At 48.0% G+C, this 70,742-nt stretch overlaps 3 protein-coding genes across 5 annotated transcripts in view; 2 read left to right on the forward strand and 1 right to left on the reverse strand.

The window, feature by feature from the left end:
• Positions 1–8,858, forward strand: part of LOC125637865 (caspase recruitment domain-containing protein 8) — a 17,684-nt gene extending 8,826 nt beyond the window's left edge. The window contains exons 6-17 of the mRNA XM_075129065.1: positions 1,872–1,943; positions 2,038–2,069; positions 2,174–2,270; positions 2,790–2,840; positions 3,329–3,411; positions 3,760–3,824; positions 4,436–4,659; positions 5,145–5,404; positions 5,901–6,026; positions 6,383–6,524; positions 7,032–7,073; positions 8,098–8,858. Coding sequence (XP_074985166.1) covers positions 1,872–1,943; positions 2,038–2,069; positions 2,174–2,270; positions 2,790–2,840; positions 3,329–3,411; positions 3,760–3,824; positions 4,436–4,659; positions 5,145–5,404; positions 5,901–6,026; positions 6,383–6,524; positions 7,032–7,073; positions 8,098–8,354 — 1,451 coding nt within the window. The 3' untranslated portion in view covers positions 8,355–8,858. The remainder of the gene's footprint in view (positions 1–1,871; positions 1,944–2,037; positions 2,070–2,173; positions 2,271–2,789; positions 2,841–3,328; positions 3,412–3,759; positions 3,825–4,435; positions 4,660–5,144; positions 5,405–5,900; positions 6,027–6,382; positions 6,525–7,031; positions 7,074–8,097) is intronic.
• Positions 8,859–28,249: 19,391 nt separating this feature from the next.
• Positions 28,250–53,091, reverse strand: LOC125638256 (NACHT, LRR and PYD domains-containing protein 1b allele 2-like). 3 transcript variants are annotated; one of them, XM_048853776.2, is made up of 12 exons: positions 52,779–53,091; positions 49,420–49,479; positions 48,899–48,967; positions 46,273–46,329; positions 45,265–45,341; positions 43,337–43,401; positions 39,104–39,327; positions 37,412–37,662; positions 33,837–33,965; positions 32,447–32,588; positions 31,403–31,444; positions 28,250–30,541 (listed from the first exon to the last, which is right to left on the reverse strand). In XM_048853776.2, exons 1-12 carry the CDS (start codon positions 53,011–53,013, stop codon positions 30,285–30,287), a joined length of 1,608 nt encoding a protein of 535 aa, XP_048709733.2. In that variant the 5' UTR covers positions 53,014–53,091; the 3' UTR covers positions 28,250–30,284. The 3 variants fall into 3 exon arrangements, with proteins under 3 accessions (XP_048709733.2, XP_048709732.2, XP_048709734.2); XM_048853775.2 differs by having other exon boundaries at positions 49,420–49,491; XM_048853777.2 differs by lacking the exon at positions 46,273–46,329 and having other exon boundaries at positions 49,420–49,491.
• Positions 53,092–70,146: 17,055 nt separating this feature from the next.
• LOC125638280 (apoptosis-associated speck-like protein containing a CARD) overlaps positions 70,147–70,742 on the forward strand; it is a 5,765-nt gene continuing 5,169 nt past the window's right edge. Inside the window, exon 1 of the mRNA XM_048853826.2 lies at positions 70,147–70,723. Coding sequence (XP_048709783.1) covers positions 70,447–70,723 — 277 coding nt within the window. The 5' untranslated portion in view covers positions 70,147–70,446. The remainder of the gene's footprint in view (positions 70,724–70,742) is intronic.

Raw genomic sequence — 70,742 nt, forward strand, 5'->3', positions numbered from 1 at the left:
AGAGCTGATTGGTGGGATAGTGGGCGCATTTTTTTCCATGGGGGCACCAACCCCAGAGCACCCACGGAGTCAGCGCGTATGTCTGGGGCACAAGGTCCCTCCAGCCAAATGGGCTTTGGAGGGCTCCCCTTTAAAGGCATAGATTCCCCCTCCCATCCTGGGAGCAGATGAAGGGGCCGGGCTCAGCTCTGAAGACAGAAATGGCCCCCGGTAAACAGATGTGCTCTAGTGGGACATTACTGAGAGTATCCAATTCAGGACGAACTGCCAAGAAACAGGGCAGTCACAGCCCAAGCCTGATGGTCCTCCACTTATAAGATACACCAGACCAGCCCACAAAAAGAACTTCTGCCTCACCACACTGGCTATCAAGAAGTTAGAGGAGCAATTCCCTCAGATACTCCAGTTCCCTGCGTCACCACCAGCCACACTCCTTATAGGGATAAGTGTTCTTAAAACCAGTGTCCCCAGTTCGTACTTCAATCAGATAACATCATATCCCCTCACATGTAGCCACCGTTACTCCCAAGCCTGGTCACCACCAGTCCTGTTGTCAGTGGAATCTGACTGATACATGTTCGACCCTGGCTGGATTCCCCCAATTGATGTATTTTATAATCATATGGTAAAAATGAGAAAGTCCGCAATTTTTCAGTAACAGTGGCTGACACCTTTGTATTGTTATGTCTGATTTTGTAAGGAAGTCGTTTTTAAGTGAGGTGAGACTTGGGGGTACCCAAGACAAATCAGACGCCTGAAAGGGGTACCGTCATCTGGAAACATTGAGAGCCACTGCTTTAATCACCCAGCTAAAGCTTGATCGGAATTTTTCAGATTTCAGATTTAAAAATTGAGTTGGCATTTTGGCCAGAAAAACGGAAGAATTTTTTTTAAGCCATCATGAGAACCGGCTGAAAATTTGGAATTTCCATTTTGTGAACTTCTGCATGAGGCTGACCCTTGATTTTCGTTCCAAATTGAAACCAAATCCAAAATCTTGTGCCAAACCTCCCTTGATGGAAATTTTGCTTGAAACTCAGACCTCAGCCTCTTCCTCTTCCTCCACGTCCTCCTTCTAAAAAGATGCCAAAATCTGCACAATTTCAGTTCCAATGAAAGGGCATTGCTCGACAGAAAAACGTTGCATCAGAAAAGCTCTTCTCATTATAGCTTTTTTCTGGTTTTCAACCAAACTGGGGTCAGGATCATCGTGAGTGCTAGAAGCCCTGCTGGATAAAACGTATCAAAGTTCATAAGATGAACATAAGATCATAAGAACGGCCAGACTGGGTCAGACCAAAGGTCCATTTAGCCCAGTATCCTGTCTGCTGACATTGGCCAATGCCAGGTGCCCCAGAGGGAATGAACAGAACAGGGAATCATCAAGTGATCCATGCCGTCACCCATTCCCGGCCTCTGGCTAACAGGCTAGGGCCACGCTCCCTGCCCAATAGCCATTGATGGAGCTATCCTCCATGAACTTATCTAGTTCTTTTTTGAACCCTGTTATGGTCTTGGCCTTCACACCATCCTCTGGCAAGGAGTTCCACAGGTTGACTGTGCACTGTGTGAAAAAATACTTCCCTTTCTTTGTTTTAAACCTGCTGCCTATTAATTTCATGAAGAAAAGTGTGTGTGTGGGGGGAATTGATCTATTTCTGTCATTCCCCCTCCCGAGCTCTACCGATGTTGTTTGTTATTGGTATTATCCTGGCTCCTTGGAGCCGTACTCCTGGCTCAGGATCCCATTGTGTATGGACACAGAACAAAAAGACAAGTCCCACACCCAGAGTGCTGGCAATCTAAGCAGTGAAATCATTGAGCTCTGCTGATGAACAGCTGGTACTAATCCTGGTCTCTCTCACCCATAGGACGTGCAAGTCACACGCCAGCTCTTCATGATTTAATTTCCTTTGGTGAAAACCCAGCAGTGGCATCAGCAGGTGAGCCCGGAATTGCCCAGAGGGATGGAACGGGCCCGATGGGAACTCGCTGCAGGGTGGACAGTGACAGCGCCGGGGCTGTGTCTCACTGCAGTCCTGCTGGATTTTTCCCTAAGGGAAGCTGGGGTCAGCGAGATCAGAATCTGGCCCAGACTCCATTGACACCAGTGGGGGTCACTCCAGATTTACACCACGGTCACTGAGGTCAGAATGTGGCTTAATTTTTTCAGTGTTTTGGCCCTTTCCCTCTGTTTTGCCCTGCAGGATCTTTGGATAACGAGACTGAGCCCAGCCCTAGTTCGGAGGCAGGGACAGCTGAGGTTGAAGGTGGGTGGCACCGATCACAGCTCTGCTCCTCCGCTTCTACCATACACACTGGCCCATCACTTCCAGAGGTTCTTCGGCCCTCCCAGTGCCAATGGGGCCACCTTATTCCTGGCAACCATAATTCTGTACAAGCAACTAGGCCTTGTGCACAGCCTCCGAGTCCAGTAGGTTCAGGATTCTCCTTCACCACCTGTCCCTAACTCCCAGTGTCACTGTGTGGCTGCTAGCAAGCTGTTGCGCCCCACCTCAGAAGCAGCTGCATTTCACTGCTCAGTGAACGATCCCTGTGTGACGATGCTGTGCATCTCTCACCCAGCTGTCCCACCCCAGAGGTGGCTGTGTTTCAGCATTGGATATGCTATCGCTGTGCAGTGTTGCTGTGAGGCAGTTACACAGCTGCTGTGTCCCACCCCAGAGGTGGCTGCACTTGTATCCTGGAAAGCAGTTTGGGATGGAAGAGGCCTGGGAAATAGATGCTAATGACGTTATTGACATTATTAACAATTCATCCCTCCCCAGAGATCATCTGCCAACAGACTCTGCTTCTCTCCGCTGGGGCTGGGGCTGCCGGTGAGTGAGGTTGAAATGGACCCAGTGGCGGGTGGTCTGATGGGCCTCGCTCATGACTGAGCAGAGAGAAACCAAATGTCCACTTTTGGCTCTGACTGTCCCCTGATCAGACCTTGTCTCTGCCCCCAGCACCTGCATCAGGTTTAATCTCCACTGTCTGCAGGATCGCTCTGGGGTCTCCTCTCCCTCCATTCCACCCGCTCCACATCCTTCCCGGTCCTCTCCCCTTTACACCCTGATCCCCCTCCCTGACCCCGCCTTTCCCACCCCATCCTCTGACCCAGCATAGAGCCCTTCCCACAGGCCTTGCCAGCCCAGCACACTACACAGCGGCAGCGGCAGGGCTTGGCAGACACAAAGAACAGACCCATCTGCAGGGAAGTTTGCTGATGGAAATGCCCAGGTCCCATTGCTCTGCACAGGGGAAGGGGGCTCCTTATTCAACGTTGTGAGAATGTGAGATGTGAAAGGGTCTTTCCCCCTCTCAGCCACAGGAGAGACCAGCCTGAGTGAGGATCCCAGCAGGGACCCCTGGGGACAGGACAAATGTGACTTGTGTCCCAGAGAGGAGGTAAAGAATTGTGGGATCACTCGGATCCTTTTCTGTCTGTCCATCTATCACCACTTCCCTTCTCTCTTTCTCTCCCTCGCCTCAGCCATACCTCTGAGAATTTCACCAATGCTCAGGGCTGGGGCATTTTGGGCACTTGGGAAACACCCCTGGGGAATGACTGACTGTGGGGCTGGAATCCAGCTGATCACAGAGTCCCCCCCTGCCAGCCACTTTGCCAGGGTCCCAGGCCACAGAAACAGCCCCCAGCTGAACACTTGGCCACAGCTGTCCAGGTTCCCTCTGCAAAGAGCTCTGCAGTGGGAAATCTCCAATGGGGCTGAGTTAACGCCTGTTCCTGTGTTCTAGGATCCTCCAGAAGAAATACACCCTGAGACTGTTCGGGGCCCAGATGGGAAGCAGGAGACGTACAGGTGAGAGCTGGTCCTGGGAGTTCGGTGTCACCCTCTCTGCAGCCGCCTGTGTCTGGGAGCGCAGGCCAGCTCCTATCACACTGAGTGCGCAGCATCCCATGGGGTGGGCTCCATGTAAAGAGACGCTTGCGTGGGTGGGTAGAGCAGAGCAGGGGGTGAATGAACCAGGAGTCTTGAGAGCTCTAGGAAGGGAGTGGGGTTTAGTGGGTCAGAGTAGCGGAGCTGGGACTGAGGACATCTGGGTTCTACTCTCAACTTTGCCACTTCCTCACTGAGTGACCTAGGACGAGTTATTTCTCCTCCCATGGCTCAGTTTCTCCAAATGGGGAGACAGTGTTCCCATATGTGATGCGGAGGAACGTAATGAATCCACTCATTTAGCCTGACTCTCCTTTGCTCCTCGGAGGAGGACAGGTCTGAGAAGGGCCAACTGTTCTCATTGTCACCCAACATCAGTTGTTGGTTACAGAGTAACCCTGATAGCGAAGCACAGGGCTGAGCTGAAGGCAGAGTTAAGGGGATAAATGTGAGGGCACCCGGGGTCAGTTGGAAAAGGACGTGAGATGGTTCCAGCCAGTGCTGTTTAACCCTTTTCTCCCCATGCTGTGCAGGGTTCACATCCCAGAGGCAGGCTCGTTCCGTTGCTCTGAAACCGAACTGGGGTTCGAGGTAAGAGCAGCCGTGACCATCCAGTACGGATACGACTCCTGGGATCAGCATCTGAGCGCATCTGAGAAGCAGCAATGGATGGTGTCCGGCCCTTTGTTCAACATCCAGGTGGAACCAGCTAGGGCCGTGGCAGCCGTTCACCTCCCGCACTTCCTGTGCCTTGCGGGTACGGCCGGAAATAATCAAAGTAGCAATAACTGTACATGGTAATGGCAAGCCCAGTCGCCAGTGTGCTTGCAATCACCATGGGAATGGTCACCCTAGAAACCCAGCCATGCGACCCAGACTCATATTGAGCCATAACCACCATCTCCTGAGTCAGACCCACGGTGACACTGTGAGTTGTAATCCTTAGACCAATCAGGGTTTTAGCTACATCACAGCCTGAAACAGAGCCCTAATCATAGAGCTTCTCCTCATCTTCATAATCCTGGCCTCCAGCCCCTGCTCTCACCCACCAGCCTGTGCTCCTCTCCCAGGGACAGAACCCAGGAGTCCTGGCTCCTAGCCCTCCCTTCTCTAACCCATCAGAGACCCCACTCCCCTCCCCTCCCCAGAGCCAGGGTAGAAACCAGGAGTCCTGGCTCCCACGTGGCCACTCTACTCACCTACCCACGCTTCCCCTTTGTTTGCTTTATAATCCACCCCCAGGGGGAGAGGTCGATGCCTCCCGGATGCGAATTGCCCATTTCGTTGACGGGCGGATGACCCTGGAAGAGCCAACAGGGGTGAGGCCGTTCCATGCCGTGCTGGAGAACCCCAGTTTCTCCCCTCTGGGCGTGCTCTGGAGGAAGATACAGTCTAAATGCCAGGCAAAAGTCCACACCCTGGCACTGCTCTACCGGGCGCTCAGGTCTGCAAACACAACCCTGCACCTCTACCTGATCCCCAATGACCACTCCCTGAGACAGGTAACCGGGAACCGACCGCACACATCGGAGCCACCAGTCAGCCTAGAGTGTGGGATAGCAGATAGCAGGGCATGCGGGCACTGCCCACCGAGCGGCAGAGGAGATCCATTGTGCTGGACGCTGCCCAGAGCCCGGCTGAGATCGGGGCCCCCCTCGGGCCGGGCACTGCCCTGACACATCAAGTGAGACAGTTGCTGCCCCAAGCAGTTAAGAATCTAAATAGACCAATGGAGGATTATTCTTCCCATTTCACAGATGGGAAACTAAGGCCCAGGGAGATTCAGTGGCTAGCCCAAGGCCATACAGGGAGTCTGTGGAAGAGCCAAGGGCTGAACCTGGCTCCCTGGGTCCCAGCCCAGGGCCTTAACACAAGCCAACCTTTCCCTCTCATTGTGGGTGGCTGTGCGGGAAGGCCAGGGGAAGCAGGACCCTGACAGCAGGAACCTGGGCATGGGGCTCTGTATTCCCCAGCCATGGCTCTGCTTGTGCCCTACAGGCTATTAATGACCATGAGTCCAAATGCCCCTCGGTGCGTGTGCACAAGCCTTCCAGGACCAAGCCCTTGAAATTTGGCTCCTGTTGTGTGGTATCCAGCTCATCCCAGCTTGAGGTGATACCGGAGGTGAGTGACAGGCTTAAAATCACCAGCCCCTCAAGTCCTTACTCTGTTCTGTCCCAATGTGGCATTAGGGGGCGCTGAGCTGCAGGGAGCGGGGCAGGGACTCAGTAGGGGGCACTGTCCCCTCACAGCCATTTTTGACCCCAGTGCCTCGCAGTGGCACTAGGGGGCGCTGTGCTGCAGGGAGCAGGGCAGGGGATCAGTAGGAGGCGCTCTCCCCTCACAGCCAATGCTGACCCGGTGCCCCAGCATGGCGTGCCCCCACTGCGCCGCAGGAAATGAAATGGAGGGGGGAGCTCAGGAGGGTCTGCTGGCTCAGGCAGGGTCATTCCTAATGGACTGTCTTCCCTTCCCATCAGGAGCTGGAGTTCTGTTATCTGGGCCCCAAGATGGAGCAGGCGTACCTGGAGATCTACATCCGGGACATGCAGCAGGGGCTGCAGCTTAGCCTGTTGGAAAAGATAGAAGGGGAACCGATCTGGAAGGCTTTGGTGAGACCAGGTAGGCTCAGCCCAGCCGAAGGCGGGGACAGAAGTGTGTGCATGGCGATGGGTGGAGAGATGGAATGGTGCATATATAGATGGAGGGATGAATGGGCGTGTCTGGGGATGGATGGGTAAGTGTATGTGGGTGGATGGATGGATGGGTGCATGCATGGAATGGTGTATATAGACATGGAGGGATGGAAAGTTGTGGATGGAGGGTGTATGGGGATGGATAGACAGATGAATAGATAGCCCAGCAGTCAATGAAATAGGATTAGCTAGATTAGCCAGATCAGCGTTTGAGGATCCAGGGATGTAGCTAGCTAAATAAACCAGCACTTTAGGGTCTAGTGATGGATGGATGTTTCTCTGCAACCTGGTGGCAATAAATACATAAATTACAATGTGACTAATTTAGCCAATCAGATTGAACAGTCCCCGCTAGGACATGACCAAAAGCAGCCACATTAATCAAAACCCTTTGGATCCAGCCTCCTGACTCTCCTTCCCTTCTCTCTTCCAGAAGACGTGATGGTCTGTGTTTCATCTGCCCAAATGCAGACAGGTTAGTAGGGATTCACTGAGCCGCAAAACCTGTTCTCTGATCCCAGCACTTCTGGACACAAAATGCTTGTGAAAGCCCCTGCGATCCTTTGTGATCATTTGGTGTCCGGCATTGTTTATCCTCCCAGAGTGTCGACTCTTCTTGAAATCTCTGGAGCCTGGGGACTCTCCACATTGGAAAGTTGAAAGATTGTTTTGGATCATGAATAGAGCAGGGCAAATAATGGATTTGCTTGTTTGCTTTGGCAGCTCCGAAAACCTGGGCGGGTGGGGGTGGAATTCATATCGGGTCAAATTAAATGTTTCATTTGACCTGAAATTGAAATGGTTTGATTTCAACTCTTTTTAATAAAAGCAAAGGAAATGCAGGGCTAGATTCACAAACTAGGGGTGGGGGTGCTCCTCTTATACCTAGTGGTTAGAGCACTCACCTGGGAGGGGGAGACCTTGGTTCAAATCCATACTCTGGAGGAAGAATTTGAACCTGGATCTCCAACATCCCAGCAGAGTACCCTAACCACCAAGCTCTAGTCTATTTTGAGGAAGCCCTTAGTCTCTCCTGTTGGAGCTGTTCCACTGGGTATAAAAACTTGAATAGTCATTGAGCCAAAGAGAGATCATGAGAAAAACCGTTTGGGGCACTTATCTGCGAGATCGATTCTAGTCCCTGTTCTCTGTCCTTCCCCGCTCCAGAGGCAGCTGCAATTCAGCATTTCACGAGTGATCCCTGTGCCCTACTGTTACTAAACAGCTGCCATGTCCTACCCCAGAGGCAGGTGCATTTCACAGCTCAGTGAGCAATCCCTTCGGAGCACTGCTGTTGTGCTCCACCCCAGAGGTGGCTGCATTTCAGTGCTGGGGGAGCAATCCGTGGCAATGAGTAATGTGATGCTTGCAGCGGATGCTTGTAAATCTTGTACAAACTTCGAATCCATTAGGAGCAAGGCCCTAGAGAAACAGAAGGTCTGACTGTTCCACGGCATGATGAGAAACAGCAATTCTCTTCTCTTTGTCTCTCCCCTCAGAAGAACATTTCATCGACCAGCACCGAGAACAGCTGATCCAACGGGTGCGCCAGGTGGACGGCGTGCTGGATAAACTGTACAACAGCGTGCTGGACAATGAGCAGTACCAGAGCATCCGAGCCGAGAGAACGGACCCGGAGAAAATGAGGAAGCTCTTCGACCTGCTCCCGAGTTGGAACCAGGACTGCAAGGACCAGCTCTACCAGGTGCTGGAGGCCAAGCAGAAATTCCTCATCCGAGAGCTTAAGGGGACATAAGACTGGCTGCCCTGGATCAGACCAGGGGCCCATCTAGCTCAGTATCCTGTTTGTGACAGGGGCCAGTACCAGCTTCTTAAGGGGAAGGTGCAAGACCCTCCTCCTTGACAAATCTGGACTAATCTGCCCATGTTGGGTTAAACCCAGTGTCCCCAACTGGGTAAACCATTCTGCTTCCTTAAAAACTTTCCTGGCTGCGACACTCTGTACCTCAAAGCAGCACCCTGGAACCCCTGTATTCACCACGGTCATGTAATTATTATAAGTTTTGTACAAAGGATGTCTTTGTGAGGGATCATTTTAAAAGTCTTGATCTGTTGAACATTAACAGCCTGTTGGACTGTGTGTGCTAACATTGTGTGTGAAGTTATGAAGCGCTGTTGTATGTGTTAGTGTAATATGTGGTGAGGTTGGGCACACCCACAACCAGCCTTTCACTGAAAACAAAGGAGCAGCCATCCATAGCCAGAGGGACGATTATGGCTCGTCAACATCCAACCCACTATCCCACAGACTTCTCTGAGAAGGCAGGTACGGAATGGAAACTGCTTGACCCATGGGGACTGCCTGACCCCCACGTCACAGCACAGATCTTTCCATCAAGCTGGAAGAAAGTATAAAAGTGGAGAAGTGACATCATCACTGGGACTCTCCCCACTCCCCATCTCAACACCTGGAAGCACATCTGGAAGACAATGACTTTGAACTGAGGGAAGTTTGGTCCCAGGGTGGAAGAAGGTGTTAGAGGGCTTTCCCTCAACCCTCCCACTCCGCTGGTTCTTGTCACGCAGACAGCAAGCAGCAAACGATCAGAAATCTGAGGTGTAGACAACGCGATGTTTAGTGGGGTTAGTTCCCAACAAGCATATCCAGAGCTTTACACACCAGCAAAATCTGCATCTGTTTCCTAGTGTTCAGTTCCCAGCTCTGATACCACGGAGCATTTACCCCGTGTCCCCCTTCCCAGCTCAAAACATAGAGAATCCCTCTAGGCAAAACCTTAAGTTACAAAAAAGACACACAGACAGGAATAGTCATTCTATTCAGCACAGCTATTTTCTCAGCCATTTAAAGAAATCATAATCTAACACATACCTAGCTAGATTACTTACTAAATTCTAAGACTCCATTCCTGTTCTGTCCCCGGCAAAAGCATCACACAGACAGACCCAGACCCTTTGTTTTTCTCCCTCCTCCCAGCTTTTGAAAGTATCTTGTCTCCTCATTGGTCATTTTGGTCAGGTGCCAGTGAGGTTACCTTTAGCTTCGTAACCCTTTACAGGTGAGAGGATTTTTTCCTCTGGCCAGGAGGGATTTTAAAGGTGATTACCCTTCCCTTTATATTTATGACACACCCCCTTTGTACCCCATGGGAGAGGTAAGGTGGGAGGTTGTGTTGCGATCAGGGCTGGGCATTTTTTTGGTCTTTTAGTGTTTTATACCTCTCCACCCTCAAGCTCCTTTGCCCCTCCCAACTGGTTGCTTGAATTTGCCTTGAGATTGGGGTTGAGGCAGTCTTCCAGTGTGCTCTCAACTCTTTAACTGCTCTTATCTGTTCCCATTGTACTAACAAATCCAGCTGACTCAGTAGAATCAACATCACAAAGTCTTTGTCCCTTGTTTACACATTTTAGTATGTGAATATCAAAAAGTCAAACCCAAATTCTATCCCAGGCTAACAAACAGACCGATAAACTAACCCTCCGCCCCTTTGTTTTATTTTCTTCTGGGACCCTCCTGCTCAGGTACCCTGGGAAAAGCATAGGACATATGGTGGCACATTTCCCGATAGGGCCAGGTATCAAGATGGAATGTGCCGGTGCTCCATTTGCCCCACTGCTCCCTATGCAGTATGTTGCCCTGCACTTCCTTCGTACAGACATACTGCACGTATATTCCAATGAGTGTGTCAGACTCCCCATAGTAATGGGCTCGAGAAGGTTGGGTCCAGGTTATCTGTTACACTTTGGTGGAGGGCAATTTACATTACTTATATGTGACAATTAGTGGCTGTATCTTGTGAGTCTGTGCCCCCCTTAACCATGGTACTATACATTGCAAAATTAGCATACTTAACAATAGGCCAATAGCCACAATAATCCACAGTAATATTGTCAGCCCTGACCATCGTGACATAGGCAGAGTCTGAATGAGCTCTCCCCTGACATCTAGTGGTGAGCTGTGGAAAAAGACTTCAGAAGCTGATCTCATTTGCATGGACATGCCCACCCTGCATAAGTGCTCCGCATGATGGGATTGCTTGCCCAAATGAACACTTGTAGCTGGTGTTGGATCCCCAGTCTCCTTGTTATTGGGGCAGGAGTAATAAAGAGTTGTTATCTTTGTTGTGTGAACTGAGGGCAGCAGAACTGTACCTGGCATACCCCAATGGAGGGACTCACCCTCAACTGAATGGCACTTGCTAGGCAGGGGACATGGGTTCCAAAGCCCAATGAAGGGGGGGAGTGGGAGCATTTTTATGTGGTTGTGTAGGCCCTGCTTAAGGATCCTAGACACCATTTAATGCTTCCTTTCCCCATGGTATAATAAAAGAGCTAATTTAGATTCAATTGGGAGTTTTGTTACGTTCTGAAATCACTGATACCTAGGTCTAAGTATTAAATCTACTTTGTGATAGTGTCTCTATTGCAAGAGATTGCCCAGTGTGTACCAGCAGTAAGGCTCCCCACACTAACAGCTGAAATCATTGAGAGCAGTGTTGGGGGGGACCTGAAGACATCGTGGCCAACAAAGCAGCTGGTGGAGAGGGCCAGAGCAGAGCTCTGCAGAGGCATGGCAATCGGCTGTTGGGGTGACAATCGAGTGCCTGAGCAGTGGAGCATGTAAGATGCCTCCTTATTGCGCCCCCTGCCTTCCACACAGGGTGGGAGGTGAACTCTGTGACTGAACCTCTGAACTCTGGGGCTGCACTGGCCAAGGACAGCAACTGTGAGTGGGATACAGAGAAGGGATGGGCACATTAAAGGGACTTTGGAGTTGCTGGACTTAAGACCATGAGGGGAAAAGGATGCTGCCCAACTTACTTGGGGGTGGGTCTTTTACTCACGGTTTGTGTTTATGAACCCTAGTCGTGGTGTTTTCCCAAATTAATGCTGAGTTACTTCCCTCCTTTTATTAAAAGGCTTTTGCTACACTCGGACTCTGTGCTTGCAAGAGGGGAAATATTGCCTCTTAGAGGTGTCCACGGTGGTGTGTAATTGTCCCAGGTCACTGGGTGGGGGCTCAAGCTGGTTTTGTGTAGTACGGTTGAAAAGGAGCCCCTAGATACTGAACCCGGCCCCTGTTGCTCCTGGGTCCACCTGACAGAAGGGTTACACTAATGTCCAACCTAAACCTCCCTTTAAACAAATTGCTCCTTGTCTTAACCTCAGAGGTTAAGAACAACAATTTTCTCACTCCTCCTTGTAACAACCTTTTATGTACTTGAAAATTGTTATCATACCCCCTCTCAGTCTTCTCTTCTCCAGACTAAACAAACCCAATTTTTTCAATCTTCCGTCATAGGTCATGTTTTCTAGACCTTTTAATCATTTTTGTTGCTCTTCTCTGGACTTTCTCCAATTTGTCCATATCTTTACTGAAATATGGCACCCAGAACTGGACACAATACTCCAGCTGAGACCTAATCAGCGCAGAGCAGAGTGGAAGAATTACTTCTCATGTCTTGCTTACAACACTCCTGCTAATACATCCCAGAATGATGTTTGCTTTTTTTGCAACAGTCTTACACTGTTGACTCTTATTTAGCTTGTGGTCTACTATGACCCCCAGACCCCTTTCCACAATTCTCCTTCCTAGGCAGTCATTTCCCATTTTGTATGTGTATAACTGATTGTTCCATCCTAAATGGAGTACTTTCCATTTGTCCTTATTGAATTTCATCCTATTTACTTCAGACCATTTCTCCAGTTTGTCCAGATCATTTTGAATTTTAATCCTATCGTCCAAAGCACTTGCAACCCCTCCCAGTTTGGTATCATGCACAAAATTTATAAGTGTCCTCTCTATGCCATTATCTAAGGCCTTGTCTACACTTACCGGGGGTTTGACGTGAGGCAATCGATGCATCAGCGGTCACTTTAGCGGGTCTAGTGAAGACCTGCTAAATCAACTGCAGATCACTCTCCCCTCGACTCCTGTACTCCACCTGAATGAGAAGAGCCAGGAGAGTCAAAGGGAGGGCATCTCCAGTCGATATCACGGAGTGTGGACCCCGTGGTAAGTAAATCTAAGTACGTCGACTTCAGCTACAATATTCAGGTAATGAAGTAAATATCTGAAAACATGAAATTGACTAATCTAAAAATCCTACGGCCATGAAATTGACCGTGAATTTGGTAGGGCCTAAATATAGGCATCTAAACCTTGATGGCAGGGAGGACACACCACTCTAAAACAAGGACATGGGCTTGGCTGAAGACCACCTGGGAGGGTTTGGCCCCATAAGGAAATGGCCTTACCTGTAGGGCAATCCCTCAGGCCCGGACATGCCTGACCTCTTGTCTCACACCCTCCCTGGTTGCCACATTCTTGGTCGTGATGACCAGTTCCAGCTGGTGTCTTCCCCGCAATGCCCTCACTGGGGTCTTCTGTGGCTCAGCCCTCCGGTCAAGTCATGTATCGTTTCAGTTCACTGCCAAGGTAACAAAATCCCGATTGGTATAAACAAAAAGATCTCTTGCCCCTCTTGGGTTTGACTTCAGTTCCTCCCTCTTGTCAGGGTGTTGCCCCCCTCCCCCGGTTTTCCTCTGCTGGGAGTCCAAGTACCACTAAAGCTTGCCTTCCACCCCGTCACGGCCCTCTGTCTGATTCCCTGATCCTCACAGCCTCTAGTTCTGGACTCCCCTCCACTCTAGAGCCCCATCACAGGAGTTAACCTTACTTCTGTAACTCTACTCTCCGGCCACAGCCAACCCCAAGTTACTAGCCCATCCTCCAGGGAGAGAGAACTCACTTTAGCTCCGCTCTCCTGGGTCTCTCCTCCGCAATGGACCTCCCCCAGCCCCTCACAAAGCCTAGTTGTGCCTTCTCCAGCCAGGAGGCAATTCATTAATCACCTTCCAGGTGTGGAGCATGCCTAATTGGGGTTCTTCCCCTTGCCTTGCAGGTGATGGGGGTCACTCCACCACAGGGCCAATGAGTAAACAGGGTGTGGGGTTGGAAAGCTGGAGCAGCAGCAAACTACAACAACTAGAAGCTGCTGTTTACAACCAGCAAGATGAACCAGCCACAGAGCGACCCACCACAACCCAGGACCTTTTTCCCCCAACCCTCTACATGCATGCTGCACCCCAGCTACAGTCTTGGATGGAGAGGAGGGGTTTCCACTGCCTACAGCAGCTGGTTGGGCAGGTAGGTTGATCATGTCTATCCAGACATGGTGTCATAAACATACAGCTAAGGGTAGCCTAGGATTCCTCCTTACCTGTTGGGGGTTAAGAAGCTCAAATAGCCTGGTTGGCACCTGAAAGAAGATACTGTCAAATCTTGGGATGGGGGAAGGTTTTGTTTGTGCTCTTGTTTTTGTGTGGTTGTTCTCTCTTGAGACTGAGATGGGCCAGACAGAAATCCATCTTCTCCAACCCCTCCCAATCCAAGTGTCCAATATTGCAACCAGTATAGGTGAGCCAGGCAAGGCGGATTAGTTTATCTTTTGTTTTTCTTGTGAATTTTTCCTGTGCTAAGAGGGAGGTTTATTCCTCTTTTCTGTAACTTTAACGTTTTTCCCACAGGGGAATCCTCTGTGTTTTGAATCTGAATACCCGATAAAGTATTTTCCATCCTGATTTTACAGAGATGATTTTTACCTTTCTTTTTTTTAATAAAATCCTTCTTTTAAGAACCTGACTGATTTTTCCATTGTTCAAAGACCCAGGGGTTTGGGTCTTTGATCATTTTGTAACCAATTGGTTAGGATATTATTCTCAAGCCGCCCCAGGAAAGGGGGTGTAAGGGCTTGGGGTGATTGCTGGGGGAAGAGGAACTCCAAGTAGTCCTTTCCCCTGGTTCTTTGTTAAATCACTTGGTGGTGGCAGCGTTACTTAAACCCAAGGTACAAGGGAGAATTTGTGCCTGGGGAGTTTTTAACCTAAGCTGGTAGAAATAAGCTTGGGGGTCTTATGCGGGTCCCCATGTCTGTACCCTAAAGTTCAGAGTGGGGAGGGAACCCTAACATGGTGGCAGAGCAGTGGGATAATTTTGAACCAGAAGCACAGAAGGTTTAAACTAAACTTTTCTCTCTCTCAGTCTCCTTTTGGCTGCTTGGAAGCAGGGAGAGGTTTTGAGCTGAGAGCAGCTGGAGTTCTTCTCTGCCTAAAGGCAGGGTAGTTAACCTCCTGCAGGGAAATTCACAAGTTATTTTTCCCCCTAACTCTCAGGTATAGCTAGAGTTAAGCACAAGAAAGCAGAAAAATGATTACCAGTAAAGAAGCTAATAAACCAGAGCTGGCTAGACTGGAAGCATAAGAGAAAGAAAATGAACATGAGAGACTAATGGAATTAAAACAACTAGAAATAAATGCACAGGAGGCTGCCCTCAAGAGAGCTATGGAGGACCAGAAACATGAACAGGCTGTTATGGAGTTGAAGAGACAAAATCCTTCAGCTGCTGGCTCCACTTCCCCAAAAATCCACAAATGGGAGTGACTATGTCCACAGTATGATGAATCCAATGAAATTGCTGAATATTTTCTCACCTTTGAGAGATTCTGCACACTCCATGCAATTCCTGATGATCACAAGATGACCACATTGGTAGCAAAATTGACTGGCAGAGCTCTGGACATATTCAATAAGATGCCCATTGATGATGCTTCAAACTATGATAAATTTAAGGACTTGGTTTTGAAACAGTTTCAGGTTACACCTGAAACCTACAGAGTAAAATTTAGAGCCCTTAAGAGAGGGGCTGGACTAAGTAATGTGTCTTATGTAAGCCAGATGAAGGATCTGTTCGATAAATGGGTCAAAGGAAGGGGTATAACTAGCTTTGAAGGAATGGGTGATTTGATGATACAGGAGCAGTTCCTGACTATGACTGATGATGTAAAACAGTGTTTATGGGATAAGAAAATGGACTCAGCAGAAAGTCTTGCTTCTTATGCTGATCAATACGAGCAGTCCCAGACCACCAGAGAGGCGAGGAAAATTGGAACCGAATGGGTGGAGGTAGCAGAGAGGAACAACCCTGGTCTCAGTTTGGGGGGATACCAGAAGTGACACCCTCAGACCACAACCTACCACCGAGGGCAGCCCAAGGCCCCAACTACACCCCAAGGAAAACCCCAGACCCCTTATCATTCCACCACACCATTCTCCAGCAACCCACCTTGCCCCAGTGACCAGTCATCTGGGCGATGTTTTAAATGTAAGTTTTTTTTCTCCTGCTGATAATAGCTCATTTTAATTAATTAGCCTCTTACAGTTGGTATGGCTACTTCCACCTTTTCATGTTCTCTATATATGTGTGTGTATATATATATAGATCTTCTTACTATATGTTCCATTCTATGCATTCGATGAAGTGGGCTGTAACTCGTGAAAGCTTATGCTCAAATAAATTTGTTAGTTTCTAAGGTGCCACAGGTACTCTATTCTTTTTGCAGATACAGACTAACATGGCTGCTACTCTGAAACCTGTCATTATGCAAGGCACTAAAATCTTGATGGTTCCCATTAACTAGGAAAACTGGTTACAAATGGTTTATTTACCTAAAAGCCTTCCTGTGTACTGTGGGCCAACCCAGGAAGAAAGGAGACTAGGGGTCTTAGAGTGACATGTGACCATGTCACATGATACTGGAATCCATCTTAAATCTGGTACTTTTCCATTTAGAAGGAGGGGTGGGAACCCAGAGAGACAAAAGATTCCCGCCTTGTGCCAAAGCTATAAAAGGGGGTGGAGCAGGACAAAGGCGGCTGCCAGTCATGAGAAGACCCCTGCTTACCACCTAAGATGTCTGCTGGAACCAACAAGGACTGTACCAGGGGAAAGGATTGGGCCCAGACTAGGAAGGAGCCTAGTCTGTGAAAGAAACTTATTGGAACATCTCTGAGGGTGAGATATTACCTGTAATCAGTTTCTTAATGTATTATGCTTAGACTTGCAGGTTTTTGCTTTATTTTGATTGGTGACTTACTTTGTTCTGTCTGTTATTACTTGAAACCACTTAAATCCTACTTTTTATACTTAATAAAATCACTTTTGTTTATTATTAAACCCAGACTAGGTGATTAATACCTGGGGGAGCAAACAGCTGTGCATATCTCTCTATCAGTGATATAGAGGGCAAACAATTTATGAATTTACCCTGTATAAAATGGATTTATTTGGGGTTTGGATCCAATTGGGAGCTGAGTGTCTGGGTGCTGGAGACGGGTAACCTGCTAAGTTGTTTTAGTTAAAATCTGCAGCTTTGGGGGCATGGCCCAGACCCTGAGTCTGTGTTGCAGCAAGCTAGCGTGTCTGGCTCAACAAGGCAGGGTTCTGGAGGCCCAGGCTGGCAGGGAAAACGGGCTCAGAGGTAATTTCAGAACATCAGGTGAAAGTCCCAAGGGGATCTCTGTGACCGAACCCGTCACAATGGTCATGGCTGTAAAATGGCTTAACAACATGCCACACTACTGGCCAGGCAAGTAATGGGAAAAAACAGGGAAACAGAAGAGGTAACCCAGGCTTTGGAAGAAGCATCCCAGTCTATTGAGCACTGGAAAGCCCAAGGTCTTTTAGCAGGGCAGCAGGCAGTCCATGATATGCTCGAACAGATAAAACAGGAGAATAAAAAATTGGAAATAGCTGTAAAAAACCTGCAAAAAAAGATAAAAGGGTGGCATCCCCTGTTACCCAACACCAGACTTCAAGTGCTTTTATAGTGCCTGAAGGATGGGGACAAAAATAAAAACAGGTGGCCCACACCAAATTAAAAGATGGAACTTGGAATGGATGCTGCATTGGGAACACATAAGATAACCCAGGTCGGCCACCATCCAATGGCCCATAGGCAGGGGCTACTGCTTTGCAACCACCACCTTATAATAAGAACCAGGTTTTGAAAAAACCTTCACCAAAACCTAAATCAATTCCTGTTAAAGTGGGAACACCGGGTAAAGGAGAGAGGGGAAGCCCAACACTGAAAATGAAGCACGGCACCTCACCAATACCTCAATTCACCCTTGATGTCACTCCACAAATAACTCAAAGTGGATTAAAACTATTAAAAAACACCTTAAAAGGGCCATAGCTCTGTAGTAATCTTGAAAAAAGGGAAACTATTGTGCCTTAAACCACTAGCTTGAGGTGGGTAACAGCCAGACTCAGTGCCTTAAAAATCAATAAATTAACTGCCCTAGTAAAAGGGGTCGGCCAACCTCCTGCCCCACCCCCATCTGAAAATTTTAATAAGTGTTTGGCATGGTTACACAAATGTTCACAATTGTTAAACGCAGTGGCAATTAACATTGTACAAAAGCCAATGCTAGTGCAAACTTTGCTAGGACCATTAAATAGTCACACTATTGGCTTTAATAATAATGTGACTCGAATGGTTAAACGTGTGGCTCAAAAGCATTTCAAGCTATCTTGTGCGTTAGCCACGTTAAAAAAAAACCCCACAAAAATGCCAAAAAAAAGCTCCTGGCGAACAAAATTCAAACATATATTATGTTAACAGCAGGAAAAATGGATATTAAGAAGTTAAAGCAAATAGTGTTACAAGCACGGCCTCCGAATTTGCAAAATACAAAAATGCCTGGTATGAAAATAAAGGTAGAAATATGCCTTGATATAACTGAATTAAAAAAATAAATACTGCTCTCAAACAACAGAAAGGGCCCCCCGTAAATAAGTTGCAAACACAGTTAAGGAAGTAAAAAAACAAAGGAACTAAAATACTCTCCCTGTGGCCAAGGCCCAGGTTGGAGAGGTTGTAAAATAAAAGCAAAAAAACAAACAAAAGAAGAAAATGGGTGTTGCCTAAAGTGCTCAAGCAAAAAAATCAAAATCTTTTTTAAAAAGTTATGAGCACAGGTGCAGGAATGCATAATTAGCAAAAAATCAAAATATATACAAGGCTATAACAAAGGTTACTAAAGTAACTGTTTTGGCTTCTGAATTAAATAATCCTGTGGTTAGCAATCAGGTGGCATAGAACAGCCCGCCCCGAGACTCAGAATGCATTTTTCAGCAACCCATGACAATAGATGTCTGCCCCCCCACCCCCACTTAAGCATCCGAGTCGGGGACGGGCTTGTAACTTTTCCATGAAACACGGGAGCAAAAATCCACATCGTAAAAAACATATTGAGTGCATACCCGATTACAAAGACAAAGAATATCACAAAACAAGCAAACATAACGTAAAAACACCACCTCTCCAGTTTGGTGCACATGCCATTCACAAAAAGTGTGCCATCTCACACACACACACACCCCAAAATTAAAACTAAAACAATAAACAACTGAAAATAATCATAAATTTCCCAAACACACACATGCAGCCAAACAGCTAACAACAGTGGGAAAGGGAGACTATCATGTCTGTGATATTACTCTACACATAAGACTATTTCTCCACTGAGTGATGTTGAATGCACCATGGGGGCACACAACAACTAATAAAATCAGCCTTATAATGGGAACCCTGATTGTCACCTTGATTATGGAGAGGAAGCGGTGCTGGACAGACACTCCATGCCTGGGGACCTGGCCCAAAGCAGCTGGATGTTTTGTTCTCTCCCAAAATGGCCACCGGGGTGTCTTCACAGTCCCAGGGTAGGGCCCTAACGAAACTGACGCTAGCATCCATCTCAGCAGGGGGTCACTAAAAGGGGCTGATTCTCTCCCCAGGCTCTGCTATTCAACCAGCTATGGGGCAAGTTACATTTCAAACCTCTTGTGGGATGTAGAAAGTTGGTTAATTTAGGAGCCCTGGGCTCAATTCCCAGCTCTCCCATAGATTTGAGGAAAATCTCCTCACCTCGCTGTGTCTGTAAAAGGGAGAGGACGATCCTTCACTCCACAAAGGTCTGTGTGGCCTGTTTACACTGTAAACTCTTCAGGGCAGGAACTGGTCTACACTTAAAAATTAGATCAACCTAACTTATGTCACTCGGGGCTATGAAAAATGCCATGTCCTGAGTATCAGAGTTAGGAAAACCTAACCCCAGTGGAGTCGCAGCTAGGTCAATGGGACAATTCTTCCCTCAAACTAGCTACCGCCTCTCAGAGATGGAGTAACCATAGCGACGGGAAAACCCCTTCTGTCCATGCAGTTAGTAGCTACACTACAGTGTAGCCATGGCCTTACTCTGTGTACGGCCAGTGCCTAACACAATGGAGCCCGCCCGCTTGCTGCGGTCTCTAGGCAATGAGCCCTATGTGTACAATAGCCCCTAGGGAAGCAGCGTCCATGGGGCTCTGGTGTCTGCATTTGCCTAGGATATAGACACTGCCTAGGTTCCCTTGTGCGGGCGGTGCAATATCACTCGCTTACTAATTCCAGCATCTTGGACTTTGGTGACTGGTTTCGATGCCTCTTTTTCTTGCCGAACTCTACTAACACGATTTCTAGCACGTGTCCTCTTTGGTCAGCATTTACACTCCAGTAACACCGCGAGACCTCACTGAGACCGGTGCAGCGCCAGGCCCTTGGGGCCCAGACATCTAGGCAGGGCCCTACAAAACTCATGGTCCCTTCCGGTCAGTTTCACAGTCATGGGATTTTCTAAATAGTCAATTTCACGGTTTCAGGGATTTACACTTGAAATTTCACAGTGTTGTAACCGTGGGGATCGCCACCCTAACTTCTGAGCTCCTGCTGGCGGGGGCGCCGCCTTCAGCAGTGGGAGGCCGGAGAGCAGAGGCTGCTGGCCGAGAGCCCAGCTCTGAAGGCATTGCAGAAGTGAGGGTGGCATACCCTTATTTCTGTACTACCTTCAGATCTGGGTTCTGAAGGCAGCGCAGCCCGGGCGCTTCCTGCAGCCAGGGCAGATTCCCACAGGTGGGTCTGACCCAGCCCCACAAGCAGCCCGTGCAAAAGAGGATGTCCCCATCCCTTCTCACCCTGACCAGGTCTAGCAGCCGGAGCCCAGCACACAGTAGGAGCCCCCCCACACACGCAATAGCCAGATTTTATGCAGGAGATAAGATTTCATGACGCGTTTTCCACGGCCGTGAATTTGGTAGGGCCCTACACATAAGCTATGTATTCACTGCAAAGTCAAGGCAGGATTGTAGCATGGGTAGGCATACCCCCCTAGCTAGCATGGGTTACCACAGCAGTGAAGATGCGTCAGCATGGGCTCGCCACCAATTCTGGACTCCAATACCATCTGGGATCTTGGGCCACAGGCACCCTGAGCCAGGCCTCAGTTTCTCCAATTTTGGTGCCCCAAAAAAGCATAAATTTCCCAAATAAATCATGAGATCTTAGGCACAGGTGCCCTGAGCTGTTCCTCAGTACTCGGAGTGCCATTTCACACTGAAATCCTTGCCACCATATCTTCATGACTAGAGTTACCCATGCCAGCAAGATGAAAGCTAGCCTGGGTATGCTACCTGCACTTAAGACGTACCTGTAGTGAGAAAGAACCCCTCTCCCGCATTTACAGGCTGACTAGACAAGACCAACACAGGGTGGGAAGCGGACACAAAGAAACAGAAGTAACTTGCCCAAGGTCACCCAGTAAGTCAGTGGCAGAGCTGAGATTTGACCAGAGGTTTCCTGAGTTCCAGGCCTGGGGCCTTAGCCATTGAATCATACTGACACCAGGAAACACATGACCATTTTATTGTGTAACCCTACTGTGACTTTTCAGCACCAGGTCAGGCATGGAGCTGGAAGATGAAGGAACCACTCATGTTTAAGGCACTGGTGTGCCAGCTCTTCCAGGCTTCCCTGGGGGGCACTTGGGCGTTGTGACAGAGATTGCAATGTCCTGCCCCATCCTGAACAAACCTTACTGAATTAAGTGCAAGCCACTTTGGAGTCTCTTGTAATAAATGCAAAGTTTATGCGTCATTGTGGGATTTTATGGAACATCTCTAGGAGGAAGACAGGCCCAGCGTAAACTCTGGGAAGTGTTATGATTGTCAGAAGACTCTTTTACACAATGGGCCAGACAATAATAAATTTTTTAGTTGAGTGAGTTGTCTAGGAGATGCTTGGGAGGAAGGGAATGCAAATGCCCACCTCTGGATCCATCCTTCTGAAGCTGTGCCCTGAGGGGAAACCCATTGCCTGCTGATTACCTGTTCCCAGAGCCCCAGGATCTGAGGCCCAAACTGCATAAGGGAGTGACTCTCACATTCATGTGGGTGCTTGTTTTAAGCAAAAAGGGTTATGAACTTGTAAAGAGAGAAAATCCCCTCATGGGGGGGAAGGGGGGGGGCTGAAGGACTGACTCCTACCAGAGCTCTTGTTGGAGCCAGGGGATGGTCTTTGGGAAGTTCCCCCCCCCCCCCCCAAAGGTGTTCACCTTGAAAATAAATGGACTTGCTTAGAAAGAGCTGTGTGGTAACTTAACTGTGGGCAGTCACGCTGCTCATAGCCTCTGAGGAGAAAGCAAAGCAGGCCTGCTTAGGCAGCCGGGCTTACTGGGGAACTCACAATGTAGGCAGGGAGGTGGGCAGCCTGGAAATACCTTGGCTGGAGGGAAAGAGAGATGTGTTTCTCCTTCCAAGAGAGGTGATGGCTGGGGAATTGGAAGCCTGGGAGCTGGTGTCCTTGGAGGACCTTGGCGGGGGAGTACAAGTGCAATTGCCATGAATTGTGACAGGCACATCACTTGATCTCAGGTTGAGATTTTCCATGTGCCTAGGACATTTAAACCGTGTTAAAAGGGGCGGGAACTGGCTGCCTTTATCCCTGAGGTGGCTTTAAAAATCCCAGCTTCAGTGCCTCGTTTTCGCATCTGGGATAATCCTCTTTCCTTTGCCTGCCTGGTCCATTTACTCTGTGAGCTCGTCAGGGCAGGAACGGTCTTATTACATGCCCCTGTGCAATGGCCAGCACCGTGGGACTCTGATCTCAGCCAGCCGCAGAGAAGCATAGATTTGCAGTCTCAGCCTCCTTCTCACTATTAGACAAAAGTCCTGGACCACTGAAAGCTCCCTGCTCTTTGGATATGTGTTATAAGCCTGGGAAATAATCGTGTATACTTTCCCCCCGAATGTTTAGACAGAGAGACATATTGATGGAAAAAGACAGACAGACAGACATCGACCTCGACAGCAAATTCCTGGAATTTCTAATGCTTCTGATCAGGACGGTCCCATCTCTAGTTCATTCCCAGCACAGCAAAATGAAAGAGAAACAACAGAGGCACTGGGATTCCCTTGAGATCTAATCTCCCCTCCCCAGCTCATTCCTTACCAGCTCTCGGCGGGACAATGAGTCTCTCTGCCAGGTCTCCCTGGCTGACAGCTCTCAGAGCCCCTGCAGCCACCTCCATGCCATAGTCCTCCCCGTAGGAGCTGAGCAGCAGGTCGGCAGGGGCTGGGGGATCCACATGTGTCAGTCTCGCTAAGGGGATGCGTCCATATCCTTCCTTCAGTTCGATTTCACCCAGTTTGTCCTCGAATCTCTGGAGCGTCTCCTCCTCCAGCTGCTCCAGCGTCTCCAGCAGGAGATCTCTCCTCAACCTCTCCATGCTGGCTCCTCGGACAATAGCTGATCACACGGCCCTGGGTATCAGAGGCAGGAATCTGCACCTGTGGCTGAAGCGAGTAGCAAGAATTGTGCCCAGAGGAATCAGGAAGTTCTGGGATGGGAAACCTCTGACAAATAGCCTGACAAACGAGATTCCTTCTGTAGAACGGCCAAAGTCCATATCTGATCATGGGTTGTTGGCCAGGATATAGATTAGGACTGCACACAGCTCTCTGCTCACAGCAGAGCTCCTCCTGGAGTCAGGTGCAGGTGTGCACAGAGACCACAAGGAGACTCTGGCCTGCATGTAGCCTCTAATGTTTTGGTTAGTATCACTGATTGTTTTCAAGGTGACTTATCACATTCAGTAAAAAGAAAAGGAGTACTTGTGGCACCTTAGAGACTAACCAATTTATTTGAGCATGAGCTTTCGTGAGCCACAGCTCACTTACGAAAGCTCATGCTCAAATAAATTGGTTAGTCTCTAAGGTGCCACAAGTACTCCTTTTCTTTTTGCGAATACAGACTAACACGGCTGTTCCTCTGAAACCTATCACATTCAGTGTCGCTCAGTGGGGAAATCGACTCCCTTATTCCTGCCTCTTGTTTCTCTTCCTTCCCCATCCTCCTCTCTCTGTTTTCTCCATCTTCACTTGTTCTGAATCTCTGCCTCTGTCTCACCGGCAGCCACTCCTGATTCCCACCAGCCAAGGGCTCTGCTCCTGGCCTCTTTGAAGGGTCATCAGTAAACGTCCAAACCCGCACTCCAATGAGGCACAGGGATAAATGTTCTGCTCTACTTGGGGCTGGTGAGGCCTCAGCTGGAGTATTGTGTCCAGTTCTGGGTGCCGCACTTCAAGAAAGATGTGGACAGATTGGAGAGATAGTCCAGAGGAGAGCAACTGAAATAAGAGTTTCAGGCCATGTCTACTGTATCGGCATAGCTATGCAAGCATAACTCCCTAGTGTAGATGCAGCCAACAGCGATGGAAGGCATTTTTCCCTGGGTGTAGGAACACCCTCTCCCTGATCAATGGTAGCTAAGTTGACGGATACATTTTTCTGTACACCTAGCTGTGACCACACCTGGGGATTAAGTTGGCATAGATACAGAGCTCATGGGTATAGATTTTTCACACCCTGAGTGCCGTGGCTACATCAACCTAAATTTGAAATGTAAACCAGGCCCTAGAAAACCTGACCTGTGGGGAAAGGTTGAAAGAATTGGGCCCGTTTAGTCTAGAGAAGAGAAGGCAGGGGGCATGATAACAGTTTTTAAAAGGTTGTTAAAGAGGACAATGATCAGTCGTTCTCCAGGTCAACTGAGTGTAGGACAAGAAGTAATTGACTTAATCTGCAGCAAGAGAGACTTAGGTTAGATGTTAGGAAAAACTTTCTTACACTAAAAGAAAAGGACTTGTGGCACCTTAGAGACTAACCAATTTATTTGAGCATAAGCTTTCGTGAGCTACAGCTCACTTCATCAGATGCATCCGATGAAGTGAGCTGTAGCTCACAAAAGCTTATGCTCAAATAAATTGGTTAGTCTCTAAGGTGCCACAAGTCCTCCTTTTCTTTTTGCGAATACAGACTAACACGGCTGCTCCTCTGAAACCTTTCTTACACGGAGGATAGGTAAGCACTGGCACAGGTTACATCGGGAGGTTGTGGAATCCCCATCACTGGAGCTTTTTAAGAATAGGTTGGACAAACACCTGTCAGGGATGTGCTAGGTTTACTTGGTCCTGCTGCAGTACAGGGGGCTGGACTGGACTAGAAGACCTCTCAGGGTCCTTTCCAGCCCTGCATTTCTATGATTGATGGGGGCAAAGCAGCTGACACATCTCAGTCACTGTTCCACTCAGTCTGCAAACATAAAATGCAAGTTTTTAGGGTCCATACAGAAGTAACTGGCTGAAATGATCTGCCCTGTGTTATTCAGGAAATCAGACTGCATGATTTAATAGTCCCTTCTGGCCCTAAACATCTATGACTCAGGTAGCCATCAGTGTATCAGCCACACTTGAGTCAGACTGGGAGGAGTTGCTTCATGATCAGGAAGGCTGGACATGTATTTTTTTATTAAAGGAAATCTTTGATTGAATTTTACAGTCAGTAAAATTATACCAGGAGCAGCTTACACACATACAAGTGGACTGGATCTGGTTGACTGGGTGGATGTTTAACAAACTGGATGAGTGGTGTTAAAACCCTTTCAGTCATTCCTACCCCCATCCTTATTTTGAAAAGGAAATACTTAAAAAGAGAAGGGGGAGCTTAAAATCAAAATGAAAGATTTTGTTTTGAATTAAATGTTTCATTCAACCCCCAAAAATGTTTTAACTTTTTGATTTGCCAAAATTTTCAAAAAATAGTGTTTTTAGATCAACCCAGAATGAGTCTCCAGGAACTTTTCTACTCGAGTAGGAGCAGAGAGGTTACTTTACCTCTGTATTTGGCACTGATGTGACTGCCACTGGAATCCTGTGTCCACTTCTGGTGTTCACAGTTCAAAAAGAATATTGAAAAATTGGGGGGATCAGAGAAGAGCCACAAGAATGATTAACAAATTAGAAAACCTGTCTTATACTGTGACACTCAAGCAGCTCAATCTATTTAGCTTAACAAACAGAAGGTTAAGGCTGACTTGATTACCGTCTATAAGTACTTACTGTGATGTTGAATTCCATATGTTTTATGGAAATATGCTAATGAGCGTGAATATAATGTAACTGGAATATGCTTCATGCAAAAGGTGTCTTGTAAGGTATCATTACAAAGTTTATAATCTACTGAGTGTGTTTATCCTATTTGTATGTATGTATCATTCTTTTATCTAAAGCTAGAAATATGAAGTATTACTCTGAAGTCCTATGCAATTATGCAAAGTTTAGATCATTAATGGTGGTTTAGAATCTTGATGGCTCCCATTGACTAGGACAATTGGTTGTAGATGATTTATTTACCTGCAAGCCTTCGTGTGGACCTGGGGGCCAGCCTGTGGGTAATGAAAAATGAGGTCTTACAGTGACATGTGACCATGTCACCTGATACTGAAATCCATCTTAAACCTGGTGCTTTTCCATTTAGGAGGAGGGGTGGAAACCCAGAGAGACAAAGGATTCCCGCCTTTGGCCAAAGCTATAAAAGGGGTGGAGCAGAACGGGGAGGGGGGGCTGCCAGTCATGAGAAACCCCTAGTTACCACCTGAGCTGGAACTGACAAGAACTGTACCAGGGGAAAGGACTGGGCCCAGACTAAGAAGGAGTCTAGTCTGTGAAAGAAGCTTATTGGAACAACTCTGAGGGTGAGATTTACCTGTATTCAGTTTCTTAAATGTATTAGGCTTAGACTTGCGTGTTTTGTTTTATTTTGTTTGGTAACTTACTTTGTTCTGTCTGTTATTACTTGGAACCACTTAAATCCTACTTTTTATGCTTAATAAAATCACTTTTGTTTATTAATTAACCCAGAGTAAGTGATTAATCCCTGAGGGAGCAAACAGCTGTGCATCTCTCTCTATCAGTGTTATAGAGGGCAGACAATTTATGAGCTTACCCTGTATAAGCTTTATACAGAGTAAAACAGATTTATTTGGGGTTTGGATCCCATTGGGAGCTGGGTGTCTGAGTGCTGGAGACAGGAGTACCTGCTGAGTGGTTTTCAGTAAAAGCCTGAAGCTTTGGAGATGTGGTTCAGACCCTGGGTCTGTGTTGCAGCAGGCTTGCATGTCTGGCTCCACAAGACAGGGTCCTGGAGTCCCAAGCTGACAGGGAAAATGGGCTCAGAGGTAGTTTCAGCACATCAGCTGACAGTCCCAAGGGGGTCTCTGTGACCGAACCCGTCACACCCACATGGGTAACAAATATTTAATAACGGGCTCTTCAATCTAGCAGAGAAAAGTCTAACATGATCCAGTGGCTGGAAGCTGAAACTAGACGAATTCAGAAGGAAATAAGGTGTACATTTTAAACATTGAGAGTAATTAGCCATTGGAACAATTTACCAACTATCATGGTGGATTCTCCACTCTTAAAACAAGATTGGATGTTTGTTCTAAAAAAATCTGACTATATGATCCCATGGCCTCTTCTGACCTAGCTTAAACTACTGGGGGACTTGGGGGGTCAGCACTGCTCTGGGGGCCTAGAGTATCTGGGCCCACCATCCCAAGAAAAGGGGGACTAGACAGGGAGTCAACATTCTGGGAGTACGTCTGAGAAGCCAGACTGAGAGGCAAAGTGTGGACATTCGGATCATAATTTACTGTTTGTATTACCCACTGTCTGATAGCCCCAGTCATGGTCCATTGCTGTACAAACAGAACAGAAAGACAGTCCCTGCCCCCAAAGAGCTTGTGATCTAAAGTACAAGACAAGAGACAACAGGTGGATACCGACAGACAGATAGGGAAGTACAAGGAAACAATCCTGGAGAAATACTGGAAAGTGTTATGGGGAGCGACTTGAGCACAGCAGCCTAGCCGCTGTCAAGTTTTATGTAAGCATCATGACAAAGGAGAGTTTTAAGGAGGGTTTTGAAGGAGGATAATGAGGTAGGTTTGTGAGTGTCTATGGGGAGCTCCTCCCGTGCACAAGGGAGACAACATGAAGGGAAAGGAATATTCCTCATGAAACGGTGGAGCTGTCCCTGTAGGAGAACGTGGAGCCTGAATGGAGTGAGTTCTTCGCAATGCTGGCAGAGAAGAAGGTATTCGGGTCAGTACCGATGGGAGCACTTTAGTAGAAGTGAATAGAGGGGCCTCCAGCACTGAAGAGAGAGATCCCAGGTGGCAAGGTCCTCTCCTGGAGCCCTATGCATTAACAAGATTGGCCCTGTTGTTTATCAGTATGGGATTGGGTGGTACCAAGATCGCGGGCACCATGATGATCTGCACCAGTGCCATCTGTACTGTGGAAGCCAGAATCACTGAGATGGTACCAGGTGGTACCTGAGATAATCCTAAATCCCCTGTTTTACAGTTCAGGGCACCTGCACCTCTGCTACCCCCTCATGGTCCACCAAGGGCATCCACTCTAGGCCCCCACCATCATCTCTTTTGGGCAGAGACCCATGTCTTCCTCTCCCCGCCCACCATCACCCCACCCTGATCAGGGTGTTCAGGCTATTCCCAGCAAGCACACTGCTTAAAAGGCCAGTGTCCACGCTTTGCTATCTCTCCGGAGGCTACGCCCATGCATTGCCCGCAGTTATGTTATCACACTGCTCTTTCTGAGCGACCACATTTATTCTTAAGGTGAAAACATTACAGAGAAAACATATCAAAACAATACAAGAACCTACACGCACACTAAAAGCTTACCAGAGGCCACCCATCTGTTTTATGGGGCCCTAGCAGATCAAGCCCTTCCAACCCTTCTGCAAGGACTGGAGTCTGGCTTGGACAGAAGGTCCTGTCTGTTTGCTGGATCAGGAAGAAGGCCCTGAGTCTGTTTAAACTCAGGCTATTTATCCAAAAGCCCTTTCTTTGTCTGTTGGTCTCCGGAGAACCTATTTGAACCAGTACTTGTGAGCCTCCCCTGCGAGGTGGAACCTTGTGGGTGGGGTTACAACCTGGCTGGCTTGCCTTAATCAACAACCACTGATTTTAGTTCCTGGAGGAGCTGGGATAGCACTTTTCCCTGGAGTAGAACACAATCATACATAAGCCATTCATTGAAAACAATGGACCTTATACTTCTTGTCACCAGAGGCAAACCACCAGCCTGTGAACACACAAGTCAGACTACATGATCACAATGGTCTCTCCTGGCCTTAACGTTGATGATCCATGAAATTCCCATCTCATTCACTACATGCCATCCAGCCCAGGCATCGATTTCACCAGACAAATATATACTGCTAAGGATGGTGTTGAGATTGTTGATGCTCCAGGGTGCCCAACTTTTGCCTTCCAAGAATGTGGAAGTTGGAAAAAACGAGCGGTTGATGTCAGTGTGATTGCTCAGGTGAGAAAGATTATTGGCCATGGGAAGAAAAGCCCTATACCCCCGTCAAATTCAATGAATAGTTTCGGTTGGAAAAAAAATTGATTAGACTTTTTGAAACAGAAACAGGTGTTCTGATTTCAAATTTGACCAAATCAAAACCAACATGGAAAACACCTGAAATAGCTGAATAGACTAAAACAAACAAAAATGATTTCACGTTGACTCATAATGTTTCGGCCGCTTCTAAATTAATTATTTTCTATTCAACAACAGAAGGAAAGAAACTGTTTTCTGTTCAAATCGAACAGGTTTTTTTTTTGTTTGGATTTTTTGGTTCAGCCCCCAAGCCAGAAAATCCATCATTCGCTCTACTCTATTTGCAGTACCATGAGGCCTCCAGTCCCCCAGTGCTAATGTGACACCTTTGAGAGAGAGGCTTGTTGTCTGGAAAGTTTGTTCAATCAGTTCAGACCCCCTTGGCACTTACATAGATTGGGTTTTCCACTCTCTGGATACAAAACTGCAAAAGCACAGGGAGTCCTTTGGACTCCAGGTGTTCAGTCAGTGCAAAGTACTGATATTCCAGCTGGGAGGGTCGATGCAAAGTACTAGTCATTCTAGTTGACAGCAGCAAAGGTGGCATCAGAAATGGCTCACTCACATTTCCTTAGCTACAGACCACTGGAAATAACTGGGGACCTTAGAGGACTTTAGTCTCCCCAAACTGGGGGTCTGATTCTCAGCACACCCGCCCCACAGGAGAGATTTAATATCATTTCTGTACATTACCCTGCGATCAATGAATGCACTTGAGTTCTTTGGTAGTTGGATCTGTCCGGGTGGATACTTTTGCCTACGCAGACCCCCGTGGAAGTCTCAAAGGTGACTCCGAAGCACAGCAGACCAGACAGCTGAAGAAGTGGAGACTAAATAAGTGAGTAGCCAGCGGAGCATTTTCCATGAGGGAACCTTGACTTTGGAATTCACTCCCCCGAGTTCGGCTCAGGAAATAGAACCCAGGCAACCTGACTCCCAGCCCTGCCCCCTCACCAAACATTCAACCCCACTCGCCTTCCAGAGCCGGGAACGCTATCCAGGAATCCCAGCTCCCACACCCTAGCTGTTCTCATCATGAGACAAATATTCACCTTAGCACAATAAGCTGGGTGTGTTAAGAAGCAGAGGACCTTAACCCGTAACAGAGTCAGCCGGGTGATGGACTCTGGCTGTTGGGCTGGTCATTTGGAATTGGGAGGAGATCTTCAACCACATCCTGTCCCCGCACTAGAAGGTTGCTGCCCCCAAGGGACAATCTATATCCCCTCAAGCTCTTCCACTAGAGGTCTGTGCTTCTCCTTCAGTGCCTGGTAGAGCCGGTCCTTGCAGTCCTTGTCCCATTTAGGCACTAGCTCGTACAGCTTCCTCATCTTCTCCACGCTGGATCTCTCTGCTCTGATGCTCTGGATTTGCTCCAGGTCCAGAACGGGGCCATACAACGAATCCAGGATGCTATCCACTGCCATCACTCGCTGGATCAACTGTTCTCGGTGCTGGTTGACAAAATGCTCATCTAGGAAGGGGAGAGAGAGAAGGAACTGAGGTTTATCATGCTGTCTTTTAATAATCTTACATTTCCCAAATGAATGTCACCTTATTTAGTCTTGCAGCTAGATACAGAGGGACCTCTCACCCAGTGCTAACATGCAGCCATTTCTAGAGTGGGGTGCAACAGTTGGTAGCCACATAGCAGCACTGAGCAGAGATGCCTCTTCCAGCACTGAAGTGTAGCCACCTCTCTTGTGGATCTTGACAGCTGTTTAACAGCTGCACATTTATGCCACACAACCCACGGACTAGATGGGGTTTAACGCTCCGTTTTCTGGTCTTCTCACTGGAGGGCTCTGTCTGAGGGAAGAAATGGCCGTAGGTATAGAATCATAGAATCATAGAATATCAGGGTTGGAAGGGAGCTCAGGAGGTCATCTAGTCCAACCCCCTGCTCAAAAGCAGGACCCATACCCAATTAAATCATCCCAGCCAGGGCTTTGTCAAGCCTGACCTTAAAAACTTCTAAGGAAGGAGATTCCACCACCTCCCTAGGCAACGCATTCCAGTGTTTCACCACCCTCCTAGTGAAAAAGTTTTTCCTAATATCCAACCTAAACCTCCCCCACTGCAACTTGAGACCATTACTCCTTGTTCTGTCATCTGCTACCACTGAGAACAGTCTAGAGCCATCCTCTTTGGAACCCCCTTTCAGGTAGTTGAAAGCAGCTATCAAATCCCCCCTCATTCTTCTCTTCTGCAGGCTAAACAATCCCAGCTCCCTCAGCCTCTCCTCATAACTCATGTGTTCCAGACCCCTAATCATTTTTGTTGCCCTTCCCTGGACTCTCTCCAGGTACTGGAGCTGGAGTACATTTCTACTGACCTGTTTGAGTTTGGGCAGATGACACAGAAAGCGTCACATCCTCTGGAAGAGAGAGAGAAAAATGGGAAGTCAGACAGGAGATGGATCCAAAGAATCATAGACTTTAAGTTCAGAAGGGACCATTATGATCATCTAGTCTAGGGGTCTCAAACTCAAAGGACCATGAGGGCTACATGAGGACGAGTACATTGGCCCGAGGGCCGCACCACTGACCACCCCCACCCGCCCGCTGCCCTGGCCCTGCCCCCACTCCACCCCTTCCGTGAGGCCCTGCCCCTGCCCCACCTCTTCCCACCTCTTCCCTGCCCCCATTCCAATCCCTTCCCTGAAATCCCCACCCCAACTCCGTCCCCTCCCTGACCCCAGGGGGTGCAGGAGGGGTGCAGAGTGCGGCAGGGGGCTCAGGGCAGGGGGTCGGGGTGCCAGAGGGGTGTGGGGTGCAACAGGGGGCTCAGGGCAGGGGGTTCGGCTGCAGGATGGGTTCAGGGGGCGGGTCTGGCCCGGCGTGCACCAGGGGCAGGGCAGGCTCCCACCTGCCTGCCCTGCCCCACGCTGCTCTGGGAAGTGGCCGGGACCTGAGGGAGGGGCGGGGGCACAGGGATCTGCGTGTTGCCCTGGCCACTCCTCCAGGCACCTCCCCCGAAGCTCCCATAGGCCAGGAACGGGGAACCTGAGGCAGGGGGCTGGGGGGGCGGAGGTGCCACGGGGAGCTGGCGGGCCTCAGAAAATAACTCCACGGACCGCGTGTTTAAGACCCCTGGTCTAGTCTGACCTCCTGCACAACGCAGGCCACAGAATCTCACCCACCCACTCCTGTAACAAACCCCTAACCTATGTCTGAGCTATTGAAGTCCTCAAATCCTGGTTTAAAGACTTCAAAGTGCAGAGACTCCTCCAGCAAGTGACCCGTGCCCCATGCTACAGAGGAAGGTGAAAAACTAAGATCCTATTCCAAGGTTTTGAACTAGCTATCAGCAGAAGTAGATTGGGGCACCAGGCACAAACCTCTCCCCTTGCCGTGATCTCCTGCTGAGCTGAGCCTACCTGGTCTCACATGTGCCTCCCAGATGGGCCCCTTGTTGATTTTCTCTACCAAGCTGAACTCCAGTCCCCCCTGAATGTCCTTGGTGTAGATTTCCATAAACGACTGCAGACACTCTGCTTGGATGTTACAAAACTTCAGCTCCTGATTGAAAACAAATGAATTGCATTCAGGGCAACCCCCTCTTGAGCCAGCAAGGCTCAGAAAGGGGATAAGGTATGTTTGTTAGAGCAGGTCAAAGAAGATTTTTAAATTGCAAAAACATTCTCCAGCCAGTCCTGTGTTTGGGGAAACTGAGGCACAAAGTCCACACAGCAGACAATGGCAGAGCTGGGAATAGAACCCAGAGGTCCTGAGTCCAAATCTCCTTCTCCAACCCACTAGACCCCACTCCTCTTCCACAGCTGACAATAGAACCCACAAGTCTGGGCTCCCAGGGCCCCTGCTGTAACCCCATAGACCCTACTACCCCCTGGGCTGGGGAAAGAAGCCAGGAGTCCTGACTCTCAGGCTCCCCTGCTCTAAACAGTAGGCCTCACTCCTCTTCCAGAGCGGTGTTGACTAATATATGCTGGCTAGCATAAAAAAAATCATAATAATATGTATTATCCATACCATATATATTAGTATGCATTACACACCAATAACATTAGCACAAATATTGCAACGGTGATGTAGCCTAAACTGGTCTATACCATAATCGCGTTCACTTATGCTACGTGTCCCATAACACCTTGCAGTAGCTGAAGTAAGCATTTGGCACAAACAGATAGGAAACTTGTCAGGATCAAGATACCCTTGTTTTATGTCTTAATACAAGCTAGGGAAGGACCTTTACCGACCAGTACCTGGAATGCTATCCAAAACCAAGAAAAGGAAGGAACAAAAGAAGTTAGGGGACTGGAACAAACTGATGGGTTGGACTTTAGTGAGCTCTAAAGAGATGTGTAGCCTGTCAGATCATATAAACAATACCAGCTGAAATGTGTAACTTTGAGGAGCACATCTTCTGTGTCAGGTGAACGTAACATCGCTGCACAGACCTGCTCCTCGAAGACTGGGGTCGTACAGAGCCTTTTCCCTGTACCATACTAATAAGCCTGATTGACGTGGTTTATTTAGTCTCTTGAGTATATTTCATAGCGAAATAATGAACCAAGCCTGGTCAAGCAATTGACTAGACAAATTATCATCAACAGCTGGGACTAGATGGGAGTCCTGACTCACAGCGCGCCCTATTCTGACTCGTTATAACATAATCCCCTATTAGGTGCAGGAACAAAATCCAAGAGTTTTAACTCCCAGTCCTCCGCTCTAACCACTCCCCATCAGGACAGAGAACCAGGATGTTTTTCCGGCCTCTATGGAAGAAAAGAGGATCATCTCACTTACCTTGGGTGTCACCTCTATGTTTGATTGACTGGACACCACATAATGAGAATCAAAGGTCAGGGGCTTATGGGTCTGAAGAGATGTCGACACCAGCCTTGATGGGCACTTCTTTTCATAGTCATCAACGGCCTGTAACATACAAGCACCATCCTTTATTGGAGCTACACAGAGAAAACACAACAGCGGCTGCCAAGTTCCCTTTTCCCTCCCACACAGCTGCCCTCCGAAAGAAGGGTCTTTGTAACTAACACCGAGAAAAGCTGTATCTTGCATTAAGAGGGCAGACTCCTCTCGGGTAAAGGTTAGTTTTATAATGAACTGGGCGAATAGTTTGCATCCATTAATTTCATATATTATTAGGATTAACTATTTGTATTATTGTAGCACCCAGGAACCCCAAACATGGGCCAGGACCCCATTGTGCCAGGTGCTGTACAAAGACAATCCCTGTCCCAAGGAGCTCATTTCCCCTTGTGAACAGGGACACCACCCCCAGAACATGCCTTCATGGCACGGGGTGGCCCTGTAGGCACCCCACCTTCAGTTCCCTCTCTTCAAGAACTCCACTGCTTCTTCCTCGTGGCCACTAACACCCCTGCTTGGAGCTGGTTTATTGCACAGATTCATAGCTTCCAAGGCCACAAGGGATCACTTTGATCATCTAGTCTGACCTCCTGTGGCCTGCAATACACAGAACTGCCCTAAAATCATTCCTGTTTGAACTAGAACAGACAAGGTGGGTGAGGTAATATCTTTTACTGGACAAAAGATATGACCTCACCCGCCTGGTCTCTCTAGTATCCTGGGACCAACATGGCTACAACTACACTGCTTGACCGAGAGCAGATCTTTTAGATAAACATCACCCTCTCCATCCAGTGAGAAAGAATCCACTACAGCCCTTGGTAAGTTGTCCCAGGGGTTAGATACCCTCACGCTTAAACATTTACACATTACAGTCCCAACTCTGCTCTTCATGGCGCAGCCACTTCCAGCCCTTTTTAGCTAGAGTCTTTGCTGCCCCCAGGAAAAGATCCAAAACACTCCCTGGGCTGGTCTTCTCTGTGGCTTGGAGACACCAGCAGACAAACCTCTGGTTCACTCCCATGCCACTACCTTACCTACACCAGAGGCCTACTTGAGTCACATGACCCACATCATGAGTATCTTCATTTTCCCCATTTGGGGAGAGGCGCTGAGAGGGGGCTGAGATCCATCTCCTCTTAAAAGGCCAGCCACCCCAGGGCACACCTCTTTTTCTGATCAGAAATTTCCCACTGCAGATCATCATTTTCTCAGCAAACCATATGCAGAGGAACAAGAGCTTACTGGTGTGTCATAGTCTCTCCGATGGACAAAACTTCCTAACGGAGAGACCGGCTGCTCTCCTCCAGTATGTGCTTGCCAAACAGGTGCTCTTCCATGCCATTCTGGAACACTCCCAAGTGTGACCTGGGAACCTCTTGGTGCCAACTGGCAGAAGACACAGCAGGTGCATAGAGTTTTCCAGGAATCCTTTGGGTCAGATGTATGCCTATTTAGTTTACCAAGAGCCAGAAGCCCATTGGTCATCATAATCGTCAGGCAATGTATGCATGGACAATGCTTCAGGAATTAAGCATCTGTACTGAAAGTTCTCTTCTTAAGGTATGCGAGTTAAGGCAGGTCACCAGAAGGTAATAAACATACTCATGTCAGGTTTCTCTCTCTCTCTGTCTAGTCGGCTTCACAGTGGAGGCCTATGTGCATTACTGAGCCTGATGTTAATCAGAAATTGCAAATGCAGCAAGACAGGAAAGCTGAGGGGAAAAACAAAAAACAGCTGGGGGGGTAGACTGTTTACGAGTAAAGACAACAGATTTTGGGAGTATAAAGAGGGGTACAGAGGTACAGCATGGATCCTTCACTGAGGAGGGGAATGGTCAGGGTGTTTGGTCGTATAAAAGCAGGGTCACAGCCAAACTGGCAGGAGAATGCTGCGAAGACTTTGGGTGAGCTAAACTTCAACGGACAGCAAAGTATCTTGTTAATTAAGTCTAGGCTCTAGAAGGCAGGTGATGATTTTGCTTCACATGTAACCATCTGTCTCCAATACTTTTACTTGATACTTCTCAAATCTCTCTACTTTGCTAAATAAACTTGTACTCGTTTTCACTATGAACATATCTCAGCGCCGTGCATTAAGTGGAGCGGTGATCTGAGGTGGAACTGGTAAGCTGGTGCGTACTGCTTCTTTGGGAGCAGCAAATCTGAATACTGCAAGTGTTTCATTGGAACAGGGGCCGGACATTCCAGGAGAATGCTTGGAGGGCTCGAAGGGTGGAGTGTGCCTGTAGCTAACCTGCAGAGAGAGCGTGTGGCCCATGTAGGCCTGAAAGACAGTGCTTGTGTTGCTCGTGGAATTGGGGAGCTGACCCTGGCAGGCACAGACAAGACTTCCTCATGCTAAGGGCACATTGTAGTGAGATGCCTCACAAATCAGGGTACTCCCAGGAAGCCTGACACCCGGTTGATGAGATTGTCTCCCTGACGCCTGATAATCTTCACTTGCTCATCCGGGTATTCAGACACTGAGGAGTAGCAGGACATGTTCCCAGACTTCTCCAGCTGCAGCGAACCATGAAGGGCCTCCACTCTCTTCCCCCACTCACCCTGCTCTGGCTTCTTGATGGCTTGCAGCACAATTGGTTGTTCTGGCATTTCAGGAACTTTTCTGCATGCTCCCCCTGCTCATGGGACTGCTTCTTCAAGAACTGGGCTGTGGGCCTCTAGGCCATTTCATGACTATTAAAGTAGTAGGACATGGAAAGGTAGACATAGCCAACATACAGCTCCAGATTCTCCATGAGGACACCAGCAGCCTCACAGTCCACGCAGAAGTTCCACCACGCCTGGGACTCCGTTTCTGAACCTATAAGATTATACTACAAAGAATCAGCAAGAACTCCTGGATAACCCAGGCTGCTGAAACAAGAACACCAACCCAGAAGTCCACGTTTATTAATTTTTCATCATCATTTGCCATTAGACAGTTATCATTTTTAAAGCTCCTGAACTGGTTTATTTCAAAATCGGCTTGATGCTTCGGTCTCAGTGAGATCTACAGAACAAGCCAAGTTTGAAGTGTCTAGTTTAAGGTTATCTGAACACAATAAATCTGGGACCAAAACAGAAGGTGCATAAGCAACTTATATTTTTTCACTGATAATCTATTAGGTCATTTTCTGGGTGACGTAACAAAATATTATTAAAAATAATACCTAACTCTTATATAATGGTTTTCATCAGTAGATCTCAAAGTGCATTACACAGGGAAGTCTACATCATGATCCCCATTTTAAAAATACGGGGAAATTGAGGCACAGAGTGGGGAAGTGACTTGCCCAAGGTCAGCCAGCACACTAGTGTTAGAGCAGGAAATTGTTGGAGTGAAATGCACAGTGGCAGAAATTGGTCTTTAGAAACATGTTTCAGTGCACAGCTATCACACCAGTTGCATGCCTTGTGAATTATTCCATGCTCTCTGCTACAGGGTGGCTCACACCGCTTGTAGGTTGTAGCTGATTCTCAGTTACCTTGAACCGGGAGTGGTCGTTAGGGATGATGTAGAGGTGAAGAGTCGTCTTTGCCATCTTGAGTGCCCAGTAGAGCAGTACAATGGAGTGGATCAGAATTGGTGGTTTGGAGCGATTCCCCCAGACCACTCCATACAGGGAGAAGCTGGGGTTCTCCAGCACAGCATGGAATGGCCTCACTTGCATTGGCTTCTCCAGGGTCATCCCCTCCTCGATGAAATGGGCGATTTGCATCCGGGAGGTGTCAGCCCCTGTCAATAGGACACAAAGCAAACGATGCTCCATTAGCTTGTTGTGATTTCTTGCTGTCAGAGAGGCCACGTATCCACCTGAATTCTGCAAACACCTATTCCTGCCCCCTCTACGGACGCAGCTCTGGGGGCTGCTTGGATTCTGATGCTGGCGCCAAATGTCCCCCCTTCCCTCTGCTCGGTCTCACCCCGCTCCCTGGGAGCTCCCAGCCTGCTTCCTTAGTTCCTGCTAGCCTGGGTTTGTATTTACTCCTGGACAGCCAAGCAGCTGCTGTCCAGTGTAGCACGGTCCGTATGTACAGATCCCTGAAATGGGAGAAGAGCCCTGTAGAATCTACACTCCCAGGGCTAAATCAAAACTCACAGTCCAGTCATTTCTACTCCAATCTGCCTTGGTAAATGACTCAAAGATCTATGGATGAAAAGCCCCGTATTAATAGTGCTCAGTACCACATTCATGATCATGATCACAACCATGGTACTAGTCAAATTTGTTGCCATCAGTGTAAATAGGTTACAATAAAAATTAAAATTGTAACGATCAATATAATCCTGATTCAGACAGCAATTGTGACAGTGATCAGGCCTGAAATTTCAATTAAGATTGTGGCAATGACTATAATTGTAATTATAGCTGTCATTTCCGTTCAGATTGCAATAATTACTAAAATTCTGATTACAGTTGTTGTTTCAGTTAAGATTATAATTATGGGTGTGATTAAAATTCAAGTAAAAATTATTATTTGATTATAATTGTGATTGATTAGGACTGCAACTATGGTTGTAAATATGATTAACATAGCCATTGGGATTGCAGTAATATTTCTGATAGTAGGGTTACAACTGTGACCCTCGTCATGATAGCGATTATGCATTGTGATTAAAGGTGGGCGAAAAACATATATTTTAGTTTGTTGGAATTTTGAAAGTAAAAAAAAAATTGTTTCGGATGGAATGAAACATTTTGTTTCAGTTTCGACCATTTTTAAAGGATTTTGAACTTTTAAAAATAAAATGAAAGGAAATTTGGAAACAAACAAAAAAAAACACATGAAATACCAAAAAAAATTATTTTCAAAAATGTTAAAATAAATCATTTCAATTTTTTTCATAATTTTTTGTTTTGGGCTCCCCCCAGCACAAAAAAAAAATAATTCGGGGGGGAGGGACAAAGATTAGTGAAACTTTTTGGTGTTGCCAAATCTACAAAGGTTAATGCACAGAATTTTGCCGCTCTAGCTGTGAGGAATGGCCAATTAATATTAATACACCTATATTTGCGATAGGTATGATTGGGATTACAATTATTACTTTCCTACCTTGCCTCTGAAACACATGAAAAGAGGGAGGCGAACAGTTCTGTCTGGGGCACATGGTTTGGGCTCCACCTCCCAGTTCTCGTTAAGGTGTCAAGTTCAGTTATTGCCCTTGGCTACCGTACCTCTGAGACACAGGAAGTGCGGGAGGTGAATGGCTGCCACGGCCCCGGCCGGTTCTGCCTGGATGCTGAACAGAGGGCCAGCGATCATCCATTTAGGAGTGCTCCACACACTCAGATGCTGATCCCAGAAGCCGTATCTGTATTGGACAGTAACGGCTGCCCTCGCCTCAAACCCCAGTTCGGTTTCAGAGCAACGGAATGAGCCTGCCCCGGGGAGGTGAACCCTGCACAGTGCGGGGAGGGAAAAAATAAAAGAAAAGATGGAACCAGCCCACATTTCCTGGACTAACTCGGTTGCTCTCATAAGAACTGTAGCGAGGCAGAGTGGCCTCCCTCCAAGGCTGACAGGGGGAACCACTCCCCATCCTCTGGTGGGCAGAGCCAGGCCGGGCCGCCCCCTCATGCCAGAAACAGAGGGGCAGAACAGGAAGCATAAGAACCGGGGCCTCCAGCTCAGTTGGCCGGAGCCGGGGAAGGAGTCGGACTTGCTGCTGGGCCCGGGACCAGGGACCAAGCTGTGCCAACCCCTGCCCTTGGAGCAGGACGCTGAGGGAGGGAAAACTGCGGTGGCTGCCGTTGGCTGAATACCCTGAGGAGTCGCCAGGATTGCCACTGGAGGAATAACCCCAGGAGCCGCCGGAACTGCCGGCTGCCGAGTACCCCAAGGAGATTGAGGATCTGCAAGCAATTGAGCCCTACGAACAGGTAGGGGTAGGAAGTAGCCCAGGGAAATCAGACATTAGTCTGCAAAAAGAAAAGGAGGACTTGTGGCACCTTAGAGACTAAGAAATTTATTAGAGCATAAGCTTTCATGAGCTACAGCTCACTTCATTGGAAAGCTTAAGATCAAATAAATTTGTTAGTCTCTAAGGTGCCACAAGTCCTCCTTTTCTTTTTTGCGGATACAGACTAACATGGCTGCTACTCTGAAACCAGACATAAGTCTGGCTGTGTTGCTGAAACCACAGTCAGCATGTTTCAGTAGAACCCCTGCTGACCCACTGGAGGGACCACTCACCACTGGTAGGGTGCTGGACTGGGACCCGGTGCAGTAGAGTGGGCCCGGGTCCCCCTACTGCCAACCCCACCCCGGGGTGGCAGCCTACTCAATTTAGGCCGGATGGCTTGTCTGTGTTTACTGTAGATTGCTACTGCTCTGCTCCACCCAGAGGGCTTGAGCCTGATTGTTTGCTGTCTGCCCCAGCCAGGGAGCTGGGCTAAAAGACTGCCCGCTCTGCTGCCCTGCCAAAGGAGCCAGGCCCTAGACTCTTTTCTGACCCTTATCACACTAATCCCTTGTCAGTTGGCTATCGGCCGCTAGGTGGCATAGCAAGGCGGAGTGGCCTCCCTCCAAGGTTGACAAGGAGGAACCACTACAAGAACATAAGAACGGACATACTGGGCCAGACCAACGGTCCATCTAGCCTAGCGTCCTGTCTTCTGATAGTGACCTGTACCAGAGGCAATGAACAGAACAGGGGCAATTGCAAATGATCCATCCCATCACCCAGTCCCCGCTTTGGGCAGTTGGAGGTTTAGGGACATTCAGAGCAGGGCTGTGTCCCTGACTCTCTTGGCTAATAGCCATTGACAGACCTATCCTCCACAAAATTATCTGATTTTTTTTTACCCCAGTTATACTTTTGGGCTTCACAACATCCCCTGGCAACAAGTTCCACAGGTTGACTGTGCGTTGTGTGAAGAAGTTTCCTTTTGTTTGTTTGAAGCCTGCTGCCTATCACTTTCATTGAGTGACGCTTGGTTCTTGCGTTATGTAAAGGGGTAAATAACACTTTCACCACACCATTCAGGATTTTACAGACATCTATTATATCCCCACTTAGTCATCTCTTTTCTAAGGTGAACATGCCCAGTCTTCTTAATCTCTCCTCATATGGAAACTGTTCCAAACTCCCCATCATTTTCGTAGCCCTTTTCCATACCTTTTTGAATTCTAATATATCTTTTTTGACATGATGCAACAAGAACTGCATGCAATATTCAAGGTGTGGGCCTACCATGGATTTATATAGTGGCATTGTGATATTTTCTGTTTTATTATCTATTCCTTTCCCAATGGTTACTACCATTCAGTTAGCTTTTTTGACTGCCATAGCACACTGAGCAGATGTTTTCAGGGAACTACACACACTGACTTCAAGATCTCTTTCTTGAGTGGTAACAGCTGATTTAGACCCCTTCATTTTGTATGTATTGCTGGGATTATGTTTTCCAATGTGCATTGCTTTGCACTTATCAACATTGAATTTCATCTCTCATTTTGTCATCCAGTCAAGTGAGATCCCTTTGTAACTTCGCAGTCACCTTTGGACTTATCTTAAGTAATTTTGTATCATCTGCAAATTTTGCCACCTCACTGTTCACCCCCCCTTTTCCAGATCATTTATGAATATACTGAACAGTACAGGACCCAGTACAGATCCTTGTGGAACCCCACCATTTATCTCTCCATTGCGAAAACTGATCATTTATTCCTACTCTTTGTTTCCCGTCTTTTAACCAGTTACTGATCCATGAGAGCTCTTTCCCTGTTATCCCATGACTTCTTAATTTGCTCAAGAGCTTTTGGTGAGAGACCTTGTCTAAGGTTTTCTGAAAGTCCAAGAACACTATATTGACTGGATCATCGTTGTCCACGTGCTTGTTGACACCCTCAAAGAATTCTAACTGATTGGTGAGGCGTGATTCCCCATGTTGACTCTTCCCCAACATATCATGTTCATCTATGTATCTGATAATTCTGCTCTTTACTATAGTTTCAATCAATTTGCCTAGTACTGAAGTTAGGCTTACCAGCCTGTAATTGCCAGGATCACCTCTGGAGCCTTTTTTAGAAGTAGGTGTTACATTAGCTATCCTCTGATAGAGGCAGATTTTGGCGATAGATTACATATCACAGTTAGTAGTTCTGCAGTTTCATATTTGAGTTCCTTCAGAACTCTTGCATGAATACAGCCTGGTCCCAGTGACTTAATACTGCTTCGATTTCAGCTTGTTCTAAACCCTCTTCTATTGACACATCAATTTGGGACGGTATTTCAGATTTGTCACCCAAAAAGAACAGCTGTGAGGTGAGTGCCTCCCCCACATCCTCTGTAGTAAAAACCAATGCAAAGAATTCATTTAGCTTCTCTGCAACAGACTTGTCTTCCTTGAGTGCTCTTTTAGCACCTCGGTCGTCCAGGGACCCCACTGACGGTTTGGCAGGCTTCCTGCTTCTGATGTACTTAAAAACAATTTTGCTGTTAGAATTTGAAGAGCAACTAGCTAAGGACACAAAAACTTTCTTGGCCTGCTTTATTATACTTTTACACTTGACTTGCCAGACTTTTTAGTTTCCTCAGAAGGATTTAACTTCCAGATTTTAAAGGATGCCTTTTTGCCTCTAACCATCACTTTTACTCTGCTGTTTACAAATGGTGGCATTTTTGGTCCTCTGGGTTTTGTTTGTTTCTTTGTTTGGGGTTTTTTTATTTTTATTATTTGGGGGTATACATTTAGTTTGAGCCTCTATTATTGTGTTTTTAACATAGTCTCCATGCAACTTGTAGGCATTTTACCCTTATTCCTTTTAATTTAACAAGCTTCCTCATTTTTGTGTAGTTCCCCTTTTTGAAGTTAACTGCTAGTGTGGTGGGTTTCTCTGGCATTTCTCCCCCTACAAGGATGTTAAATTTAATTACATAATTATATTATGGTTGCTATTACCGAGCAGTTCAGCTATATTAGCCTCTTGGACCACATCCTGTGCGCCGCTTAGGACTTAATCAAGAATTGCCTCTCCCCCGGTCGGTCCCACGAAGCAGTCATTTACGGGGTCTAGAAATTTTATCTCAGCCTCCTGTGCTGAGGTGACGTACCCAGTCAGTAAGGGGGTAGTTGAAATCCCCCATTATTATTGCGTTTTCTGCCTTTGTAGCTTCTCTAATCTGCCTGAGCCTTTCACAATCACGGTCACCATTCCTGTGGTTATTGCCATGTATCCCTCGATAATTTCACTGCTTATTTAATTGACACACCGAAAGCCAGAAGAACCTTGTCTAGGTCACCGTTCCCTCGGGGGCAAATAAATGGGGTTTAGCGCCAGTGAGAATTTTATTATAAAATTCTCTAGTGTGGAGAAGGTCTCAGGTGCGATAGGAGCTGGCCTCTGCACACAGACAGAGACGCCTGCAGAGGGGGTGACTTCAACCTCCCAGCCCCAGTCCTCACCTGTACGTCTCCTGGTTCCCATCTGTGCCCCGAACAGTCTCAGGGTGTATTTCTTCTGGAGGATCCTAAAACACAGGAACTGGCATTAACTCAGCATCACTGGGGATTTCCCACTTCAGAGCTCTTGTGAGGAGGGAATCTTGTCTGCTGTAGCCTAGTATTCAGCTGGGAGCTGTTGCTGTGGCCTGGGACCCTTGCAGTGCATTTGGCAGAGAGGACTCAGTGATCAGCTGAATTCCAGCTCCACGGTCGGATGCTTCCCAGGTGACCAAGATGCCCCAGGTCACAACTACGATGCCTGGTTATCTTTAGCTAGTTGAGGTGGGATCCTCTCTGACAACTGTCAGGTGTGATCACACTCTGGATTGCAGGAAGAGAGGTTCTGTAGAGTCATGAATCGTCTCTCTAAGCTACCGGCTGCACTGAGGTGGGTGAGATAAACACCTCTGCCAGGAGAGATGGGACTACTCCGGATCGATTCAGTCATTCAATCCAGGGCTCAGCTATTCCCTTAGTTACATGAATATCTCCCACTGAAGCTAAGAAGAGCTGCATGTAAACAACTGATTTGGCCTCTGACCTGCATTTGGCCAGACTCCTGATGTAAAAACAGGCTCTGTTACAAATAGCACAGCAGACACCAAAAGATGAAGGGAAATGGTGTGTGCACTGCCCATTCTGATGATGCATTATGAGAGAGATCTGAAACCCAGCATTTAATAAATGCAACTGACATGATCCCTTTAGACGTGCTTGAAGGGGAGAGCGGGTTTCCAACCCCGCTCTCCCCAGTCTACATTCTGATCATCTAGCAGAGAAAGACACAATGAGATCCAGTGGCTGGAACCTGAAGCTGGACAAATTCAGACTATACGTAAGGCCACTGGAATAACTACTGACCTAGGGGGTGTGGTGAATTCTCCATCAACTGCAATCTTTCCCTCAAGACTGGATGTCTTCTAAAAGCTACACTTTAGTGCAAACAGAAGTTATGGGCTTGATGCAGGAATTACTGGGTTAGGGTCTCTGGCCTGGGTTATGCAGGAGGTCAGACTAGATGATCAGAATGGTCCTCTCTGGCCTTAAAAAAAATCTGTGAATCTATGATATTACAGGCTCAGGCTAAGTCTACACAGCAGCGGGGGCCTAAAAAGTAACACTGTGGCAACACAGGCTAGCCCGAATACAATCTCGCCCAAGATCCGCGGCCACATGACCATTTTGGGGCATGAGCTGAAGCAGAGCCAGTATGCGTCCGTCCACCAAGCTGAAAATCACACCGCCCAGCTGCTGTGTAGACGTACCCCAACAGACAGACACTGACAAAGGCACACGGGGAACACGTCTTCCTTGCAAAGACAAGGTGTTGTATTAACTTGGGTTAGCCGACAGGTAAAAACAGCGGCAAACACACAGTACCTCGGCTTTTAAATCAGGTTAGTAGCTCACGTTGAAGCCTACAGGGCAGCCAGGGTTGAACGTGAGCTGCTGATCTGAATCTAAAGCTGAATGGCCATATCTACGCTGCTATTTTAACCCGAGTTGAACGCTCTTTGTTCTGTGGTCCATGTCTGGAGCTCTACCGTAATACACCTAATAAATAACATACAGAGTCCAGCACAATGGGGTCCTGGTTCATAACCCCGGCTCCTACAGGCTACCGTAATACACCTAATAAATAACAGTAATTAAGAATTTCTGCCGTGAAGACATATCCTTAAATAGTTTCCAATTCCTCCATTTGCCATCACCTGACTGGCCCACCAGGCACAATCCCGCCTAAATAAACTTTCTCTGATCTAAACAGTGGAGGTGTTAGAATACCCCTGGCTCAGCTCCGAGGGTGAAATCACAGCCAGAAACCACAGAGAAGGGAAAGAGACTGACGGACAATGAGCAAGAGGAAAAAATTACACCTAATCCCTTACCTCCTCCCTGGGACACAGTTTGCATTTGTCCGTTCCCCAGCTGTCCCCAGTGGGATCCTCCTTCCTGCTTTGTTTTCCTGCAGCAGACAGGGAGATATTATTTCAAGTAACACATTCTGCAGGGGATTAGTTTTTCAGTGCCATTGGGGTTTTTTGGGGTTGGTGAAAAGCAAATGAGACCAGAGCAGAGGCAGATTCTGCAGCCTGGAGGATATTAAAAATTTAAAAAAAAAAAATGTAGGTAGAGATTAGCTAAACAAAGAGACAAAGGGAAAGGGAACAGGGGAGCGGGTGATGGAGGAGGGTGTGAGGAGCAGAGGTGAAAGCAAGCTGGTCCGGTCCGGTCCGGCATACCGGTCAAGAGCCAGTACACCGTGACGGGACCTGACCGGCTTCCCCAAGCTGGTGCTTTAAAGGGCCCGGGGCTCCCTGCAGCCGCCGGAACCCCTGGCCCTTTAAAGCGCTTCCAGAGCCGCTGGGGTAGCGGCGGCAGGGCTCCGGCGGTGATTTAAAGGGCCCGGAGCTCCGCTGCGGTAGCAGTGGCCACAGCTCAGGGCCCTTTAAATCGCCCCTGAGCTCCCAGCCGCCTCTGCAGCTGGTAGCTCTGGGGTGATTTAAAGGCCCCAGGGCTCCCAGGCACAGCCGGAGCCCTAAGGCCTTTAAATCTTGATTTAAAGGGCCCGGCCCCGCCTCTGCCGGTTGAGGCCACGCGCCCCTGCTCAGGACTCCGGAGTACCGGTAAGTCCTTTAAGTTACTTTCACCCCTGGTGAGGAGCAGATGTGGAGGGGAAGAGAGCGTGAGGGAGAGATCGGAACCAACAGCCAATCAGTGCAGGGAAGAAAGGCAGCCTGATGACGGTGCCAGCAATCAACAGATTAAATCCAGCGCGGCTAAAGGGGGACGTTGTGCGGATGGTCCACGCAGCAGGCCAAGGCAGCATCTGGATTCTATGCACTCAGGCCCCTCAAATTACCCCACTTCGCCCGGTCAATTTCAGCCTCACTCACCTGCAGCTTCGGCCTTGGAGCCAGTGAAGGAAAGATGCCTCTTCATGAAGGCAATCGCTGCGGAGTGTGGAATTACAGTATGAATAAATCAATATGAATATCTAACGCAGGTCCCTAGCACCTTTTGGCCCAGAGTGCTTCTCACAGGTAAGAACACAGGATTCATCTAGCCTAGTGTCCTCTGGCAGTGGCCAGCATCAGGTGCTTTGGAGGCAGGTGTAGGAACCCTGTAGTCACAGATGTTGGATAATCTGTCTCCCACATAGTCTCATCCTGGTCTCTAATAGAGACTGGCTTAAACCCTGAAGCAGGAGGCTCAATATCCCCTACAAAATATATATCATTAGGAATTATGCTAACTCGGGATATTCTTGTGATCCATATGAATAGATCTTAAATCCCTTCTTGAATCTTGTTAAATTCTTGGCCTCAGTGACTTCCTGTGGCAGTAAGTTCCACCAGCTAATTACACCTTATATGGAAAGGATTTCATTTCATCGGTTTTGAATTGGCCATCTTCCAATGTCATCGAATGGCCCCTTGTTCTTGTGTTAGGAGGAGAGGAGAACTGAAGCTCCTGATCTCTCTTCTCCATGCCCTTTGTTATTTTACATATTTTTATCATGTCCCCTCTTATTCATTCCTTTCTAATGTAACAATCCCAGTCTTTTCAATCTCTCTCCATAGGAGAGTTTTCCCAGCTCCCTGATCATTGTTATCACCTGCCTGTGACCCCCCCTCTACTCCTGCAATATCCCTTTGGAGATGGGGTGCCCAGGACTGCACAAAGTATCCCCAGTGAGGCCACACCATTGATTTATATAAAGGCATTATGAATCTGGCTAAATCTGGAGCCACCCCACTGAAGTCAATTGGGTTAGGGAGAGATTCTGATCTCAGCAACCCTGGTGTAAATCCAGAGGGACTCGGCTGAAATTAATGAGGTTAGGGGCAGCTTCTGATCTCACTTATCCTGGTGTAAATCCAGAATAACTATCTTGATCTCACTGGAGCCAAAGCCAGATTTACACTGGGGTAACGGAGATCAGAAGCTGACCTGAAGTGTTTATTTCCTGTGAGGGTCTCTCACCAACCTGTTACAGTAAGAAAAAAGAAAGTGAACATGCAGTAAAACCGTATTCCAGATGAGGCCAGTCTATATGTATATGTGAAGGAACTATGATTCTTGTGCATGCAGAAAATATTATTCACCCATACACTGAAACGTAGCCACCTCTGGGGTGGGGCATATCAGCTGGATAGCAGCCATTCCACACAGAGATCATCCACCCAACACTGAAATGCTCTTTAAGTTGCATGTTTTGTAAGGAAAAGGGGAATGAAATTTAGCACCTACTCCAGGAAGCCAACCCCAGGTTTTGCTTTCCTCTATCAACCCTGTAGCCTATAAGGCTACCTTGCTTGCCTGTATCTCCTTTCTTATAGTTTTGATTGTTTGTTTTATTATAATAAGTTTATAGATGTATATTAAAGTAGTTTGGCTGTAACACAAGAGACCTACAGGCCACACCCTATATGTTATGCGAAGGCAAAGTTAGGTCCCAGACATATGTATGCTTTCACCTAGATAGATAATGATAAGTTAAAGCATAAGGTCCATATATGGTAGCGACCTTTAACTTAGATAGATAAAGGATGCGTTGAAGCAGGGGGGCATAGGGGCTTTCCGAAGTTCATGCCCTCTGTAAACAGGTACACCACAAGGAAAGAACCGAAATAACCAGGAGAACAAAAATAACAAAGGTGTGAATGATCTAATGTCATTAATATGTACGTAAATGTCATCAATACGTACACACATATCAGCCCATGGAGTAAGTGTACCCCAACATTTTGGTGGGTGAGGAAACTAAGTTTGGACATAGGAGGGCTCAAGCACCCATGTCCTATAAAAGGGATGACACACCATGCTACAATACACCATTATCTAATATAATCTAAGTGTCTACGAATCTAAGCTTCAGGCATCTTTCTTAGTTTATTAGTCTGTTAGTTAAGTGAAATTCTAAGTCAGCTTCAATAGCTCTTAAAAGAAGGTGGAGCTAAGATCTGCACCTCCCACTCAAAAGAATTGAAGAACCCGAGGCGAGGCTGGTCCTTGGTCTCTTATAACCAGGTCATCCAGGAATGGTGTGAGTATATTAATCAAAAATTTTATAGTATATAATATCATATGTATATTTAAAATAATAGTATCACATTTGTAACTCTGGTTATTTTACCATTTGATTACTATTTGATTATAATTCCTTTTTATCTCAGTAAAAGTCTTTAAGACTATATTGGTCTCGGTGTGAGCGTCTTGTCATGCCCCCGAGGGTCCTGTGCATATTTTGTGTAGCCAGATTCTGGGACAAGAACCTTGTTATCTTCTGATCAGATTGATTAGCGAGCCTATAACCCATACTATCCAAATTAATAATATTAACCTCCTAAAATCAGACAACAACCCCCATGTGGGCCCTCCCTGAGGGGAAAAATCAAACAGGCCCAAACCCCCGCAATGACTTAGGTCCAACATACAGCCCTGAGGCTGTCACAGTCCATCACAGCAGTGAATTTCCCCCAGGGCCCCTGTCATCACCCTGAGCGATTCTCAACTCACCAGATGCTAGTGTCCCTCCTTCACCAGGGGGAATCTCATCGCCTGAATGCATGAAGTGGCTCTTTGGTCCTAAAGATAAGAGAGAGAAGAGGAGTTCTCTATGGAGAGGTACTAGAGAGTTGGCTTCCCAGATCAGGGAGAGCGCACTAACCCTGGAGTAAGAAAAGGAGTACTTGTGGCACCTTAGAGACGAACAAATTTATTAGAGCATAAGCTTTCATGAGCTACAGCTCACTTCATCGGATGCATACAGTAAATAAATTTGTTCGTCTCTAAGGTGCCACAAGTACTCCTTTTCTTTTTGCGGATACAGATTAACACGGCTGCTACTCTGTAACCCTGGAGTGACGCTCTTCTAGCCCCCCGACACCCAGACAGACAGAGAGGGAGACAGCCAAAGATTAGCATTACATGACAGACACACAGCTCTGTAAGATACTCCGGTACCTCCACCATGAGCTTGGGATAAAGAGATACAACAGACCACAGGGCCAGATTTTCGTGTGCTCAGCACAACTCACCTGAATCTCCTGCTTTAGTGCAAGTGGATGGCTTCTGCGCTTGTTGTGGGTGGCTGGAAGCTGTGGGAGAGACTTAGGAGAGAGTGAACTTGAAAGGTAAAAACAGGCCAGGACTAGAGATGGATAAAAAATTTTCATATGACTTTTTGTCAGCCCCCCAAAAAATATATATATATTCAGCTTCAGGCCACACCAAAATGTTCTGTGAATTGGTATCAGTTTGGCTGACTTGTTCATTTAGAAAAAAAACCTTTAAAAAGAAACTCCAAAGAAATCTGAAATATTTCACGTTGACATATTGGAAACATTTTGATTTTTCACTTCAAAACAAAACTTTTTGTTTCCAGCGTCCTTTAATTTTTTTTTTTTTAAGCAATCAAAAAACGCTTTAAAACAGCCAAAAGTGAAACAAAGTTTCAAGTCAAAACAAACCTAAAATGAACATTTTTACATTTTTGGGGTTGCCATTAATGTATTAAATTTTCAGTTTGATGCAAAAGGAATCCCCCAGCCCCGATTTTTCAGAATTTTTCAGCAACCTCCCCCCCACCCAAAAAAAACTATTTTTCCACACAGGACCAGAATAACCTGAGATCTTTAGGAACAACACTAGATCAAGTCTACCCCTAGTAGTTGGTTTATATCAGTTATGTTTCCAAGGCTCTGCAAGGAGAAAGAAGGGAAACTTCCTTGCTGCCTGGTGCTGTCAAATCAGTTCTCCATTCACATGGATAATAGCTGTTTACCCTGCTGATGATGATACAGCAGATAGTTTCTCAAAAAGAAAAGGAGGACTTGTGGCACCTTAGAAAGTAACAAATTTATTTGAGCATAAGCTTTCCTGAGCTACAGCTAACTTCATCTGTCACCTGAGCAGAGGTGTCAATTACAACACAAAGCAAGAGGGGGCACTTCAAGCTTTAAGAGCAGAAGGAAACAAAAGCTTAAGATAAGGAGGAATGAGCTAAAGGAAGGAATCTTTAAAACATTTGCAAAAAGAAAAGGAGTACTTGTGGCACCTAACAAATTAATTTGAGCATAAGATTTTGTGAGCTGCAGCTCACTGTGGTCATATAATTTTGGCAGGCTATACTCTAGTTCCATTGACCCTCAGCCCCCACAATCCACTAGACCAGTAGCTTCCCTTTACTAAATTCCACTCGGATTCGTCTGAATAAGGACTGAGCAAAATGAGAGTTAGAGTGTCAGCCACTGAGAACTGAAATCTCACTTGTATAACATTTGCTACAAAAGAGGAAATACTCCTATACATGCAGGCAGGGTGGATAAAAATCAATGATTTTAAAAAAATAAAATTTAAAAAAATCGGATGTTTTTGATAAAGGGCTTTCTGAAGAAAAAACCTATCTAAAGATAGTTTTAATTGAAATATCTTTGAGCTATAATGTATCTTATCATGGAATAGGGATTATAAATTTTTATTTTATAGTATGAGACAATATATTCATATAATGTTTTAGAAAAGTTTTGTAAATGAGTTCCAATAGTTCATGGATTAGGGACCCAATATTATGGGATTCCACAGGCTTCTGTAGAGATTATTTAGGTTACTCTTTCTATCTACCCACTGAGACTCAGTGCTCAGTCTGGAAGATACCGTCAGAGATGCTTAGTTTTGCAGTTCTCAAACTGTGGATTTGCATATCCAGGGGTAACATGCTTGTTAATGGCAAAAATGTTTTTAAATAAATAAATATATAGAGGTGAGAAATAACAGACCTCAACTCTATTGTCCCTCTGCAAATTTGTGTACACACAGTCAATCCCTTACCTCTCTCTAAAAGTGCAAAGTTTCAAAAAGTTCAATGAATAGAAGATTGTTGGGGGCAGAATAGATCTGGACAAGGAGAAGAAGTCTGGAGAGAAATGTGAGAAGCGAGGGACATATGCTTGTTTTGTTAAAATATTATATGTCTGATGTTGAAGAAAAAAATCCAGAATACTTAACTTTGTTGTTTTAGTTAAATAAAACAATTTAAATGTCTGTCTGATGGTGTTCTCCTCCTAATACAGCATGGCAAAAAAATCCTCCAAATATTGATTAACCTGTTGAATTGGAGATAGTTCACCTCCCAATGACTTCATAAATATCTGCTTCAATTACCTTTGGTAAATGAAATAACCAAACAATCATTCATTTTCTCATATGGCTGTAAAACTCATCTGAAAAGTTTTCAAAATAAATCACTTAAAAAATGTACAGTGTGTACCTTCTAAAAATGAAACCTACACCTATCTCTGAGTTGTGAAGAATATGTATTAAGGTTATAACAACCAACCAGAATGCACTTTTGTGTAGAAAGCCATGATTAAATGGAGTCTTCCTGACTAGTGATTTAAATCAATTTGATTTAAATCAAATCCACCCTTCATGCAGGGCCCCTATCCTGATAAGATGGCAGGCTGGTTTTGTGGTTAAGGAACTAGCAAAGGGCCCACGAAATCTGGGTTACATTTGCAGTTTGGCCACAGACCCATGTGACATTTGGGGAAAGTCACTGACTGTCTGGGCCTCTGATCCCCATTATTAACCTCCCATTGTCTGCCCTGTCTGTTTAGATAGGAAATTCTCTGGGGCAGGGACTGTCTCTCAGCGTGTCTGTCCAGGGCCCGGCACAACTGCCCCGCCCCCAATCTCCATCAGGGTTTGGGCAGCACCCCTGCTCTCAAGTGAATAACCCATACTCACAAGCATCATGGGAAAGTGGAATTCTGGAACAGGCAGAAGAAGGCTGGATCATGGGAGCTGTTACTCATTTGACCTTTCCATCCACAGCTCTCCCACTCTCTGCCCTTACGCAGACAAGTTCTCCCATAAGGCCATGCAAAAAAAAAGTCAGCCAGGCCCAGGGCACTCTGGAATCACAGGTGCCAACTTTTACGCAGTAAATAAGCATCCCGACTTTCACAATAAGCCAAAAATCAAGCTAATCCCATTTCAAAACAAGGCCAAAACAAGCCAATCCCTAAGAACCCCAACACTCTATGTGACTAGATCCCCCCAGGGTGCAGTCTGAGACTGGGGTGGGCCCACTGTGCACCCCGACTCTCTCCCCCCCTTGCTCCTGCTTGCTGGGAGCCAATCAAAAAAGAAGAAGCCACAAGCAACAAGTTACAAGCCAAAAACCAGCTAACAAGCAACTCACCAGCCAATTAAGCCAAAAACAAGCCAAATTTCTGCATTTTTTTTTTGTGTGGGTTTGGCATGTCTGTCTGGGATGCTTGCCCATAAACCACTGCACCTGGGCCCACGGGGGCCTATCAGCTAACCCTGTAGAAGATGTATGTGCATGTGTTGTAACTCAAGTGAAGAGCAATCGAGACAGCTCTCGATTTACCTTTCCGGAGTCTGGCTTCAACATCTTCCAGGACTTTCAGAAACACTTTTGAGTCCCCTCTGCAGTGTCTGAGCAGCAGGTCGGTTAGGGCTGCTGGGTCAGCTGGTGTTACGGGGATGGGCTCAGATCCCCTCTCCAGCAGGACTTCACTCAGCTTATCCTTGAACCCCTCCAACTCCTCCTTGCCCAGGGCTTTCAGCTTCCTCAGCAGATCACTTCTCCCAGGGGCCTCCATGCAGCTTCCTGGTCAGCAGAGAGAGTCAGGAAACTGCAGTTCAGTGCTGAGTGCCACGGGAAGCAAAGAGATTGTTGCCCCCTGAGAAGTGGGAAGGACTCAGGCTGCAGGAGACCGCCCCATTACACCACACACCCTCCAACACTTCCTGATTCCTGCTCTTTTAGTGAGATCACCCTGTCCAATCAGGGTGCTGGTTAGGTGGCAATTTCGCCTCTGTATTGCCTGTCACTGTACTCACATCTGACATCCCCTGTCCAGAGATCAGTGTGGTGTTTCTCTCTCTCTCTCTCCCAAATATGCCTGGTTTGGATCACGGCTGTTTAACTGACTGTGCCGTTATAGATACGGGGATTTAATCAGCAGACTGTGGGACACATTCTAACCTCAGCGGAGGATTCACTCTGGATTTACACCAGGATCACTGAGATCAGAATCCAGCCCTGACTGTACTGACTGCATTAGAGTCACTCTGGATCCGCAGCTGGGTAACTGAAACCATAATCAGGTCGTGACTATTACCTTTAGTGGAGTCACTCCAGATTTACACTGGAGTAACTGAGATCAGAATCGGGCCCTGCTTCCATTGACTTCAGCGGGGTCGCTCTGGATTTACACCAGGGTCACTGAGATCAGATTCGTGACAACTGCATATTTTTTAAGCACTCTGCATAAGTTACCGAGTTAATTGGCCCACACTACACCCCTTTGAGGTAGATCAATATCATTAACCTCATTTTGCAAATGGGGAAACTGAGGTAGAGAGAGAGGGGAAGTTACTGCACGTCAGTAACAGAGCTGGTCTTCGAACCCAAGAAGTCCTGCTTCCTAGCACCACATTTGTCTCTGTTTTGGAGAACTTTTAAAAACGATGGGCCACCCCACCAGCTCTGTTGCGGTCTCTGTCGCTGAGCACTAAGCTACACTCGGGGAGACACTGGAGAGAATTAGCTAGTGTGTGGATTCACAGGGTGCAATGGTGGGGGGGTGTTGTAAGGCACTGAAAGAGTTAACTATACTAACTCAGTACCAGGCTGCCTGTAATAAAGCTCTGAGCTCTGTGCCCCTTGTTCCTGCCTGCGCCAGGAACTGAATGGACCCCATCTCTCCAGACAGAGAGAGGCAATGGAAAAGGAATAAAGGAGGAGAGATGAAGTGAGAGTCCTCTGCAGTGTGAGGGTTTGTGGTCCTCACCTTTGAGCACCCAAGCAGCCCCCAGAAAAGGCTGAGCAGGAAGAAGACAGAGGAAGGCCCAGATCCGCAAAGGTTTGAGGCACCTAATTCCCACTGATTGTAACCAAGCACGTGGGAGTTTAGCACCTTTGAGAATCTGGGATGAAATCCCCCTCCAGCTTGAATAGGGAGACAAAATAAGTCCCTTGGGACATGCCTCTGCAGTGAAACAGGGCTGCAAACCCAAAGCCAGAAACAGCCGCATTTTGGAGATTGGGGAAAGGGCTGTGCGGGGCGAGAGAAGCCACCGCTGCCTGAAAGGAAGACCTAGCAGTGGGAGGGGAATTAAAGCAGAGAGCTTGTAACTGGAGAGTTGTAGGGCAGTGGTTAGTCAGTGTTTCCCATAACATCTCTAGAAAGTCGGGTATTTTTGAACAGTTTCTTGTTGCATCAGGAATGCCTAACAAGAGAGGAATTGCAAGCTATCTGTAGGGGCACCATTTGGGGTACAGGCGGGCGACTTTCATACAGGAGGTATGAGCCCAGTCAGAGCTCCTAACTGCAGCATGGGCGTTAACGTGAATTCTGCAGAGGACAGGTGCTCCAGGGGCAGGGAGTCAGTATTTTGTTTCCAAACAGAGGCAGGGTGATTTAAGATCAGAAAGGGCTGGTAATTGCCTGTAAAACAGGAATCCCTCTGCAAGGGGTGGGGATGTTGGAGAGAGAATGCAGGGGACTCAGAAGAGCCAAGGTTATTGTTAGGGGGCTTATTCCTTCACCCACTTACTTCCCTGGTCCTTCTCGCATGAACAGAGAGCAACAATACCCGAAGTCCAAAGGTGCAAACAATTCGATGTTTATTGGGGTGAACTTCCAGCAAGCATGATTCCAGTTTCCTTCCTTAGTATCCTCCTTCCCAGCTCTGACACCACAGAGCCTTACACCTGTGTCCCTGTTCCCATTCCTACCCTTAGCCAAACATGATTCCAACTTCCTTACTCCCATTCCCTGTTCCCATTTCCCCCTTTAGCAAAACATGATTCCAACTTCCTTACTCCCATTCCCTGTTCCCATTTCCCCCTTTAGCAAAACATGATTCCAACTTCCTTACTCCCATTCCCTGTTCCCATTTCCCCCTTTAGCAAAACATGATTCCAATTTTCTTACCCCCATTCCCTGTTCCCATCTCACACACCCACATGCCCACCCCCACCCACACCCCGTCACTTCCTCATTGACTACAGATTATATAGTAAAACTTGAGTTCTGCTTAGCTATACCTTAACCAATCATTTTCCTGAAATTTAACTAACCAATCCTAACATATTGTAACATGATTATGTAACCAATTATATCCCACCACCTCAATTAGTTTACACCCAGCAAAATTAATTATACAGCAGACAGGAACAATCACAGAACCAGACAGAGATTATACAGACAAACAACAGCAAAGTGGGAACTATAATGACAAAACAATACAGAAGTGAGGATTTCACATCCCAGCTATTGATAAGTGAGTTCTTGCCAGACAGGATGCTATCAAACTAAGTTTCCTTTTACATTTTCTAGGCACTTCCCTTCCTCTGGAGGTGATAGGAATACAATCCTGTCCTGATAGTGCCTAACAGCCCAATAGCACCTTATTTCAATGTGACTAGTTTGGAATGTGAGGATGTGACCGGTCGCTTCCCAGCTTATGGCTGCCTCTGCTGCTTAGCCAAAGGCCTGAGCCTAAGCACAGGGCCACAAACTGTCACAGTAAGAGAAGGCCCTTACACTGGCAGACAGTGGTTTTGATTCTTTCTTTCTTTTATACCTCTATCACTAGCCAAGTGATAAGAATACACCTAAATTCTTAGAGTATAGGCCTTTACAGACAGGCCTGAATATCTATATCCTAACAGTTATATTCTGAAAAGAGGAAGATTTGAGGGGGATAAGTGAAAAGAAGGGGCCAAAACCCAGGGAAGGGCCAGCAGTGGTACAGAGAGGTTCCCACTCTACCTGGGGTACTTATGTGGTCCCATCACCCTAGCATCTGAGTGCCTCACAATGTCTCACCGATTTGTCCTGGAGAAGATGGCTCAGATATTTAAGTATGAAGTGTATAGTTATTGAGTACATGTTAATATCTGTGAGTGGAGGTGCTGATGTCAACAGAAGTTTTACTTGATTAAGAACTAGAAGATTCAACCCTCCAACTTTCTTTCACGACAAAGAGCGGCCCAGATCTCCTGTGCCTGTTTATTTTCCTTTCCTGCATACTGTGGCCCTGAAATACCCGCAGAAGTCTCCATTTTTCCCTCAGCTTTAAAATGTGGACTTTTCTTGGTGCTTGGTTTCAAATATTCTCCTGTGAGAACCGCAACTCAATCACTGGCGTGTTGTGTTTAAGAGCCTACTGGAAAGTAACTAGCCTTTAAACAGAAGTCAAAGCGGTGTTGGCAACTCTCGTGATTTTGTCATGAGTCTCATGACACTGATTGTTTTCCTTCAAGCCCCAGCTCCTGGAGTCAGGTGGATGTGTGAGTTCAGCCTTCGGTCGTAAAGAAAAACAAAGTTTCTAGCCCTCGTGGCTGTGGAGAAAGCTTCAAAATGAGACCCCCCAAGCTCAAAGAGCAGAAGGCAAATAAAAAGAACTGCAAAGCTATTAACTGCAAAGCTTATTTTTACATAATCTCATGATTTCAAAGCAAATCTCATGAATTTTGATGGGCCTGATTCATGGTTTTGAACATTTGGGGTTGGCAGTACTGTAAAGGTGACTCGAAAGTGTCGGTTTCTCTCCTTTATAAGGTCAGTTTCTCGTCTATTATTCGCAGTGGGGTAACACCCCGAGAGCCTGAGGCAAGTGCAGTATAAACTCACAGGACCTTGCCCTAGTAGGTTGTTTCCAAAGTTCAGTGATCCGTTCCACGCTTGGTGAACTGCAAAAAAGGGATAGAAAGTCATCTAGATTTTTCTACAGTTGTTTCAATTGTTGTCTTCAAGCGTTAGTAACAAAGTCAGAGTACACATTAAAATTTTAAACCTAACCAGTGTCCCTTAAGTGAGTTGACACAAGATGTGAGAACTCCTGTTAGAGCTGAGTGGGTCTAATATTTATTTCATTCTCTTTTTGAAAAATATAGAAATTAGACACCTTGCTCCTGTCAGCTAATTTCTAAGTGGTCCCTGGAATCATGGTTAAAGTTGCCCCTGCCACTACCAAAATCTGAAATGGCACCCCAGCTGGAGATGAGACAGCTGATGTCCTGAGGCCATGAGGGCAAACTCTAGCTCAGCAGAAACTGCCTGATGCTTTGATTCAGCAGGACAAAAAAAGCGATCCCTGCAGGCCATGAAAGGCGAAGGAGAGGGTGAGTCATAACATGGAAGCTCCAGGAAAGAAGCTGGCAAAGCAGTGCAAGAGAGCAGAACACCTGAGCAACCCCGACTGAAGATTTTGCCAATAGAGAGCACCTGTGTTTCAAGGAAATATCGGGCAGCAGTATGAAAAATCCTGAGCAAAGCACAACCCAGGACACAACTGGACAGTCTGAGAAGCAGCAGGCCCAGTAAACTGGAGCGGGGGATTGAATTAACTCCGCCCATGTGTGACCAGAAAGGTAGCTCATTGGTCAAACTTCATGACATCTGAGCAGCTCCCACTAGGTAGGTCTGGGAACCCTGTCAGTGGCAGCCTGCTGCCTGTGTGCCGCAGTAGCGGCTTGGCTGAGAGCCCCAAGAAAGGCGGAAAAACTTTAGGACTCCTCAGCTGTCTTTCTGGGCTTCAATTCCTGCTCCCAGTCCAGCCTGGGACTTGGAAAACCTGGGTTCAGTTCCCTGCTTTGACACCGACTCCCTGTCTGACTTTGGGCATGTCACTTAGTCTCTCTGGGCCCCAGTTCCCATTTGTAAAATGGGGAAAGCTGTGCTTCCCTACCTGAGGATGAACGGATTAGGAAGTGCTCAGACACTATGGAAACTGGGGTATTGTAAATCCTTAAGATTGATAGGCAGCAAGTCCCTTAGATCAAAAGGCAAAAATATTAATACACTAGTAGCCAGCAGTGCAGTCTAAATGCATTACATTGAGCTGGTGATCTTCATTTTTCCCAGCGGGAGGCCTCATTCCCACCATGTCCTCCTCACGGCAGAAGATGAATATAATGTCTGTTATTAAAACCCTGTGTGAACTGGCCACCGTTGTGACGGGTAGAGGTGTTAAAGAGACCGAGCTGCCAGCAGAGCAATCTCTGAGGGGAATCTATGACTTTGGAATTCACTCCTGCTCAGCTTGGTTTGAAGGAATCCATTTATATTCAGCTCACACTGCAAAGTCCATCTCTGAACATTTGAGGAAGTCTTGGGTGTGGGGTTTCAGTAGGGAGGTGTGAGAACTGGGGGTAGGGAGGTATGTTGATTTGGCAATTTCTATTTTCTAGCTGGCTGCTGTAACCACTAAACACCCTTCCTCTCCCCAGAGCAGGAAATAGAACCCAGGAGTCCTGACTCCCCCTGCCCCCCCAGCTCTAACCGTACTCCTCTCCCAGTCAGAGCTGCAGGTGGAACCCAGGAGTCCTGCTGCCACCCACTGTCACTACACAAACATTCACCAGGACAGGTTACCCAGGAGTGTCAAGGGGCAGAAGATTTTAACAGTCCTTGATGTCAGGTGATGGACTCAGGCCAGGTCTGCACGAAGAAGTTAAGTCGACCTAACGATGTCACTCAGGAATAAGAAAAATCCACTTCTCTGAGCAATACCGTTACGCTGACCTAAGCCCTGGTGTCGGCAGCGCTAGGCAGATGGAAGAATTCTTTCATCAGCGTAACGACCGCCTCTCAGGGAAGTGGATTAACTACAGCCAAAGGAGACCCTCTGCCGTCGCTGTCGTGTGTGTCCACACTGATGTCTAGAGCAGTGCCGTTGCGGTGTTTGTAGAGAAATCATACCCTCACGCAGCCAGGTGACTCATCTGGAATTAGGACGTGACGTGGTTCTTGTCTCTGCGAGGGGAGTGGGGCCTACTGGGCTGAAGGAGCTGGAACAGTCCCACTGGATTGCGGGTTCTACCTCCGTTCAGGGAGAGGACGGGGTGGAGTTATGAAACTCCATTCCCAGCTCTGGGAAGGAGCCGATCTAGTGAATTAGACCAGACTGGGAACTGGGAACCAGGACTCCATTCCTGATGCTTCAGCGTGCAGTGCAACGGAATAGGGTTAGACCAGGTGATTGCGTCGACAAGGGGAAGGGTTGGGCCTTGACTCAGCACAAAAGAGCCCAGGAAAAAGACCCTGAATAGGGGCAAACTGAAGTTAAGGAGACACCCTGTTTATGGAAAGAGACAAAAGGTCAGGAATGGTATAATAGGAGAAAGAAAGGCACAAGACAGCACCCATGAGGGAGGCAGCGCGTTGCCAGCATGAGTGTCTCCCAGCTCTCTCGACTGGACAAGCATGGTGCACGAGAAAGGAACTTGCCAGTAAATACAGGCTCTAGGTTGCATTTTATATTTTTCTTTGATCTGTAACCATATGTTTGTACGCCTTATACTTGCGTCTATTTGAATCTTTATCAAATAAACGATTTGGTTTTACTAGAGACACCTGAGCGCTGTCGGCTAAGGAGAGTGCTGAACTGAGGTGAAGCTAGTGAACCGGGGGGCACTGCTTCCAGGGAGGCAGCGAATCTGTGTGCATGGCGGGTGTCTGAAAGTTGAGGGACTGGGCCCTTGAGTGTAATGAAGAGGCACAGACAGGTGGGAGGGAGCTGGGGCCTGAGCAGGACTCTGGGGGGCTAACTGCAGAGATTTAGCCAGAGGTTCTCTCTGCTGTGCCCTGCCGGTGTTGCCAGCTTAGCAGGCTCCTTCGCCCCATCTGCCATGCCAAAGGTGCCACAGGATTTGACGGGCTGGATTTCAAAATAATGGTTTCCCTTTGTAGAGGGAAGTAAATTCACATGATGTGAACTTTTTTTTTTATTATTGTCTTCTGTTCCATATATCCCTTACACCAACACTAAATGAAAACGGGTTTGAGACTCCAGAGTTACACGGGGGTCACTGCAATCAGAATCCAGCTTGGATGCCACTGAATTCAGTGCAGTCACTCTGGATTTACACTTACTTACTAAGAACAAAATAACCTTCAGATTTTGCCCTGTATCATAGTGCAGGCTCACAAAGGGACAGAGTCAAAGTTATCCTTTAACTTTGCTTTATTCTGACTCTTATTTATATGAATTACCTTAATTTCACTTTTGCAATCTTAATGTCCCGGTCAGTATGTGTGTATGCACACTCATTCTGTTTCTCTGATCCCCTCTGGTTATTATTAATTATTATTGTCATAAATATAAAGGGAAGGGTAAACCCCTTTAAAATCCCTCCTGGCCAGAGGAAAAATCCTCTCACCTGTAAAGGGTGAAGAAGCTAAAGGCAACCTCGCTGGCACCTGACCAAAATGACCAATGAGGAGACAAGATACTTTCAAAAGCTGGGAGGAGGGAGAGAAACAAAGGGTCTATGTCTGTCTGTATGCTGCTTTTGCCAGGGACAGACCAGAAATGGAGTCTTAGAACTTTAGTAAGTAATCTAGCTAGGTATGTGTTAGATTATGATTTCTTTAAATGGCTGAGAAAAGAACTGTGCTGAATAGAATAACTATTCCTGTCTGTGTGTCTTTTTTGTAACGTAAGGTTTTGCCTAGAGGGATTCTCTATGCTTTGAATCTAATTACCCTGTAAGGTATCCACCATCCTGATTTTACAGAGGTGATTCTTTTTTACTTTTATTAAAAGTCTTCTTGTAAGAAAACTGAATGCTTTTTCATTGTTCTCAGATCCAAGGGTTTGGGTCTGTGGTCACCTATGCAAATTGGTGAGGATTTTTACCAAACCTTTCCCAGGAAGTGGGGTGCAAGGGTTGGGAGGATTTTGGGGGGAAAGACATGTCCAAACTACGTTTCCCAGTAAACCCAGTTAGAGTTTGGTGGTGGCAGTGGAGATCCAGGGACAACGGATAAAATTAATTTGTACCTTGGGGAAGTTTTAACCTAAGCTGGTGAAAGTAAGCTTAGGAGGTTTTCATGCAGGTCCCCACATCTGTACCCTAGAGTTCAGAGTGGGGGAGGAACCTTGACAATTATTATTATTATTGTGAATGGGCAGTGAGGACTCCTAAGTTCTATTCCCATCTTTAGAAGGTGAGTGGGGTTGAGGAGTCAGAACTCCCGGGTTCAATCCCAAGCTCTGGGAGGGGAGTGGGGTCTACTGGGTTAGAGCAGGGGGGCTGGGAGTCAGGACTCCTGGGTGTCTCTTCCTAGCTCTATTGGTAACTCTGTGTGTGTGTGACCTTGGGAAAGTCCCTTCCCTGTCCTCAGTTTCCTCATCTGTAAAATGGAATAAGTAATGTTACTCTTAATCAATACATATCAATTGTACTTTACAGAGGTAAAGTGCTATATAAGAGCAACAAATCAATATTATTTGTTCAGGTCTGGCCCTCTAAAAGTCTCAAGGGTAAAAATAGCCCCTGCCCAGACCTCTGACAATCCAGAAGACAGATACTGAGGCAACTGGATGCACTGGGAGACCCCAGTTTACATCCTGCAAAGGGATCAATATGGACAGACCTCTGCATCCACACACAGGGTACGCCTATGTTTTGAGCTGGAGATGTAATTCCCAGGTTGAGGAGACAAACCCCATGTGAGCTTTCATTGAGCTAATGCACTAAGAATACAGTGTCGTCATAGCATGGCAAGTAAGCGGCATGCATAATGTCTCAGACAGGCACATACTGAGTGGCCAGTCCCACTGCCACTCAGACTGATGTGGCTACACTTGAATCAGAGCTATTGCAAGGACCTAGGGACTAGAAGCAGGATCTGCAAAGCTGGGGGGAGGAGAGGGAGACGGGGCTGATATTCCCACAGTGCTATCGGGAGACCTTGCAGCTTTGCAGCCAGGGAGCACTTTTAAACGCCACAGGAAGTACTGTGCAAGAGTACCAGAGTGACCCTCTGCGCAAGAGACCCCCCTGTGGCCCTCTGATTGGCCAAGTGCTCCTACTTAACTCCAGGAAGTTGACTAGGCAATCACACAGACTTTGGCTTGCTGCAATGCCAGACTCCACCTCCTCTCCTGATCTCTGGTCTCTGACACCAGCCTAATTCTGACCCTGCCTCTTGTTCACAGGACCTGGCCTTGTGATTCCTCCAACTACTGCCCGGTGACTCCCGTCCCCGGTGGGCAGACCTCAGCCCAGCTGTGACAGCTAGGCCAGACCACCTATGGCCCCGTCCCTTACGGTTTTCCCAGACCCATATCCCTGGTAAGGGGCTCCCAGAAGTGGAAGGGCTGGGTCTACCACCACCGACTGGCCCCCATAGGGTACTGGATCCCCAGGAGCACGTTGTGTAACTCCAAACTGAGAACCGTCTGCTGCAGTCCCAAGTGGCATGGCTCCTTGGAGAAAGTCAGACACGGCACAAACAGCTGGCACGGTCCTGGGAGGAAAATGCCATGCTCTGAGCCCATGTTGGGCCCCTGCTCGCTGAACTGAGCCCCGCAGTATCACTACCCAAACGTTTTGATGGGAACTGCCAGAAGTTGCGGGGTTTCCTGAGCCAATGTGGTCTCCTTTTCCTGCTCCACCCTCGAGCATATCCCACCAAGCTGGCAGAGGTGGGACGAGTGATCAGTTTGCTTACTGGAGAAGCACTGGACTGCGCCTCCCCACTGCTGGAACGAGGCTGCCTGGTGTTAACGGACTGGAACTTTGCCTTCCTGCGAACGCTTTCTGCAATCCGACAGCCTGCATCACACTCGCTCAGGGGAAGCGCTCGACAAAGGCTCCAGGGCCAGCAGCCTGGCACGCTGCCCAGTTTCGGCAACTCACCAGTGATGTTGAGTGGAACAAGGAAGCCCAACGGCATCATTTTTTGGCACGGGCTTAGTGAGGAAGTAAAGTCGAGTTAGCCCCACACTGAGACCCTCCAACCTGCTTGGATGCATTTATCACCCTTCTCTCTCCTCACCGACAACCAGCTGTGAGCGAAAGGAGGAGAGTAGGGGCACCCTGCTATCTTTCAGCCACACCTCACATCAAAGACCAAGGCTAACCACAAACCAATGCAGGTTGATCGGGGCCACGGACACCTGACCCAAGAAGAAAAGGAACAGCAATGGAGCAATAATCTAGGTTTTTGTAGTGGAGCATCAGGACACTCCCTTGCCATGTGCCCGTTGCGAACCTTGGCCCATGAGGAATTGGGAAATGTGCAAGCCCAGGGCATGCAGGGGGAACCAGCCTGGACACCATGCTCTGGAACTACCCCCCCAGCCCTCAAAAGAAACCCCATCCAGGACATGTGGGTCCTCCCCACACTTCCAAGTATAAATAGAGTTACGCACGATAAATGGGGCCAAGCCCAGTGGGCCCTGATCAATTCTAGGGCTACTGATCACTTCATAGATGCTAAAGCCGCTTGAGCACTATGAACCCCCTCCACTTAAATCCCACTTCAGTTCTCATAGAAATGATAGATGGGTGCCTCCTGTCCCTGGGGCCAGTGTCTCAGGAAACAGTACCCCTTGAGGCTGTAATCTGGAGCCGTCGGGAGGTTCAACGTAATCCATTCCCCACATTTCCCCCAAATTCTTGGGGCCACGTGGCTGGAGAAGAACGTCCCTTGCATCTGTTGGAGAGAGAAGAGGATCAACTTTCCCTTTGAATACTGCCAAAGGGTCTGCCTAGTGTGCAGCTGGCCTCAACCTTTTGGTCCCAGGCTCCTGTGGCCTATCAGAAACAACTGCACAGTTGAGGGGCCTCCACTGACAACAGCTAGTCAGAAGCAATCACTCCCAAGCCTGAATCCCCATCTCCCTGAAAAGTATTGGGATTACACGGATGTTTTTGAAAGGAAGAACGCAGATGCACGACCTTCACACTGAGACTATGACTGCCCCCTAGATCTGAACCCAGGGTGAAGGTCCCTTACCTATGTGATGTCTCAGCCTGGACTGGCAGCTCTTCATGAATGCATCCAGGAGAACCTGGCCAAAGAACCAGATCCAAAGAACCTTTAATACCTGCAGAAGGCATGAGCCTTGAACCAAAGATAGCTCTGGGGGGCATTATTCTTCTCTCGATTTGACTTTATCACTTATCACCCAGGAACCAGGAATGGGAAAGGCAAGGAGCCTAGCCAAGAACTACCCTATCTACTAAAACCTCACAACTTCCTCAGTACCACAACACACCAGACCTAATCTGATCTAATCTGGTCTGCTTCACAAGGCAATCCATTAGCCCAGGAGGTGACGGAACAGCCTGAGCAAATGACCGCCAGAACCAAGATGCAATGCACCACACGGGATGGAATCGCCTTCCTCAATGGATGCATATACGTGCCACCAGGGTGCCCCCTGCTAGAAGCGCTTTATCTCCGCCATGACACTCAGCTGACAGGCCACTTGGGACTCCTCAAGACCTTCCACACGGCTTCCTGTTTCTTCTTGCAGCCCTGTATGTGAGCCGATGTCCAGGGTTACATTAACTCCTGTGACCTGTGTGCATACACCAAGATGCCATGTGCTAAGCCTCTCAGTCCCCTAGGTCCCCTGGAGACCCCGTCCAGACCCTGGACTTCATAGTAGAACTTCCTGACTCGATGGCCACACAACGGTCTTGACTGGTTTAGACCAACTAACCAAAATGGCACACTTTGTCTCCTGTAACAGACTGCCCTCTGCTGAAACAACAGCTGGGCTCCTAGTGATTCATGTGGTCTGCCTACAGCATGGGCTTCCAGACCATATCACCTCAGACCGTAGCCCACACTTTGTCTCACACTTCTGGCAAGAAACACTCCAGCTAATGGACATTAATGCTTTTACCCCACCTCTGCATACCACCCCCCGACAGGTGGGCAGACGGAGAGGGTGAACCAAGTAATAGGGCAATAGCTGAGGTGCTTTGTCAACTACCATCAAGTCAACTGGTTCTCCCTCTTTTTGTATGCCGAGTTCTCTAATAAAAATGCCGACCACACCTGCACAGGGCAGAGTTCCTTCTTTGCCAGTTATGGTTTCCACCCTCACTTCCACCCAGCTTTGCCAGCAGCCTCCCCAAACCCAACAACCGCTGACTGGGTCCAATAAATTCACCATATTCAGGAAGAACTTAAAGACCACCTCAAAGACATGAAAAGGCCCAGGCGCCGACTCCGTGGGTGCTCCGGGGCTGGAGCACCCACGGGGAAAAATTAGCGGGTGCTCCACACCCATCGGCAGCCAAGCTCCTCCTGCCCCGCCTCCTCCCCCCCTCCAAGCTCTTCCCCCCACACACACACACCACCTAACAGCTGTTTGGCAGCACTTAGGACTTTCCCAGCATAGCCAGGCGGAGAAAACAGGGGGAGCGGAGATAATAAGGGCGCCACCCATTTATACTCACCCAGCGGCGCTCCGGGCGTTCAGTGCCAGGTCAGGCGGCGCTCCGGGTCTTCAGAGGCACTTCGCCTGAACCGCCGCCGAACACCCGGGGCGCCGCCAAACTGAGTAAAGATTAAAAAGGCACCAAAAATTAAAAAGGCACCACTTGTGCTGGGTGGGGGAGCAGCTCCTGCCCCGCTCCCCCCCACCTACACTACTGGGAAGGGGGTGGAATGGGTGCGGGAAGAGGGCGGGGACTTTGGGGAAGGGGTGGAATGGGGGCGGGGCGAGGGCAGTGCAGGGGCGGGAAGAGGCGGTGCAGGGGCGGGGCCAGGGGTGGGGTGGCGGTCGAGCACCCACCAGGCAGAAGGGAAGTTGGCAACTATGTGAAAAAGGACTATAAGCGACAAGCAGACTGTCAACACCAGGAAGGTCCAGCTTTCGCAATAGGCCAAACAGTTTGGCTTGCCGCAAAGCACCTCCGTATGAACAGGCCATCCCGTAAGCCAGGCCACCAGTTTCTCGGACCCTGCCGGATCTGTCAGCAAATCAACCAGGTCACTTCAAACTGCAGCTCCCTCAATCTCTTAAGGTACAGCCTGTTTTCCACGTATCCCTCCTGAAGCCTTATACAGAGGACCCCTTTCCCGCCTCTGCCAATCCAGATCCAAGGACATGAGAAATCTATTGTCCACGCAATCCTCGACGCTAAACGGCGGAAGGGGAGACTGTACTGCCTAGTCAACTGGCAGGGCTATAGTCTTAAAGAACACTCCTGGAAACCTGCTACGAATCTCCACGCCCCAGACCTGGTAGAAAAGTTTCAACAAGGATCACCCAACTAAAGCCAGCCTGGCACCCCCCAGAGGAGGGATGCCCCTGAAGGGGCATGTAGGGGGGAAGATAGGGGGTAAATATAAGGATCCAGGGACTAGAACCCAGGTCTGCAGAGGCACAGCTGGGGAGCACTGTGGGAAGTAGGCACTGCAGGAAGTACCGACCAAGAAACCCAGAGTGGCAGTACCCTGAGGACCTCTGATGGGCCAAGTGCTCCTACTTAATCCCAGGGGTTGCCCTAGGAAGTTGTCTGGGCAACGACACAGACTTCAGCCTGCTAGGCCAGACCGCTAACACCCTGGTCACTTCAGAAGGTCTCCTCGAGCTGGGAATCACACCCCCAGCTCAAAATGTAGACATATCCAGAGTACACAGGCATAAAGCTCCAGCCATGGGGGCCTCTTCACAGGAGTGAGTATTTGTTTGTTTTGCTTTTGGGGAGTTTTATTTTGTGACTTTATGATTTATTCATTCTTTTTCCTCTTTATTTTCTTGGTTCTGTATTTTATTTGCCTTTGTTTTTCCATCCATAATATTTGATTATGTCAGGACCTGGGCCAATAATGGATTTGTCAATTCACGGGCAATTCTGAAAAAATTGGGAGGGAAAAATTCCGGTGAAAGCAAAAGTGAAACTCCTGGGAAACCGAAACGTTGGGGAAAAAAATCCATATTGGGTCAAGGGAAACACTGTGTTTTGACAACATTGAAATGTTTCATTTCAGCTTCAACCATTTTTAAAAATCAAAAACAATTTAAAAAAAAAAACACCTAAAGTTGTTTTGAACCAAAAAACCCCAAACATTTTTTAAGTGAAATCATAGTAATGTAGGACTGGAAGGGACCTCAAGAGCTCCTAGAGTTGTCCCCCCACGACCCCCTCGAGTAACCCTCGAGTCTGGACCACCCCTGTTAGTCTTAAAAACCTCCTGGGGATGGGGATTCTACAACTTCCCCAGGTAACCTCTTCCAGTCAGGGCCGGCTCGAGGGTTTTTGCCGCCCCAAGCTCAGGTGGGGCTGGGGCTCGCAGGCAGCGCTGGAAGTGGAGGGCGTGATGTCATCTCCTCCCAGCGCCTGCAGGGGCTTTCCCCCCTCCCTGCGCAGAGAAGCCCGGATATAAGGGGTGGCACAAGCAGGGCCGGTGCAAGGATGTTTCACGCCCAAGGCGAAACTTCCACCTTACGCCCGCCTCCCCCCCCAACCCTGCGGCAGCTCCCCGCCCCCGCCCTCCGCCCTGAGGCGCCCCCCCTGTGGCAGCTCCCTGCCCCACCCTCCGCCCTGAGGCCCCCCCGCAGGTGCTCCCCACCGCCCCCTCTCTCCCCCTTGGCCCCGGGAGCCGTGCGGCAGCTCCCCGCCCCAGTCACCTCTGCTCCACCCCCTCCCTGAGCACGCCACTTCTCCCGCCTCCCAGGCTTGCGGTGCCAATCAGCTGATTGGTGCCGCAAGCCTGGGAGGGAGAGAAGCAGAGTGGGGTGGCGTGCTCAGGGGAGGAGGCGGCACAGAGGTGAGCTGGGGCGGGGAGCAGTTCCCCTGCGCGCCATCCCCAGCCTGTTACTTGCTGCAGGCGGCCCTCCCCGCGCCCCCTTGCTCCAGCTCACCTCCGCTCCACCGCCGCCCCGGAGCGCGCTTTTGGCCGCCCGCAACCACTTGGCGCCCTAGGCGACCGCCTAGTGATTGCACCAGCCCTGGGCACAAGGCAGCGCAGCCCCGGCTCCCCGGCAGGACTCGACCTCTCCTCCCCAGGGAGCGGCGGGGCCCTGGGAGCTCAGCAGCCTGGGGGCTGTGGCTTCCCCTTCCTGCTGCGGCTGGGGGCGCGGCACCCTCGCCCCATCGAAGCGGCGCAGCTCCGAGAGCGCAACTGCCCCGAAAAAAAAGGGTGGCCGGAACGCCGCCCCTGGAAATGTGCCGCCCCAGGCACCTGCTGGCTTGGCTGGTGCCTAGAGCCGGCCCTGCTTCCAGAGCTTAACTATCCAGAGAATTGATGTAAGCAGAGTCAGGATGAGCTCCACCCTGACATCTGGTGGTGAGGTGTGGCAAGTTGTGGAAAAGAACTTCAGGGGCCAATCTCATTTGCATAGGCACACCCACCCCGCCTAGAATGAGGCCATAGCTGCCCAAATGGTCACTTTGGCTGCTGTGGGATCCCCAGTGTCTCTGTCATTGGGGCGGGAAGAATAAATTGTTATTACCCTGATTATGGGAACTGTGCTTGGAACTGTACTTGGCCTTTTGTTATGATGGAGGGACTCACCATCAACTAAGTGGCACTCGCTAGGCAAGGGTCATGGGTTCCAAAACTCTGTGACTGGAGAGAGGCTGGGGACAAGTATTAATACTTGGTGGCATGGGCCTCTTGGTGAGGGCCTTGCATGCTAATTGCACTTCCTCCTCTCTCCACTGTGGAATATCAGAGCTAATTTTGATTTCATTAGAAGTCTAGTTATAGGCTGCTGAGCTCACTTTGGGCTAATGGTGCACCAGCACTGCGGCTTCCCTACTACAAGCTGAATTCACCAAAGAGTTGAACTGACTAACAGCTGAAATCACTGAGTGTTGTGTTAAGTAGTGGGGGAGCCTGAAGATATATTGTGGAGCAGTTTGTGGGACGGCTGGAGTGCCTTGTGGACAGGCTGGTGGAGCAGTTCATAGGACAGTGGGAGCTGCTGGTGGGATGTGGAGCAGTTCATGGGACAGCAGGAGCTGCATGTGGGCCGCAGAGCTGAGAGAAGCAGTTCGTGGGGCGGCTAGCAGAGCAGAGCTGAGCGAAGGCCTATGGAGCTGTGGGGCGGTCAGCTTCAGATCATGTACGGTGCCTCTTACCTCCACCCCCATCTCCACCCAGGTTGGGAGGTAAAGCTCTGTAGATAAACTTTTGAACTCTGGGGCTGCCCTGACCAGGGACAGAGACTTTTCGGTCATTGGACTTTTGGGACTTTGCGTGATTTGGGGTTGCTGGACTCAAGAACCAAAGGGAAAGGACATTCCCCAATTTGCTTGGGGTGGGTTTTTTTGCTCATGGGTTGTGTTATGAATCCTGTTGGTGGTGTTTCCCCAACATAATGCCACATTGTTTCTCTTTGTTATTAAAAGGCTTTTTGCTACACTCAGACTATGTGCTTGCAAGAGGGGAAGTATTGCCTCTTGGAGGCGCCCAGCAGGGGTGGTATCTATTTGTCCCAGGTCACTGGGTGGGGGCTCGAGCCGGTTTGCATTGTGTTATTGGAATGGATCCCCTAGATATTGAACCCGGCCCTTGTTGCTGCCAACTCTGACGGGTAGAAGGGTTACATTAAAAAAACAGTTTTTCCTAACATCGAACCTGAAACTCCCTTGCTGGAAACTAAGCCACTTTCTTGTCCTATTCTCAGTGGACATGGAGAACGGATGATCACCGGCCTCTTTATAACAACCCTTACGTATTTGAAGATTATGTTCCCCCTCAGTCCTCCTCTTCTCTGGGCTAAACATGCCCTGTTCTTTCAACTTTTCCTCCCTCTGTCAAAGGGCAGCACAAGCAGGGGCTCTCCTGAAGGGAGCAGATAACATGCTTTACAAATGCACCACCCTCTTCTCATGCTGGCCGGGGATCTAAGGTGCACCGGAGTTTCGATTCTGCATGTATCTGTTACAGCCAGGAAGCGAGTGTGTTTTGTTGTTACTTGCATCCGATGAAGTGGGCTGTAGCTCACGAAAGCTTACGCTCAAATAAATATGTTCGTCTCTAAGGTGCCACAAGGACTCCTGTTCTTTTTGCGGATACAGACTAACACGGCTGCTACTCTGAAACCCTGGTTTAGATCGGCACCCTGGGACAAAAATCATTCCCAGGAAATGAGGACAAAGCAGAGAAAGAGCCAGGACCATTTTTAGCAAGCAGATCCGGCTGCCTGCGGCCCGCCCCATTTCTGAGCACCAATCGCTTCTCAAGGAAAAGAACTGCTCCCTCAGCCCTGTTCCTGCCCCCCTGGCAGTTTTGCTCAGCTGCTGAGGAGACAGGATGGGGAAGACGGTGCGGGATCACCTCGTGGACACCCTGGAGGAGCTGGGGCAGGACGCGTTTAAGAGGTTCAAGGCCAAGCTGAATGTGTTCCCAGTGAAGGAGGGCTACAGCAACATCCCACGGGGCTGGCTGGAGAAAGCTGATGTCCTGGATATGTGCGACAAGCTGATCAGCTACTATCGGGAGGAGTATGCGGTGGAGGTGACTGTGAAGCTCCTGACAGACATCAATGAGCGGGACCTGGCAGACAGATTCCGCAAGGCAACAGGGACTGGTAAGGATCGGGGCAGGGA

This window comes from Caretta caretta, chromosome 6 (assembly GCF_965140235.1).
Source record: "Caretta caretta isolate rCarCar2 chromosome 6, rCarCar1.hap1, whole genome shotgun sequence".
Classification (NCBI taxonomy): domain Eukaryota; kingdom Metazoa; phylum Chordata; order Testudines; family Cheloniidae; genus Caretta; species Caretta caretta.

What these genes read in the sequence shown, in the direction of transcription:
- LOC125638256 (XM_048853775.2), bottom strand. Translation starts at nt 53,013, where the DNA reads ATGGAGGCCCCTGGGAGAAGTGATCTGCTGAGGAAGCTGAAAGCCCTG. An exon ending in ACGACCACTCCCGGTTCAAG is followed by an intron (nt 33,966 to 37,411) that starts GTAACTGAGAAT and finishes TGTATGTTACAG; the next exon opens with GCCGTTGATGACTATGAAAA. An exon ending in ATCTGCCCAAACTCAAACAG is followed by an intron (nt 30,542 to 31,402) that starts GTCAGTAGAAAT and finishes TCCCCTTCCTAG; the next exon opens with ATGAGCATTTTGTCAACCAG.